We start from the raw sequence: 72,089 nt of genomic DNA on the forward strand, positions 1-72,089 counted from the left end.
CATCGAGTATTGTGAATTTAGCCAGGAATTGTGCTGTCTGCAAGGAGGTTAGTTAGGTAGAAGTTACTGTTAAAAAGGAAAAATCTTTCCTGATGGGGGAATTTTGTTAACATTGGAGATTAAGATAGGAAAAAACGGTATATTTTAAGTGTTCAGCCTTGTTTTAGCAAGAGTGGGTTTTGTCTATCCATCTGAGCCTTTGGTGTTCCTCAGTAAAATTGTCTCCATATAGATCCTATACATTTCCTAGTAAATCTATGTTTGTTATGCTAAAGCAACTGTGGTTATATTTGCATCGTGTTTCCTCATTTTCAGCTGCACACTGAAGAACCGGGAGGCTATGGAAGTCTTGGCGGTGGCCTTTTTTACCCTCCGCTGCACGTCGTTTGTTGTTTCCTCCATTACTAGCACATATTCTGTACTTACTGTCAAGTCGGCTGAGAATATCAGTTGTCCAGTTCAGTTCCCGGTTTGTCACATAGATTTGTTGCCTCATTGAGCTCTCGAGGTAATGATCATTGATCTTGGGTTGTTCCTAACTTTGCCTTTTCAGTCCAGAGTTAACACATAAAGGACTATGAATGGGATGTGTTGTCGGCCATCATTTCATGTGCTATTAACTTCTATAGTTCTGCATGGGCGATTTAATGGGAGACTAAAAAAGGGGTTGCTGCCCATTTAAAAAAATACATTGACCCTTCCTTGAAAGGATTTTTCTACAAACATGCAAAAATACCTTAAGATGGATCGGTTTCCCACCCCATCTTCAAGAAACAGTTATTTGGTCTAACTTTAGAGGAAAAAAAAAGAATTGCTAAAATAAAACTAGAAATGAAAACATAGGAATGAGGGTCTATAGAAGAACGCATGAGCAAGGATCTTGGTTTAATTACCAACCTCTCTCTCTCTCTCTCTCTCTCTCTCTCTCTCTCTCTCTCTCTCTCTCTCTCTCTCTCTCTCTCTCTGTCTCTCTCTCTCTCTCTCTCTCTCTCACACACACACACATACACATACAGAATTAAGGGTTTTGGATAACACTTCGGGTTATCATTAGGTATCAGTAATTAAGATTTGGAAATTAACTGAGTTATATAAGTTAGTAAAAGACATTAGAATCAAGATTAGGAAATATATCTCTTTATGCATGTGACTTCTATCCTAGGTATTACATTAGTTAGGATCCCCACAATTTTCTATGAAAACACGTAAAGTCACTGAAGGTTTCAGTGTGTTTCTAGCATCTAACAGGAACTTAATATTTGTTGGACAGAATACTGTATTATCTTTCATAAAGGAGCTCATATCTTGAACTGTGTTTAAGAAAATGAGGAGTACATTTAATGAGATGTTGTACACAGTGGTAGTACCCTGAGAAAAGTATTCATAACAGAATGAGGAGCTTAAAATGCTATATAAACACAATCTCCTAAAAAAGAAATAAATTACTGCTCACCAAAGAACTTACATAAGACCAAAAACATACTAAGAGTACTTTATTGTCATCATTATTAAATATATTGAATATGCATTTTACAGAGAATGTTCTGTGCTTCAGGTGAAATAGTGTGTTCATTATTACAACAAAAAAAGTGAAGGCCACATATTTAAACAAAGAATGCACTTCAAATACTGCTATATATACCACAGGTGTTCTATAAGCTTTCTGTTAAACAAAAGGGAGTAAATGTAATGAGTTTGATGAGTTTATATATCAGACATTCTTTAAAAACAGAAAAATATTAGCATCCTGGAATAATTTCCATTCCTGGTCCACTTTCTGCCCACTGGAAAAAATTACACTGCTTTTCTTTCTCCATAGGACATACGAAAAAATTCTTCCCATTATTAGGTCCAATCTTCAAGACGGTTTTCATGATGGAGCGCTTCCCATGTCTGCAGAATGGGAAGGACAGGTCTGCCCACTGAGGGAGGAAGAAGAGAGGTTATAAAGAATACAGCGCTGAGCAGAGGAGAGTTGCCTCAGTTGATACAATAGTCACTGCTGTGACTAGTAATTTGACACTGTGTGACAGATGGAAACTATTAGTTGCTAACACTTTAAAAAAGTAAAAAAGTATTTTATTTACATCTATTTACTGTTTGAATCACACAATAAATTAACTAAAGTCCAATCCACTTCATCTAAAGACATATAAAATTCTTCACCTCATCCAGAGTAACTGAAAACTATCAAATCTTGATATTAAGCTACCACCAGGGTCTCAGCTATCTGTCTGTTTTAATTAAAATATTACCAAATATTTGTTATAACTGTAATACTAAAGTCCATTAGTTTCCTAGGCAAAGGATGATCCCAGCAGATTCTTGCACAGACTAAATAAGGAGAGAGCTACTCTACTCTCAGTATTTGGTCTCATGAAAAGAATGAAGGAAACTGAGACACTATTAGCAATATAAAATTACTAAGACTATTTTTCTATTATATTTAAACTGGTTCTTAAGAAAACCTGTGAATCTAATATGCAATACGTCCATCAAGTGTAGGAACTCAAGTAGTCTAATTTCACCTGGGAATGTCCTTTAAAGGCTTAGACACTGGGCAGAGAAACATTTTCTTACTCAGGAAGACAAACCAGCAATTTTGGGGTTTGGCACCGAAACAGATCGATATTTCTCTTTTTCTATTAGATGCCATAAGAAGTGTAAGTGGGAGAAATGTGTGTCCTTAAACATTGGGATAACACTCAGCATGGTGAGAACGTTATACTCGAGGAAAGCAGACAGGTGGACTGACAGAAGGGACGTATGCTATGTCTCCTAGACCAGATAGACAGGATCACCCATGACGGGAATATCACAGGCTGTCTTTCCTATTTCTGACCCCACCAGGTTACACTCATAGTAAAATTCACTAAGGTTATTGTAAATCCAAGGCAGTTATCGGTCCATGTGCTGATTTTTCTCATGTACTCAATGCTTAATTCATGAAACTTATTGAACTCTTATTTAGTATTTCTTAGTTCTCAGTTCCTTTCTTTCCCTCTTCCTTCCCTTTCATCCTTTCCTTCCTTCCCTTTTATCCCTTCCTTCCTTCCTCCCTCCCTCCCTCCCTCCCTCCCTTCCTCCTACCCTCCCTTCCTTCCTTCCTTCCTTCCTTCCTTCCTTCCTTCCTTCCTTCCTTCCTTCCTTCCTTCCTTCTTTCCCTTCCTTTCTTCCCTTCCATCCTTTCCTTCCTTTGCTTCTTTCCTCCCATCCTTCCTTTACTACAGGGTCTTTCCATCCAGGCTGCTCTGGAATTCATTATATAAGTCTAGTCTCAACCTGAAGAACCCCTTGCTTCAACTTGCCCAGCACTTGGGATGCAGACATGAATCACTACATCAGGCCTCAATACTACTTATCTATCATTATGAACCAAGAGCAATATTGTTATACTTGTGATAACAAATATAAAGCTCTTTGCTGATCCAATAGCTATTCTATCATTAGTATTATTTGCTGCATCTCTTTACATGCCAAGTTATTTAACAGCCAGGCGTTATACCGAATACTAATATGGCCCTTTAAAATGGAAAGGTAAAGCCAGGTATGGTGGTGTGTAAGTGAAATCCCATAACTTTGGAGGATCCTGCTTCAAATAAACAAACAAACAAATCCGCAATCACTGAGTATGTCACATTACAATAAACAAAACTCATTTTGAACTACAGTAAACATGGGAAATTTTACACATACTTCAAAAAATCCGCACTGTGCTCCTCTGGGCAGAGAACAGGCATAAAACTGCCTCCCCTTGTTTTCTCCATCCTTCCTCACAACTCGGAGAACACAGCGGCGGCCGTGCGTCTTGCACAAGGGGCTGCCGGCACTTACGGAACAAGGACCGCGTGTTCTATTGGTTTGGAGTTCACTGTAATGACAGGCGACAAAATAATGGCGGCATAGCGGCACTAAGAAGGGTCACTCGTACCACTTTGCTCATTCGTTTAGTGTTACCCCTAAAGAAGGCAGTTTTAGGTTATTATATTCTTTTGGAGGGATGGTTATTTTTATTTATTCATTCGCCTTACAACATGATCACAACTCCCACTCCTCCCATCCCTCTTAGAGTTCCTCTCCCCATTCCCCACTCCATTCCTTCTCTGAGAAGGGGGAGGTCCCCCCTGGGTATCACCCCACTGTGGCACATTAAATCACTGCAGGGCTGGGCACATCACCTCCCACAGACAAGGGGACTCAGGTGGGGGAATGAGATCCACAGGCAGGCAACAGAGTCAGGGACAGGCCCCCATTCCAGTTGTTGCAAGACCTGCATGAAGACCAAGTTGCATATATGCTACCTATGTGCAGGGGGGACCTTGTGCTCTTAAGTTTTTGATTCCTCGGCTAATTTTAATTGATTCCTTAACTCACTATGTGTCTAAGTTTAACTGTCTGAATAAAAACAGTGTAGATTTGTAAGCAGTATATCCAGTTTCCTTACGTTCTCACTTAGGCTATTCAGCTCTCCCCTTACCATATTTTATAACATGTTCTCTTTTATTTCTCCTAAAATATTGTCACATCCTCCTGGACCCCATCTCACAAAGCAAACAGGGTCACAATCATCTCTACTTATTTTCTCGTCTGGAGGAACTCCCATCAGTGGGCTGAGGAGACCAACTAGTGCCTATCTACTCCCACTTTAAAACAATTGTCTATGTCTTTCTTTGGTCAACGTTACTATTTTATTCACAATAACACCCTAGTAAGAAAAAGGCTGCTGCACCGAAGAGAAGCCATGGACATTTCGTGAAGCTTAGCAGATGAGGTTCATCTCTGTACAATTAAAACCCAGAGAATATTTGAAGGGCATCCCTGCACACAGTGAACTGAGCCCAGGAGGGAATCTTGTCCTTCAGCTGGATATGTAGTTTTGTCTTTGGAAAACAATTAGGGAGTTTCATTATAGTTTTTAATTTTCTATACCTTGTATGCTTTATGTAATACATGTATACTGAACAACTGGTTCAGAATAAAAGGGTTCAATTCACAGCCATGAGAGAAGTGGATAGGAAGTTATCTCAGTTGTAGACATTGTACTTAGCATGTGCAAAGTGGGCTGGATCCCCAGCACCAAAACAAAATACTTGTAACAAGAAAACAAGTCCAGAACCTCTCCATAACGTCACTATTTTTAACTCTTTTAATAGTAAAAAAGTCTGATTTTCATGTTGGGGGAAATTTCTAAAAATAACAATTGTAATAATTTTCTTAAATACCTCAAAGTCAGAAACATTTTCTTTTCCTCCTGACTTCTGAGACTAAATTTTGCAACATTTGTTTCAATAATGATGCTTCAGGCAGTATATCTAATTGAAAAGTTCAAAGGATATGATCTTTCACTTCTGGTAAAACTGATTTATGCTTTATTAAACGTATGATCAAATACATTACTTTAAAAATAACTTTGCCATAGACCTTAAGCGCAGTTTGGGGATCTGGCATTTGTGACATAAGAGCGACTAGTAGCATTGCTATGGACAGGATTTTCATGAAATATTTCACCTGTGACTATTTTTGTTGTTTCTCTCTTCAGAATGGCTTGTAGGTGACATTAATATCTTAGAGTGATGGGTAACACCAAATCAGGAACCAGAAAGCTGGAAGGCAATGGCTGGGCATTTGTTTTCCATACCCTCTGTTAGCAATTCTTCTAGGCTCCACCCAACAGTTACCTAGCAACAGCCACCAGGTAAAAGACTGGCTTTCTATAAAAGAACTGTTTGGTCTTTCTGTCTCTCTCTCTCTCTCTGGCATCTGCCAATTGGCCCCTGGTTATCATGTGACAACTTGGTAATCCAGCTTGTGGCACGAATTGGGACATTGCAAGTGATAGAAAATAATAACCTTTATCTTCACCCATGGGTATCTTCTTTGTCAGTACCTCCACGCTCCCAGTACCTGGGATGCCTCCCGGACTAAAGGCTTCCAAATCCACACACTATCAACGATCAAATTTGGCCCCAGTACCAACTAGATAATAACTCTAAAAGGCTGCTTAAGGGCACTTTTGGTTCCACTATTTTAAGGAACTCTTGCCAGTGATCCAGAAAATGGAAGGTTTCCTATGCTCAGGCTTTTCCCTACCTTCGATCCAAACCTTTTCTTTATTCCTCCTGTTCTCCATCTCAGTTCCTATCCTTGGTCCAGCTAACATTCAGCCCCCCAACTACTGGTTCTCTGTCCAGACGCCTGTTGCTCCAAAGCCAGACTTTGTTTTGGACTTAGCTCACTCTGCCTAGTTTTAAACTTCTACTTCCTGAGAATTTTTTTTTTTTTTTAATCTGATTTCTTTCCATTCTGGTCCACACCAGCTCTAAGCCAGCTGTGTCGGGAAAAGAGATAGGCTGTTACTTGATCCCTGCCTGCACTTAGAACCAAGGCACCCCATGCACCAGTCCCAGATCTGCCAAAGCTGCTCAGACCTGCTCAGACCTGCACGGAGGCAGAAGCTGCCAGTGGTAGCAGGGAGAAATCTCATCACATGCACATTCCGACAAAATGTGTCTATTTGTCTCTTTGCTAACATGTAGCCACACTACTATAAATAAATGCTGTTCCATTCTGAGATATAATATATGGCTTTCCACCTTGGGGGAAAGAGAGGTGACACTATGGTTTCAGCGCCATCTTACTTAAGTGCAGTTACAGGACTGGCTATAGCTTCAGTGCCATCTTAGTTGAGGGCAGTCACCATCTTTGTAGTGGGAAGTCCCCACCCCACTTTACCACCATCTTGCTTGAGGACGACAACCTGACTTAAAAACAGGTCTCCAAAGACACTTTTCAATTAATATAAGGTTTTCCTATGGTTTCTATCCTGTCTCCATAAACAGTAATTTTAATATTAGTTTAAAGGTTTACAGCATTAAAAACTTAAAGATCACTGCCTTGATTTTGCTACTGTCATTAAGTTACAATATAACCTTTTGCTTACTATGTACAATCTAGAGCAAATAATTAAAAACAGACACAAATTATCTAACTCAGATATACTTAATAGATACTAGCTCTCAATCTTGTCAGAGAGCTGGTAAATATACTGTTAAATGTTTAAGCTTACTGTGACAGAGACTCCCGAATTCTAAGAGTAACCCCCAAGGTCTCCAAGAAGATATGGGTACAGTGACAAAGGACTCTTATCTGGATTGTGGTACTATAACCACCGAGAAAGATTGCTCTATTGCCTTGACCACTGCTATCACTCAGCCTAAACTGTGGACAAACAGAGGTCACTCAGAGAACTAATGTCTCATATTGCCTAAGACAAGCTGAGTCTTTTCTCCCATGTTCCTCCTTGACAGGGAAAAAAAAAAGCCTCTCATCTTCTGGGCCTCATCATCTTTTGGCCTCTGCCAAAGTTTAGATGAAGACCACAGGGACCTGAGAAAACTATTTAGACAGTAGACAGACTGAAGGCCTTTCTCATGCTAAATCTCTATGATTAACGATCATATTCCCAATGGCAAGATTTTGAGTTTCCTTTTTATTGTCTTTTAAATGTAAACTTAAAAACGTTTCTCATGATTAATGTTAAATTTAAACCCCATCTTACTCCTTCTGCTTCACAAAAGGTTTTTGTTTCCTTAAGCTCAAAGACTGTTCATGTTGTTAACAAATTTATCTCTTCTATAAACCTAACAGATACATATGTATATATGTGTATATGTATGTCTGTTAGGCGTTTACTTAAAACCTACATCCAGGACGCTCCAGAGAAGCAGCCTACAGATGTTGCAGTCTATTCTCACAGACACTTCTACTGGGCCTTCCTACCCATACTTGGTCTCATAGGCCCTGGGCAGTAAGGAGACAGACAACTCTCCTAGGAGTTGACCAACATCTCCATCCCCATTTTCTTAGGTTCCCTTAAGACAAAAACTATTGCCTCAAAGTCGGCAGGAAGTTAATAAAGATCACAACGACCCTACTCATGCCCCACCATCACCTCTTTCTAGTTTCTCAATTTTTAGTCAAACCAAAATGGAGGAATGTTAGCATTTCTTCTAGGCTCCTCCCAATAGTTACCTAGCAACAAAAGTCAGGTATGAGGCTGGCTGGCCATAAAAGGACTGTTTGGCCTCTCTTTCTCCCTCTTTCAGGTCTTTCTCTCTCTCTTTCTCTCTCTCTCCTTCTTTCTCTGTCCTCTCCTCCCTCCTCGTGTTCCTGGCCAGTCTCTTTCCTTCTTTCTCTCTCCTCTCTCTTTCTGTCCTTCTCTGTCCCCTTTCTTTCGCTGTCTCCACTCCTTCTCACCCCTCCTTCCATGCCTCAAATAAACTTTATCTGATACTAGACCCACTGTATGGTTAGTACCTCAGGGGTTGGAGGTGGGGGGAAATGCATCAGCTTGGGGCTGCAAAGGCATCCCTCCCCGCTGCATCATGCCACCACATTACAAAGCATATCATGAGAGGAGCACTAGCTACAACAGCCAAAACAGACGAACAACAAAACAACCACCAAAATAATTTTATATGATTTTTAAAGTGCTGCCTTTGGTAGAGTTTATTTCAACACTTCCTAATTTATTTGACTTAAATTTTAATCGGAAAACTCCAGAGACCTGAGGAGATATTTATGATTTTTACTATTGATGCTTTTCTGAGATACAAAGGTAGGAGACAGGAATCAAGAGGAGAGGCTCCAGTGCCTTGCTACTTCTTCATGCTTTCTTCCATTCTGTGTCTTCCCTGGCTTGAAGCTGAAGACAAAGCTGGTTGTACATTGTTCTATCCTCGTACCCAGAATGTATTCGGCTAACTAGAAACATTAGTATCACCCAGGGGCTCCTTCAGACACTGATCTACCCACCCCTTTGGAATCCTCATCTGCTTACTAACAAGATTCCCAGGTGACGCATCTACACATTAAGTTGTGAAGTGCTAAGTTAATGTGAGTTAGCCACTAGTGCCACCTGCGATCATATGGGCTCTAAATATGCATAAGCTTGCCTCAGTTTTATGGTAGAAAACATTATCTGGGTTAATTAAACGCTCTGCTTAATAGAGGATATCTTGGTTCCTCTTTGTTTCAATCATTACTTAAAAATGTACTAAAATGTAGCAGAGCACTTTCCTAGGTAAATTTAGCATAGAGAACAGTTGAACTTATTTTGGTGATTAGGTTCATCATTTGAATACTGATTTATAAATAGCATAGTAATATAGTAAACCAGGATTTGGCAAAACTGTTTCAGACAACACAATTTAAGTTGTGTGTCTCTGCGGCAACTACTCGATTCTGTTGTTTTTAATACAAAAATAACTAAACAAATGGGAATGAAACATTATACAACAGGTGCCAGGCTGGATCTGGCCTTGCTGGCTGTAGTTTGCTGGAGTAGACATCATTAGAATCAAGGACAATGCTTTGAGGCACAACAGGTTCTCAACAAATGATAAAAAGAACAAAATCGCTGTCTGGCAAGTGCAAAACACATGGGTTCTATTCTTAGTACCTTAAAAAGTAATAGGTTAACAATAAAGAAATCAGAAGTAGGTAAAAACTATCCTTTTGATGGAAAACTATATTATTCATAGTTAATTTATAAGTCATTGAGTTATAAATTAATTAATTTACAAGTTATTAATTGTGATTGAATGATATAGTAAAATAAAAATACTGCTTGGAAATAATTTTTGAATTAATCAGTCCAACTGGCTGTAGACCTGACAATCCAATATTATTCCAAAGTTTAAAGTAAACAAAAAATAAATAAGCGAAGCACTGAGAACTGTGGGCTTATATTTTTAAAACCTACTTTACTAAGTGTTCTTAAACACTCCAACCTCCCTTATAGCCCCAACTAAAGGCAGGGAGGACGATGGCTAATAGGACAAGGGGGACATGAACATGTTTATTAAAGTTCTTTGGGGTGATTCCAATCTTTGTTGTCAGCAGTCAGGTCCACTAGCAAAACACCAAATATGAATTAGCAGCAGTGACTGGATCCAGAAGAAACCTTAAGGCTTTCCAGATCAGCACCAGTCTGTTGAAGCAGAAGAAAGCAGCCAGGATACCACTAGAAGTTCTTTGGTGCAATTCTCTCTGAATTCATGACAATCAAAGACCAAAGAAAGCAAGGGGAACCATTGCAAGAATGGTTCCTCAATGACATCCTCAATGACAGACAGCATGAGCAAAGCCCAATGAAGACCAGCAAAGTAAACCAATGCCAGAGCATCATCCACTGTCTGCTGGGTTACACTTATACTCTTTCCAGACATCACGTGTTCTCTCAAGCAGCGGTTCCAGCAAAACAACCTATTCCCTTTCACCAGGCAGCTCCCAAAGAAACACCATGTGTTTATTCTCAGCAAAACATCCTCTCATAAGACAGTTTCCAGAAAAACATCACACAGCACAACTGCATCTCTAAGGAAACCAGAACTTTCCCCTTCAGAGAACTCCTAGCAGTGAAGCGGAACAAGTGTAAGGAAGGCATTACACACAGACCTTCCAAACAGCTGATGAGAGCTGACACAGGAAATGGGAAGGATTTTGAAGATGTCCTCTTACTCTTCCATGTGACCTTTTGTATGGTATTCCATCTTGAACACATGCTTTCTTTAAAAATGGACCACCATGGTTTTTTTTACTGTGTTTATAGTAATTGGATCAAAGATTTTAAACTGGTTTTAGAAGCTATTGTTAAATGCTTAAAAACTGGTTCAATTATCTAATTGATCATCTGGTAATTGGATAACATTCAAGTATATTTAGAGACCGATCCAAAAATAAGCCTTATCAGCACAGCATGCAACAGCATGACAAAAAGATCACTAATTAAGGGAACAAAAGTCAAATTAATTGTCCTATGGTTATTAAAGAAACTAAAGTGGCTATAAATTCTGAGTGGACCACCTGTTTTGTTTTGTGTTGAGCCTTTGCTAGGCATCTTGTCCATGAGATGAACACTCTAGTTGCCAGAGAAGAAGAAAAATGAAATAAATGACAGTAATTTGCAATTTACTCCTTGTAAAGTAGCTGGATGCAGAAGGGCTGCAGGGTGAATTCATTTCATCACTTGACATTTATTCTGCAAGTTGATGTTGATTGACTGTAGAGTTTCATCCTGGTGCTCTTCTATTCAACACACACACACACACACACACACACACACACACACACACAGAGTCTGTAGCATTTCTAAGCAGTGCTTCACACTGTGATTAATCCTGTGACTCTACTGCTAATGGCTTATGAAAAAAGTCATTTAAATTTAAGGCTACATTGATGTTTCTTTACATCTTAATCCATTAGTTAAATTGTCTGCTTTTTTTTTTTTTTTTTTTTTTGCTTGTTGTGTTTTTGTTTTGTTTAGCATGAAAGAAGTAACAACAGGCAGGGATATTTCATCTGGGTACAATAAATAGTGCAATATTTTAGAGCAATCACTGCCACGTCCTTTCTGTTATCCCACTGAAGAAACGAACTGATTAAACGTGCTTCTCCTTCTACAGGACAGCCTCCCAGTTTAGACTGCAGCTCTTCCTGATTTTCATCATGGGACATTAATTAGAGTGAAAAGATGAATTTATTATCTAGTCAATTAAAAGTTCAGAACCCCAAAGCTTAATTCAAATATATTACAAGCAGCAGTTCTATCAGCCATGTTAAATGATTATGAATAAAATACTTTGGAAAAAAATCAGCTAGGGGTCAATCATCAGGATTAATGTATGACAGAAGATTTGGAGGTAGGATAAGATGTTAGAGATAAAGGCATATACTAGGCAAAAACTGTCTGAGAAATGTCATGGAACAAGCTTTAAGGATTCCCAGAGTTTAGATGAGAAATTTACACCACGTGGTCCTTCATCACATGGTCCAGAAGAGGAATCTCTCCAGCAACAAAGCCCAGATAAGGAATGTTGATTAATCCAAATTCCCCTGATAATCATGAACTTCAGGTTCCATGGTAACTGTTTCCCATTGATAATAAAAGTCATTATTTGCTTTCTTTCCTCTTCATTTAACATGCTACAAAGGGTCAGTGAGATGGCTCAGCAGATGAACGTGCTTGCTGCCAAGTTTGATGGCAACAACAACAAAAACAACCACAACCCCCTCTTCCAACAATAACAAACCATCCCACATGGCCTAAAACACAGCTACTTTAATAGAAAAGCAACCAAGGGGCTTTTGTTTCTCTTTTTTAAAAGAGAAGGCACATCCTAAACTTTAATTGACATGGGTGCCCTCAGAACTTTGCTTTCTTAGAGGGAAATGCAGATGGCCTCAGCAGATAATGGTACCACCCACAAAGCTTTTTGAATTTTCTGTGGTGAAAAAGCAGCAGGTATACAGTAGAAGGAAGCCAGAGCTCAAATTCTGGCTTTGACTCAAGCATGCAGACTAAGAATTTCCCATAATGATTGACAAGCTAGAAATCCCAAGTAGGCACATTGTACACAGGAGAGAACTGGGACCCTACGGTAGCCTGTGTTGGTAGACTGATGGGTGAAGGAAACTCATCTTCAACCGAGGACAGGTTTATTGGAGTATGACTACTTTGAAAATCAAGGAATATCTGTATATAAGGTATCAACAGATAACTGGTGTGACTGTCTGTGTTTTAAGCAGTTTTTTTTAAATATATTTTCAGATTCCCAAATATGTCATGTCATATTGAACGGATGTTTACATTCAGGAAAAGAAGAAAGAAAAAACCTTGTTGGAGATGAAGAAAAATCTGTTCCATTTCTTTTCTGTTCTAACTTCAATTAACTAGAGAAAGAAAAGCCAGCAAATCGTTATAATAATTTTTCAGTGCTAATGTTACTAAAACCAATTTAACTTCCTTAGCAAATAGATCAATGTTCTGTTTGCATAGCGCCTAGTGAAATACAACTGCCTTACAGATCGTAAAAATACTAAATTGGATGGTAAGGATGAATGCCTTTAATACTCTGAGGCAGAGGCAGGTAGATCTCTGTGTGTTCAAGACCAGACTAGTTAAATGCGCAAGAGCCAGGGCAGCCAGGGCTATAGAGAGTAACCCTGTATCAAAAACCAAACAAAGAAAAACAAAACAAACAAACAAAAAACAATGCAAATACTGTAAAGACCAAAGTTATAAATATCTTACCTGTTAGAAAGTCCAGAGCTGTAACTTTTAAGTTCTGTTGCCGAAGAGTGAGCTGTTTTCAATTTTTTATGTGCTGAACTAAATAATTTAGTCTGGGCACAAACTGTAGGCGATATGTTTACCTTATTGGATAGTTGAGTTATATAGTTTATTCCTTCTTTGGAGGGGTGCTGTGGGTCACTAAAGCATACGTCTGTAGGAAGAAAAATTTGAGATTCCCCATCTATTGTCTGGTTTGGGCTTTTCTTTCTGGCCAAAGGACTGGATTTATTGCTTAAATCAGTCAAAACAAGGGTCGTATTTCCAAACACAGTTCTCCTGTTGATCTTTACTTCAGTATGTGTGTTCTCAAACTTATTAAAAGAGTACTTCACTAAGTTGTTAAAGGCAATGGAATTCTCTCCATTCTTAAGCACTGGATCTGAAAAAAAAAAAAAGAGAGAGATAAGTAATTTTACATATTCCTAAAAATATAGTATACTGACTATTTCAAATAAATTTGATTTAAAATTTTAGTTCATTACAGTAAGCCAATATGTACAAGCACAAGCACACTGTGAAGCTCACTGGGACACAGTGCAGTGAGGCGTTGTCAGCTTAGGAAATAAAACATCAACAACTTATAGGAACCGGAAGATAGTGTTAACAAAGATTTATGTTAACTTTGTTATGTTTACATATCTAAAGATTATTTATTAGGTGAAGCATTAAGGAGCGGTAATTAAAAATGATATCCCATAAAGCCTCAGCTAGAGACTAATGTGCAGACAGGAATATTTCTACAGGCAGGACCAAATGTAAAGTTTACTTAAGAATTTTAGACACTTGATTATGATGAGAATAAGGGTTTCCAAAAATATCCTAGAGTTTTGGAACCAGCATCCCAGTATGGTCTATATTACAGGTAGGGCATATGTCTTCATATTCATAAATAAAAACAATAGTTGTTGAGGCACATAAAGGCATTTCAGAATGCTGAAATAAATGTAGAGAGATGCAGAGAGCTAACACTGTTTTTCCAGCAGCTTCTCTCTTGGGTGATAACTGAAGGAGGTGCAGTCCCTCCTGCGACTTAGCAAAGCTGTTGGACGGGTGACGCCTGCCTCCGGGGCCCAGGGAACACAACACAATACAGGCGCTAACACAATGCAGAGGTCCTTAAGTCAAGAATGAACTTTCTCATCTCTAATTGGGGAAAGAAATCACACTCTGGGCACACAATGGGAGCCACATCAGTGAGATGGCTCTTAATCACAGGTTTCCTCTGAGGTTTTACATTCTCTGAACGTGTGAGATTGTGAGCTATAAAGAGTTATTTTGAAGGATTTCAATGAAATCAGTACAATTGTCTGGGTAAAGATTTTAATAACAAGGGGTAGGAAGGAGAAAGAAGAGAAAAAATTCAGCATTTTTCAATTCCACCTGCAAAGATATTCTTACAGAATTCCTCCCTTTCAATTTATAAAACACTTGGACTGAATAACAAACTGGAAAGTTGCTGAAATCTGCATAAAACAAAGCTTTATTGAATAATTCATTAGAAACAGTAGAGAACAGATGTGATCATCTCTGTTTGAGATACAAAGGCACATACTGTTTTAGGACAAGCATGTTTTCCCCTCCTTGTTCGTTCCTTCTTTCTTTCCTTCCTTCTTTCTTTCTTTCTTTCTTTCTTTCTTTCTTTCTTTCTTTCTTTCTTTCTTTCTCTTTCTTTCTTTCTTTCTTTCTTTCTTTCTTTCTCTTTGTTTTTTTTCTTTCTTTCTCTCTATTCTCTCTCTTTTATTTTTAATATTTTCAACAGACTATCAGTCTAGTTTACATGAAAATGCTGGCAATTACTCTAAACCACACAATGATAGCATTTTGGTTGGTTATGAAATATCAAGGTGGAGCAAAATATGTACCTGATTGTACAAAAAAAAATCCTCTTACAAATATTATGAACTCAAAATAAAATGTCACTCTTACCAACAGGCCTTACGGTCGAGCAAGCATCACAGGCCTTGGCTGATGGTCTGTTTGTGAGGGTACAGACCATGCAGGACCACTGCTCTTCAGATTTCCGAGCCACTGAGTCCCTAAAGCAATCCTCTCCCCTAGGAGTCCAGCTGATTTCAGTATTTCTTGTTGGCAGTTTGCTGTAAAATAATCTTCTAAATCAATCATTTATATTTTTAATATTCTATTCTTATAAGTTCTGGACATTTTAGGAACTATTCTAGAAAGGCTGATACCCCAATTTCACTTATTATGGGCTAAAAGTCATTATTCACACATATAATAACTATATCACACGTCCTACGGATTGCTGCCAAATTTAGAAAACAACCTTTTTACTGTGTTTTTTAAATAAAAGTACCGTGCTTAAACACACACACACACACACACACACACACACACACAATCTAGAGTATTAGCTATAACCATCAGGAAGTATTTTGTAAATATCTTAAATAGTATTTTCTAAAGCAAGGCTGAAATATTACTTATTCCATTAAATCAGAAAAAGAAAAGGATATACTTATAACAAAGCACTAAGACTAACATGAAGAAGACAGGACACCTTTGAAAGACAGAAACGAGAAGTCTATGGGGGGTTGGAAGGTGGAAAAAGAAGGGATTATGGGGTAATTATGTTATAATCGCAAAAAAAAAAAAAAAAAAAAACAATGGGGAAAAGGAGAAAATAAAATGAAAAAAGATTTACCTGACTTCATTTTCCCAGAAAAGAAAATTCTAGAAATTCTGGGTTTTTCAATTGTATTTGCTAAGCAAAATATTGGTGACTTATCCATAATGATGAAAAAAGATATCCATGTGTTCAGTTCTCACAAACTCTCTTTTTATCTACTAAGTCATCATTATTAGATATGCAGTTATTAGGATAAGGAAATGACACAACTAAACCTGATTTTTAGTGGTGAATGTAAATCATGATTCTCTACATGGAACCCACTGGCCATTGCTGATTGATGAGAAAATGTGTTTCTAAAACTAATACTTGAGTGTCTCAGGTCACATGCAGTTACTCAGTGCTATGGTGGTGCCACAGACTCCAAAGTGTTAACACAGAGAGAGCCCTCACAGAAAGCCTAAGCAGCTTCATTTTTTTTTTTTTTTCAGGGCAGAGGTTCTCTGACTCTCAAAGATAGCCTTGCCTTCCGTAAGACCTTGCTCCTTGTATGCAAACCCAGCAACCCTTTTATCCAGGTTTGTTTGGTAAAATAATGACTAGCACAAGAAAATCTGAAAATGAGATGCATCTCATTATGATTCTCTGATCTTTACCTTGACTTCTAACACAGTATCTCATATCTGTATGGAACTCTAAACCTAAAGAATGTGTTCACCTGACCTAACTCCTGGCCACACACAACTTGCTCTGGAAGGCAGTGGGCTGCATTTATTCAGCTGGACACAATTCAAGTGACCTTCAGATTCTCTGCGTGCATGGAAGCCTTTTTATTGTTATCTTCTACTCTCCTGAACATAAGAGGATGTGCATTATTTCATCTGCAGGCTTCTGGTTCTCTTTTGCTGTTGTTGTTCCATTTATTAATCACAGCAGTAATTTATTCTCCTCAGTTTCTGTGAGAATTCACATTTAGCATGCTGTAGGAGACTTAAGAATGGCCTCCCAATGACACCAGGTCATGATATGAGAGAACTGAAAGTGTTGCTTTAAAAAGTCTCTGTAGGTGAGATTGAGGGTATTGACCTGGAGAGAGCTGTCCTCATAAGGGGAAAAGAAGGCAGACTTGATACACACAGAAAAGGAGAAGGTGCTGTTAAAACAGGCAGAGACTGCAGTGACCTAACCGCATGTCAAAGCATGCTGGCAGCCACCAGAGGCTCAAGGAAGCAAGGGATGGATCATCCATCCCCTAGGTTCTTCAGAAGGAAGACAGACATGTCAGTACTTTGAGTTTGTTTGAAGATATTATTCAAACGTCCAGCATCCCCAACTTGAATACATATATTTCTTCTGCTTTATCCTAAAAGGGTGGTATAAGCCATATTGTCATAAAACCCATATGACAATGATCCAAACAAAATTCATGGTCCCCGAGTCTGTAACTCTGTCACTTGGTTTCAACAAAGGGTATCAGCATTTTCTCAGCTTACTAGGACCAAGCTCTAGACTTCTTTCTAACAGGTCCTGATAGCTCACAACCGGTCCATCAGCAAATCCTAAGCTCAACACTCTACAGCATTCCTGCTTCTGACCGTGAGGTGAAGAAAGTCGGATATAGAAGCAATCAAGGCAGCTGTCTGCTGGAGCCACAACAGCAGTGCTGGCTATCTGGGTTACATACACAGCTTCCAGTTCTTGAGGCTCTGGTTCCTATAGCTTTTTCTATTAAGTCTACAAACTACTTCAGTATTTATTTGAATATATGATCCCTTTAGCCTGTATGTCATAGATGGCAACTGAGATCAATGGCTCTTCCTCAAAAAAGCTTATTATATCAATACTGTTTTCTTTAAGACTCAGTACTTACTAAATGTTTCTTTAAGTCTTCCAAAGACCCTCAAGTCCAGCACTTCAGATATCCGTGCATGCGAAGACCATAGTAAGATCTGCCTTCTAAACAGCACTAAGTTCTCATTAGCTTGTAATCAATTACAGGCACTTTCTGGTCTATATGCTTTTAAAGCAGTCTCCAAATAAATTAGATGTTTTCTCCCTGTGATGAATCCCTACGTCATCCACACTAAGCTTAGAAAGATGATCTTGTCCTTCCTGGATAGCTCTGCTTCCATCTCGATAGCTCCCTCAGCATTTAGCACAGCCCTTTACAACACCTCCACCATCCTGCTTAACCATGTATGGACCTACTTCCCAGCCTGGCAGATAATAAGAAAGTAAGTCATACATCATAAAATTTATTTTTGAAAACCGTATAAGACTATAAAAGAGTCGGCTTCACCTAATACAGTAGTACTCTCATATGTAGTGTATGCTCACTATATATTAAGAGCCAACAATAAATTATAGAGGCACTTAAAATGAGACAGGATCACCAAATATTTAAAAATATTGGAAGGATTCATGACAGTTAAGAGAGTTGGGAGATTTTAGTGTGCAGAGAATCATTTAGGTCAATGTTTTGGGGATTCTGAGCCTTTTACGTGTTCTGTCTCACCCTTCCCCTCCCCTCTATTTTTCTCTCTCTCTCCTCACCCCCTACTTTCTCTCTTTGTCAGTTCTCTAGCACCTGGATACCTGGGGATTGACAATGGGACAGAAACCTTGCTAGGTGAGTGTACCACTACCAAGCTCTAACCCAACCCTTGAAATAACTGTAAATTAAAAACCAAAAAATTTAGCTAATATAAAAAGTGCTCAGATATTTAGCAGAAATAAAGAATATCTTTAGTCACAGAAATGTTTAAAATAGGGGAAGAAAGTAGTATTGGTTTTAAAACTTCAGAAATGATATCTGCATTTTTCTTGCAGTGTGTGAACGGTTCTCCAACTTCTTAAACTGAAAGCCAGCATAGAAAACAGGATTAGGGTGGGTCTGAGGAGAGGGATTACAAGCCCCATGACACTTCTAGAATATCAGGACTCACATGTAAATCTAAATCTCTTTCAGGAACCCTGCGAGTCTTTAAACCCTCATTTCTAAACCCTTTGAAATTGACAAATATTTTGTTTCTATGATTAAATATCATTTACTTGACTACTTGGAAGAAAATGGAAAACTTTAATCCCAAATGCTGCAAAAACAATATAAATTCAGGAAAGCACAGAACATTAATCATTTATCCAATAAGCAGATAGATGGAAGGTCTTCAATGTGCTGGATACTGTGTTAAGTGCATGGAGTCAAATCAATGGATGGCTGTAGTAAGAAAAGTAGTCTTGTTATGAAAAATAAAACCAGAAACCCATAGAAGAAAAGTAGTTAATTGTCTAAGATTTCCTACTATGTGATAATAAAACAGGCTTACAGAAGGGAGGTATAAAATAGTTTAGAGCTGGGAGCCAAGAGGAAGAGTTACACAGAAATGGAATACGGAGAGAAAAAGCAAGGGGAGGTGGACGCATTTATGAAAACGCAAGTCGTGCCTCTGTGTTCACCACAGATACCACGGCCTACCCTCCTCCTCTGGTCCTGCACAACTCAGCTGGGCCGACTTCCTTCCTCCTCCCAATCACACCGCTTTGTTTCCTCCTACTCAAAAGCAATAGGTCTCAGAAGCTCAGGTCTCTGCTCAGTGCTCCATCTATTCTCAGTGCACTGAGCATTTTAAGCTTCACCTAAAAGTAGCATGCTGGTTACTAACTCTCCGCCATTACCCACCTTGTCCAGTAGCTCCGGAGATGTCCTTCCTGAACAGTCAAAAGAGTTCCTCATTCTATCCCAACTCTCCCAAAGTCAGTATCTCTAATGTTTTGTTTTTGGCTTTTTGCAGCATCCTACAAATTAGATCTGTGACAATTCCTATTAACTTTTAAAACCAGCGATTCTGCTTCTAGTTCTAAGGCTTGACTCTGGATCTGACAACTATATTCATTCATTCATCTGCACTGGGTCTCACAGGTAATTTCAATTTCAGTATTCTGTTCAGTGTGCTCCCAGTGGCCTGGCAATCCTTCAGATACATGCTCTGGTTATTAGTTGCTAAGAGAGAGTCTCAATCAGACATCTTACCATATTTGAACATCTTGAGGGTTTTCCTTCTGACAGTGAGGACAGAAATATGTCATCCTGCTGTTCTCCCCTAAGCGACACACAGTAATTTTGCTGTGGCACTGATCACAGTTAGGACGCTTGTAAACCTTATAGTATTTAGAAATGGCAGATCCTGCTTTATGGCACTGAAGTAAATAAATAAATAAATAAATAAACAAATAAATAAAATAAATAATGATGTTATGCTCAAGACTGTTAGTACAGGAGACAAAGGCATATCAGGAAATCAAGTCATCCCTGAAAATATCAAAAATCTGTACATAGTTCCATATAATAATTCCATATAATGTAGTAAAAGGTATTGACAAAATGCAGTAACGTCTATCAAATAAGGCTTGTATGAAATAATAGAGCCATTATGTTTTAACTTATTAGTATTCTGAACTGTTCCCTGCTGTATCCTCTTATCTAAATGATATATAAAAGTTCTATATTTTAAAATGTCTTTTATGCTTTTAAGGCTTTCTTAATTAAACATAATTACATGGTTGCAAGAAAAGGGCTAGATTAGCTTCAAATCTGATTGCTTTTAGAACAAGGAAGCTGCTCACTCAGTTTCAACGGCCAAAAAACTTATTTTTAGGGGATAAAATTTAACGAGAGCATTTTCTTTGTTGGCCTGATAAAGGGCTTTTTTTCTTTTTCTTTTAACTCTAGAGATTTGCTAGAAAAGAAAATAAAAACTCAAATACATCCTAACAAAGAAATGTCCTATTTGGCATCAGCTTCATTTTAAAAGACACTTATTTTTCTGCTATAGTTTTGTTCTATACACACGTTTTAAAGCACCTACAAAGAGACTATTTTTGGTTTCCACCAGCAGTGTGGAAATTTAAAAGCTCAGAAATACGACTCTATATGGGCTGAAATTACACAAACAATATATATTAATGCAAGCAAGGTAGTGAAACACCCAATTTGATGTAGGCAGAATGCACTATTTTCTATAGTCATTTTTCTCTGGAACAAGAAATGGGCACAGGTCATTATAAAATGGCCATTATTACTGAAGACAGTTATATCTACTGTTAGAGGACCATTAAAACTTTAAGTCAATTAATGAAACCCATTTTAATACCTTCATTTCTGAGTATAGTAAAAATATACATTTTGAATATGAAAAACAGATTGTGGTGGGGAAACAGGGTTATCATCCATTGTTTATTTACCGAGGAGGTCTATAGGAGCATGATACTCTTTGCTAACTAATATGTAAATGAGAACTTACGTCATCCAAAGAGCAGCTCTTGTTGGACACATAGAAGCATAACTTCATATTACAGATTTTAAAAAAACCTAAATATTATGTAATGTAAATTGTCTAAAGTTCACATAACCGATGGCAAAACGTAAATGAATCTATTTATTTATCCTTAAGTATTAAGACTGTCTAAATGCTTTGCTTTATATGTACAAGTACAACAAGAATCAAAGCAAAATATCAAGATAGATATCTGTTGTTCCACTTGGTATAACTATAAGGCAGAGAATGAGGAAAACTGAGACTGACTTATGATCCCAAATTTTAAGACACTAATCTGCCACTCAGATGTCATTCTTGCTCCATGAATCTCTGTGCTCTGACCACTAGAGGGCGACACGCAGCTTCAGCACCCTGGTAAAGGCATTGTAAATATTTGCTCTTACCCTGTAGAAGAGAATGCTGAAATCCCGGGTCATCTTCACAAGGTGATGGGCCTGTTCGTCTGATAGTTGACACACCTAAGTGGAAGAACATAGTTTCATAATTTATTCATGACTATAACCTTGCATACTAGTTCTCTTAAAGAGAAAAACAGATTTAACATTCCTGTACATTCTTTTGCTTCACCACTCTCTGGCTCTGATGTTGGGGATCAAAACCAGGGCCTCCTACATGATAAGTAAGCCATTGCCCTCGGATGCCCTCGGATCAGTTCTAGAAAACATTCTCCAGAGAAGCCCAAGTGATTTTAAGAAGCTCATTTTTGTTAAGATCCTATTGCAGTATTGCTGCATTGGGCTAAGTTGTTCAAAGTGCTAAAAAGCAGAACCTATCCTAAAACTGTCATTAACTGGTTTCTTTTACAGTTTAACTACTAATGACTTGGATTTTATCAAAACCAACAAGAAACTATACGCAAAAGACAAAGAGGTATATGTGAACTTATATAAAAATAATTTACTTAATATATTCTATTTAGTAGAAATAGTTGGTATTGTTAGAATTGAGTTAGCAGTCATAGATGTAGATACGAGCCTTCAATGCAGACTTCCTCCCTAGAAACAAATGTACGAAAGCTGCCATTCTAGTCTCTCCTGGCTTAAGACCCTCCTCGGTCCATCACTATTTTCTAACATCCCTCTCTCTAATTGTCTCTTCTAAAAAAAATAAAAAAATTAAAAAAATTAAAAATAAATAAAAAAAAAAGAGCATGAGTCTCTCCAGTTGGAGAACTAAAAACAAAACCAAGTCCATCCCTAAGGTCCATATACCATTCTGGAAGTCTAACGGTTTTCCTCTTCATGCCAATCAATCTAAGCTAATTGAACAAGGACTGTGAGTTTTCTTTGGCTCTCTGCTCACTGACCCTTTCGTTCTTGCTGCCTGAATTCATCCTATCACTCACTGAAACTTCTTTTCCCCTATTGTTGACAGCGATGGGTGAGAATGCATGCAGGTGGTGTAGAGTGTACATTTAATATGCCACATAGAAAAAGCTAATGGCAAGCCTATTCTGTTCATTCCCACATTCCACAAAGACCTCTCTAACGCTAGACACTGCTCAGACATTAGGAAACATCACTGAAGAGAACACTTGCCTTCGCCACAGGTGGCACTGTAGCTGCAGAAGACACTTTTTTTTTAAACAGTAAGTGTAATGAGTAAAATATATTCGAACGTAAAACCAATGCAAGGTATGGGGAAAATAAAACCAAAGTAAACTAAGGACAATTGAGGGCAGAAAGTGGGACACTGCCATTCTAACAGGGAGTCCGAGACGGCCATTCTAAGGAGCTGGCACTTGATGCCAAGACTTGGAGATTCCTGGAGTGTGTCGAGCAGTGGTTCTCAACCTTCCCAATACTGTGACCCTTTAGTATGAGTCCTCATGTTCTGTTGACTCACCACCATCAATTGATTTTCATTTATAGTTCATAACTGTAATTTTGCTAGTTATGAATCATAATGAAAATATCTGTGTTTAACGATGGCCTTAGGTGGCCCTGTGAAATGGTCACTTGACCTGTAAAGGGTTTTCGAATCAGAGACTGATAACAACACCCATGGAGATTATGTCGCTCCAGCACAGTTTTCCGTTTCCCATTGGATCCCTATTGTCCTCAAAAACAAGTTAGAAACAAAGTTTAAGCTACTTATACCTTAACAGCCGGATGCAGACGACTGTCAAAGAGAGCTTCATTTTTGATGATGTTCCCTACGCCAGGCAGCACTCTCTGATCCAGTAACACATCACACAGCATCCGATCCCTCTGCCTTTTCACTTCATTTTCTGCTCTTGAGAAACTGAACTTGGTTGAGCACACATCCAACTCTTCCATCATTCTGACTCGCTGTTGGCTTTCCACTGAATTTCTGTAGAAGGAAGTATATCAACCATAAGTCTGCTTCATAATTTTGGAGCCATGAAATGGGCTTTGAACTAAATGCAAACACTTATCTATATTATAGAATATGAGCTATTTGGGCGAACAATGACAGTCCTAGTGACAGTGACATCTTATTGATTATACAGTTTTCATTAAACAACATGTGTGATATTGTAACCAAACTATGGATCCAGGTTCTACTGTTTAGCAGCTAAAGTACTTAGTGCCCTTATCAGAATCTTGCTCTACTAATCTTTATTCTCTTTGCTACAATTTTCACATCTGTTCTTCCGTCAACTAACCAAAACCAAAACCAACCAAACAAACAAAAAATTTCAATACCAGCTGAAGAACAAGACACAAAAAAACAAAACTGAAAAAAAAAAAACTCCGCTCCTTGTCCTAGTATCTCATTTTAATTTTTTTAATCAAGGAGTTAAAACTTGCTTTTTTTTTTTTTTTTTTTTTTTTTTTTTTTAAACTAACCTGAGTTCTACTGAAGAGTCGAAGAAACAGATCAAGTCATTGGTGAGCTGCACTTCAAAAGCCGGAGAAACTCCACCTCTATTTTTACACTCCCGGGGGTTAATCAAGATGGAGCCTTTCATCCCGAAATGAATCCTGAAACACAGCCAGCCCATTTTTGAGAAACAAAAGCATATCATGAAACCTCATTTTATTTGCCTTTAAAAATTGTAAACAAACCAATGTTACTCAGGATAGTTATTTTTAAAAAGGAAAAATGAAGGTAGCTAAAAGCACTTCCTATTGAAATTTTAAGTTCCCAACACTTAGCCCAAAAGAACATAGCTGTTTTTTCTGAAGTTGGATAAAATATCTTTCTTCACAGAACAGTTTAGCAACCTTCTATATATATTTATACAAAAGCATAAGCCTAAAAATTGGTTATGGTTTGTTTATAAATTCTACAAAGTCACTAACATTAAGATTCCTTATTTTAGCATAGTGAACTAGAAGATTTACCTATTGCAACCTAAGGTCTATAGGTTAATATATGCATTACTGGCCCACTGTTTGAGCTAAGCACTGAGACATTTCAACACACATACACACACACAAACACACACAAAAGCATATACATACATGCATACACACGCACACACGAACAGACACATGCATACACACATGCAGACATGCAGACATACACATACATGCATATAAGCACATGAATGCATACATACAGACACGGACACACATGCACACACACATACAGAGAGAGAGAGAGAGAGAGAGAGAGAGAGAGAGAGAGAGAGAAAGAGAGAGAGAGAGAGAGAGATTTGTGAGAAAGAGATAGAAAAAAGATGAATAAACAAAGCTTGTACAATTCTTTTCATTTTCAGTAACTTTTATACATATTGGGGAAGAAGGTATTTATAAATATTTACAGTTAACTGGAAAGCCACAATAGAGTGATGAAAAATTCATAACCTTTCAGATTTTGTAGAATTGATTAGCCTGTCCAGTTAAAAAGAAGTGATTTTGCAAGATGAAGATCAAAAATTATTCTCAAGATGAAATACTATGTTCTGCCTTTCAAATCTGTTTCCTCATGGCTTTGTTGAGTTAATAAATATGGTTCTTCTGGCAGCAAATGTTCCTGCTGTGTGCTCCTACTCGCACAGCACTGTGTCACACTGCTACACAAGGTTAACAAGTCTAACTTTTAAATGCGGGTTTTAAACTCTGTGAGCCCCACTATCAATCAGAAACGAATTTTACATGCCCTATAGTTCTTGACGGGAAAAATGTGTGCCTGTAAGTACTTCATAATTTAGCTTATGGAGGTTCAGCCCCAGTGAAAGGTGTACAACTGTCATGCCCAGAAGCCATCATATCGAAAATCTCTGCAGTTGCATGGCTCATAAAGTGGAATCTAAATCACTTTCTATAGTGAAACCATATCCACATCAAAAACCGCAAAGGTCACGACCCACGTAAAACACAGGAGTAGCCCCAATAAGAACTACAAATAAAGCAAGTGCACCTTTGTCTTGGAAATACGTTCAATTTAGGGGCAGCACGCATATAAAACAACTACTTACCTCGTATTGATTTGGATTTATAATATTAAATAGGTAATTGTGACTGAGCTCTAATTAACAAACAAAGGGATTGTTACTTACCTTTTAGAGTAAGAATATATTGGCATCTTGAAAGTCTTTGAGGCACAGCAGAGTCCAGGCCGTTCTGACCACTGACCCTGATGTTTTATGCTGTATGTATTATCTCGTGAGCCCATATTACCTCCGGGAAACAGATTTCAAGAGAAAGCCACCACAAAAGTTAATTAATCAATCAATCAATCAATCAATCAATCAATCACTTAGTGGATAAGGAGAAAAGAGCTAATTTTTAAAGGACAATTTTAAATACCAAGTGTGGAGTAGTGCAACGGTTTGTAATCCCTGCAGTCCTGAGAATGCGCTTCGGTCCGCATGGAGGAATCGGGTGTGAAAGGGGATGCTCAGGTCAAGAGACTGAAAAGTGCTGCCTTTACAATCACAGCAGCATCCTTTTGAAAGGTTATGTGCTTCGGAAGCCTCTCTAACACGAAGCAGAAGTATTGATGGGTGTGGCTGAAGGGGAGGGGGATCACGAGACCTCTGCCCAAGCAGTGCATTTAGCTCTGACTTGAGTGTAAAAGCCTAAAACAGGATAGGAAAGCCTCCTCTTGCCATTAGGTGCTGACTAAAGCACACCTGCTGTTGAGAGTCAGGGCAAACCAAAGTTATCAGCCCGGAGATGAACCAGGGAGGCAAGACTGGCACAGAATCCTGCAATGATTCAAAGAGAACCTGTTCCTTCAGGAAGAAGAGGGACATTCAGAACTCGAAAACATCTGTAGAAGCTATGGCAAGAATCTGATTCTGAAACACTGCAACCTTGTGGTCCACACAAAGACCTGTTCGGAAGAAATTAGGACCTTGTCTCCGTTGTTCTATCTGTAGTCGTGGGTAATAAGCAACATTAGTCTTTTTCGAGAGGAGGGAGCGTGAAGATTCCCTCTGTGATCCGGATTTGTGAAGTCGGTGGAAACCTGACAACGGAGCAGAAAAAGAAGAAACTACCTATCACCACCCATGCAGCAGTGGCAGTAAGAGAGAGTTCTCCTTTTTTAATGTTCCAAATGAATATTAATGTTTAAAATGTTTGCAGAATGGTAGACAAGTTTGCGAGACATTTTAAAACCCAGATTATAAAGCTAGAATAAAGAATGGTAGGGCCAGGTGTGGTAGCACATGCTTTTAATGCTAGTACTTTGGAGGCAGAGACAGAGAACTCTGTGAGTTCGATGCCAACCTGGTCTACCCAACGAATTCTAGACCAGCCAGGGCTAAGCTGTGAAACTGGTGGCAAGAAAACAAAACAAAACAAAACACAAAAATCAGCAACAGTTAAACCAAAGAATAAACAACTCACCTACTTTCAAAACAACAGGAAGAAGGGTGCACAAAAGTCACCCCACAGACAGGCGCGCACAGCCAGGAAGCAAGTCTTACAGATACAGAAGGAAGCTCAGTGAAGTTTGCAAGCCCACCGCTGCCGCCTCCCTGAACCTCAGCACTGCTGCCAGAGGGGGCACTGTGATGCCATGAGGAAACAGACCATCCCTGGAAGTGACCTGAGTCTGAATGTTCCCTGATCCTGCTGCCATGTGCGGATGTGCTGAAATGCACGAAATAAGCCAATCGCTCTGTGCACTGCAGGATGTAGTAATGTTATATTTAGTTATAGAGTTGAACCCCAAACCCTGGGACTTTTGATTCCCCCTAAATTCATGTAAAATAAACCAGTCCAGGAGGTGTAATTAAAGCACAGTGAGTAGGGGGATGGAGGTAGGAAGGTCAGACATTCAAGGCCATAAAGCAAGCTTGAAGCCAGCCTGTGACTTTGATACCCTGTCTCAAAGAACCAACAAACCACCCATAGATACACTGTTAATTAAATGTCCATTTTTATGTATTTATAAATGATCCAGAATATAACTTAGATTTGAAAAAAGGTAAAACTATCTGTGTCAGCTTGGGATGTAAAAGTCGGCCTGCTTGCTTATGATGTGAGACGTCCCTAGTCCAACTCTACTGTAGAGGTCTCCTCTGAGATTGAAATATTGCATCCTGCAGGGAAGCTCCTGAAGGTAAACAACTCAAAATATGTTCATGAAGTCCTGGAAACTGACCAGATTCACTAGGCTCCTCTCTGCCAGGGTAAACAATAAAAGCTGAGAGTTTCTCTTAGAGAGACAAAGCCAGGTTGCAAAGAAGGCTCAGACCAGAGCAACTGCCTGGAAGAAGCAGAAACCAATAGAGCTGCCTGGAAGAGGTTTAGACCAACTGAGGTACTTGGAAAGGACACTCTCCAATCCGCTCAGCTGTCTGCAGGCTGTGCAGTATGCTCCAGGTTCCCAGCTTCTGTGAGTTGTCATTCCTGCTGGGGTGGACTTGGGTGATACAGCTGTCTTTGAGTCAGTTCTGTTCCTGTAAGCAAACCTCACCATATTCCATGAATAACCCCAATACAACCCAATGCAATTGTTCACCAAGTTGGACTTTGGTGGGATCCATACTTAGCTCTCCTGAACTCCCTGTGGTGAATAGACATGTGTGTTATGTCTCCCCAGGAAAGTTTAGTCACACCATAGCCTCAGCATCACGTATACACACAAATATAAAGGTAGAGTGTTGTCCAGGAAGATACACAGCCAAGCAGAACTTGGCTTCGTGAGAAGTGGAACATCTGTCCGGAAGGGGTCCTTTTACCTTATGAACATCCTAATTCTTTGATGTGTCCAGGACATTTGCAATTTTATGTCATTTAAATAACACAGAATTGTGAGCAAAAATCCTGAGTCCCTAGCTGGCCTCTCATTCAGCTCTACCAGAAAAACTTCCCTTTAGTCCTTAATGTCCCCTACATTGGAAATAAGAGTTGCTGTATTTCTTCTTTAGAGGCTCTCAGGGCCTCCCTGAAACTACAGCATTACACAGGGTTGCAACTTGCTTGTGGGACAGACTCCCCCCTTCCTTGCTCTGCAGCCTCGAACAAGTAGCTCAGCCTCTCTGAATCCACATCAGTAAAACTAGACAATGCTGTGTTTCCCAGTCCAAGAGGTGTACCTCAAACTGAGGGACCAGATGACAACTAAAACATCTAGTTTGGATGAAGACTGGCTCAACACACAAGAGAACGTGAAAAAGAAGGCAGTGAGGCTTGCCCCTGACACACCCAGGTTATTGGAAGACAAGAAGGCCTTCATGGATGTCTAGAACTTTTTGAAGACCAAAAAGGCCCCATGTACACCTGGGGACAAGCCATGGTTACCTCCAGCCCTCTCATAGATCTCGCAATAATACATTGATCACTTTTTAGCATCCACCTCTGACACCTGCCTGAAAGTCTCAGCTTCCTTGGTTTTGGGGAGGTTCTTGTTATGGTGCCAGCACAATACCAACTTGCAATAAGCTTCAATAATTTCCTGGGAAGTGTTTGACTGTATAGATACCAATTGGTAGTAGTTGGCCACCGTGCTGGAGGGTATTGGGTAGACTGAGTTGCAGCCGCCACACAGTGGGCCTGCAGTAACACACCCCACCCTGAAGGATAGGAGAATTGTCTACAGGAACTTAACAGCCACATTTAATACCTTCAATCATTAACTATGGCCCCTCATGGCTGCCCAGGCTGGGCTGGGCTGCTCTTATCTGTTCACTTGGATTCAGGGGTTCCTCTTCATTTACCACCATTGGCCCATGGTCTGGGCTGTCTGTCCCCTTCTTCCATACCTCTCCTGGATACTTTCCAAAAAGCATTTTTTTTGTTCATTTTGTTTTGTTTTGTTTTTTCCTTTTTTCTTTGTTTTTGTTTTGTTCCTGTAATCTTGTGACCATTTACTCTTTTTGTTGTTTACAAATCAAACGTGAAAGACTGACATCGACCTCAGAGTCATACATAGATCTCTTTTTAGTGCACGACAGGGGCTTGTAGACCTCAGAGAGCAGCTGGAATTTTCCAGTGTCCTCTCCGCTTGGCAGGTTCTTGTTGGGGTGGGAGTGCAAAGCCAGCCTGTGATACACTTCATTAATTTCTTTGAAGGAAGCATTTGATCTCACAATGGTAATACTTGGCCATCGTGGCATAGAAGACCCATGGATTGAGGCAGCAATCTGGAGCTTGGTGTTACTGAGCCTGGCAGACTCCGGGTCTTCAGGGACAGAGCCCACACTGACATCACAAAGGACTCTTTCATAGATAATGCCTATTTCACAGCCTGCAGCAACTGCTCAGCCCAGGGTAGGACCCCAATACTGACAGGAGGTAGGGAGAGGGTGAGCAGCATTTTCCCCCAGGGTCCCCTAGGGACTCCAAGTGTGAGCTGGGAATGGAAGGACAGATGTTCTGGGTCAGCAGCTGGCAGGGGCTCTCACTCTCCCCACACCAAGCAGACCCACCTCAGCCATTCTTGATCTACCAATAATTGAGCTACCTACTCTCTTTTTAGCAATGGCCTCAGTTTCCCCAGCTTTTTTTGCACAATATGAGAAGGAGCATGTGGGACAACACAGTGGGAGGCTGCAGACATCTTACTGACTGCTAAGGACCATCCCACTGCATCTCAAGGCAGCCTTTAGTCCAGTAGGAAAAGGACGGAGAAGGGAGGTGCTTGCTCAGCCATAAGCACCAGAAGGGGGCGGTTCCTTGATGGATGGCCTCTCAGAGGGCCCTGTACCTGCCTAATGCTATCCTTACAGCAGATCTTTAAGGACCTGGAGTTCTGAAGTCACTAAAACAAGGAAAAGCAACAACAGCCACCAAACTCAACAAACAACTACTAATAGATTTACTTAGTCTCACACTCTATGGACTCAACAGAAAAGCTGTTACTATGGTTTAAGTCTTTATGTAAGGCTATTCCAGAAATGATATATAAGATTACACAAATAAGAAAATATCAACCAAAACAGGCGATGGAAAATTAATTTTAATTAAAATATGATACTTAAAATGCTAACCATAGTAATTTCACATTATATAATCACTCATTGATAGTAATGATTGATATATTAAGAGACCTGGTGCTGAGACTCATAAACAGGTGAAAAACTTTTTTAACAGATTTAACGTAAAAATATGACAGATAAGTTCTTCAAGGAACAGATTAACAAACGCACTGGTAAATGAACTTAAACATAGGATGACAGAAATAAAGCGAGAGGTATTGATTTAGACATGTTTTAAGGGAAAAAATCTATTTGCTGTTGTTTACACACTTACTGTTCTTTCTTCCTGGAGAGTCAAATATTACTGGCTATTTATTCCGTATGCGAGACAGACAGACTTCTCTCTCCACTGCGCTTCTGCTGGGTTGGATTCTCATTCTTTATTTGCTTCCTTCATTGTCCTCTTCATTCTCAATACACACTTTTGGGGAGTTTAGAATTCTCAGTTGAGAGGTTTATTGTTCTGGCAATTTGGAGGCTTCCCTGCTGACTTCTGTCTTGCAGAGTTTCTGATGAAAAGCCCAACGCACTTTTCAACTTTGTTTCTACACATGTCTCTTTCAATCTAGTTGTTGCCAGAATTTGTCTTTATCTGTGCTTCTTAGTACAATGACTAGGTATGTGTGAGGGATATTTGTTTTTATTTGAGGTTCTTTGAACTTCTACCATATCAGGTTTGCTAAGGAAAATTCTCAGCCATTTAATTCTATAAAAGTGTCTGTTTTTTCTTTGGGTTAGAGGTACAAGTATTTGCTTTAGACCATCTGACTTATCTCAAAATCTTCATTCAATCTGTATAACTCTTCTCTGACGTTGCCAATTTTTGTGTTGTTGTGATTAGAAACCCTGACAAAACAATCTAAGAAAGAAGGGTTTGTCTTGAATCAAACTTCAATGGAGTATACATATATATCCCTATTATGGCAATACACACACACACACACATGTGTGTGTGTGTATATATATATGTATATATATGCACATATTCATCTCTATTAGGGTAGCATATTTCCTTTTCAAGACAGTAAATATCCCTACCATGTCATTATATATTCATAAGTATATACCTTTATAGAGGATATAGATATAGATATAGGGATATATATATATGTATGTATATATATACATATATATATACATACATATATATATATATATCCCTATAGAGGCAGTTGGGGCTTGAAAAGTCCATCTATATTGCCTCTGCTATAAGGAAGAAGAAAGCCATTTGTATTCTGTTCAACCACATTCCCCGTTTTATTCAGGCAAGTATACAAGTTGCTCTTCTTTGGGCTAAGTTTTCATACTTCAATTAACTTCATCAAGAAAATCCTTTATAGGCACACCTAGAGGCTAATCTAATCTAGATAACTTCCTCAGGTATGCCCACAGGCTGATCTTCTAGGTGATTCCAGATCCTGTAAGTTGATAGTCTATATTAATCATCCTATTGATTGTTACATTTTTTTTTTTTTTTTTTGTAATCTGTATTGCCTTGTCTTTGCTTCCAAGGCCTCCAAACACAATGAGCAAGTTAATAGTGTATCGATACAAATCTACATAAAGGTCAGGACAGAAAAGTTAACAATTCACTGGTAGACAGTATTATCTTAATACCAGAATTAAACAGAAGTATATATGAATATAAAAACTTTAGGGTAACATCTCTCATGAAAACAAATACAGAAAGGATAAACTATCACAATGAAGTAGAGGGTTTGATACGATTATGATAAGAATCAGTCAGTATAATTCACCATGTATGTGAAGTGCGAAAAGAAAGAGCATCAGCCCGAAGTGTGCCCTAAAACACTCTTTTCTAGTCCCACCTCAAGGGGGCAATGAAAGAGCTGAACACACAGATAAGGCTCTCTGGAGGGCCACAGACAAGACAAGGCAAAGTAGTACCATCTAGAGCAAACTCTGTTACCTAGAACAGACCTGTTTCTGAATTTCTACTGAGTCAGCTACTCTTTGGAATGCTGGGTATACAATGGCAAAGCAAGGTGAGCTCAAGTCCCTCTTCTCCTGGCATTAACTGAGGAAAGTAAGGGAGCATCACGGAAAGAGCAAGTACTTTTTTTTGGTCCAGCCAACAGCTATCGGACTATATGATAGCACTGCAGGGGGGATGCTGAACAGAGTACTAGGGATTGTAAGGAAACCCCACGAGGGACAAAAGTGCTGTAGAGCAGCCATGTCCAACTCTTGACCTGTTAGCTTCCTTGACAGTAGCTTTCAATAAACTTTTTTTTTTTTTTTTTTTTTTTTAGCTCCCAAGCCACCCTCCTTTGTTTGATCCTGTCTGCCAGCAACCTATCCCCGCTGCACTAGTGCGGCTATGTGTTGATGTTTTATCCCATACAAACAAGAAAGGTAGTTCTTGATGCAGAAAAAAAAAATAATAAAGGAAACAGCAAAGAGAGTAAGGGCATCTTATCTCACAGTCTACTCAATATCACAGTTAGATTCCTCGGTAGTGCGCTCGAGAAAAAGAAAATATATTTTGGGGAAGGAAGAACTGAAAATGCCGAGGTTCACAGATGCTCTAACTGTTTACATAGACTGCTTATCTCAAAACAAAACACTCAATAAATACCAAAATATGCAAATAGGAAAACTAGAATAATTGAGGTCAGTAAACTTGCAGGGCCAAGGCACAGTCAAACATTTTAATAGAGATGAATTGAAAATTCAAATTTTAAAAACAATCCTTTATAATAGTACAACTGTCCCACCAACTGTTCTGGACAACCTTCACTGTCAACCTGACACAGCCTAGACTCATCTATGAGGAAGAGCCCAGGTGAGGATTGGCTGGGTTAGGTTGGTTTGTGAGCATGTCTCTGGGGCGTTGTCTTGATGATAGCCCTCCTAGGCTATATACGAAAGCTGGCTAAGTATGAGCCTGTGAGCAGTGTTTGTTCGTGGTTTTTGTTTCAGTTCTGATAGAATTGATGCGCAACTTCCCTCAATAATAAACCATGTCCTGGAAATGTAAACTAAAACAAATCTTTTCTTACCTAAGGTGCTTTGGTCAGAGTGTTTGTTAGAGCAACAGATTTCAACTAAAGCCTCAACTTACCTCGAAATATACAATATGACTGAAGCTTGAAACTAAGAATACAGATAAAAGAAATTTTAACAAATGGTCTGTGTTAATAGGGCAGGGAACAACACTGTTAACCTAACAGCGAGCACCTAATGACACACAGATTCAGCACTAAGCTCTATCAAGTATCCTCAAGTATCCTCAATCAGAATTTTGTAGCAGTCAAAAAGCTGAGCCTAGGATTTGGAAAACCATAAGAAATAAAACGGCAAAAATAATCTTCAAACTTCCTAAAACACACATATACAAGCTTCCTAAAATATACATATATAAATTTAATACAGAGCTACCATATTATGGAGGTGGCCATACCCAAACTATACATCATAGGCTACCAAATAACCTCCTCAGTACCAGGAACAGACTACATCTTTTGAGTCATTGGGAAGATCCCTCCCCGCAGACGTCACCGGCTATCACCAAAGTTGACAGTAAGACCCTGTTATTCTATCACATACTTATGGCACAGAATATGAAATCCAGTTGGTACTCAACTGGAAGCTTCATCCGTACTGGCTAGAGTTCATAGTTCTGGAAGCTGCTATGCACATGACTGGAGGAAAAAGGTTACTATGAATCTCAGCCAGCTATGACCCCTGTGATCTGCAAGGCTGATCAGCCTATAAGATATGCCTACTGGAGCACGAGTGGCAGGAATGTTATGGGAGCAACCGAACACCTTTTTTTTTTCTTCTATTTAAGACCTATTCTATGAGACAGAACCCATCCCTGACATTGCTAATGAAGCCAAAAACCTGTGACTAAATAGGTAATGGGCCCTAGAGGAAACCTACTACTATTTTGTTCAATGAACATAGCAACAAAATGCCTCAAGATGACATGCTGCTGTACCTATAAATGAATGTGTCACTCAACCCTAATCAGAGGTCCCTTCTTGTAGATGGTAACTAACATAGAGACCCACAACGAAACACAAACAGAGAGTAAGAGACGTTAAAGTGCCCACCCTGTAAGGGATGTCTTCATCACATCCTTCACCTCAAGGCCCAGGGGTCTATGTGGAGTGGAGGACAGAAAAACTGTAAGAATCAGAGGTGGTAGATGACATCAAGGATGCAGTATGTTTCACATACTACAGGACAGATGCACATATGAATTTATAGAGACTGTGATAGGATGCAGAGGAGAAAGTCCTACCCTTAGCAAGAAGCTGTTCACAGTTGATGGCTTCTGGGGAAGATCTTCAATGAGGTATGACTGAACATATCAACCAGATTTCAGGGTAGGCCCCATGCTTAGGAGTAGTTGGGTAATACAGATTGAACTCCATTTTTGGTTTGTTTGTTTGTTTGCTTGCTTGTTTAAGAGAAAAAACATAAAATTTGCTAGGTAGAGAGTGTGGGAGGGTCTAGAGTCAGTTGGAGGAAGGGAAGGAATGATATTGTAAGAAATTCTCAAAGAATAAATAAAATAGATAAAATGAATATAGCAGGGTAAATTTTCTACCATGTTTGACTTTAGTTTAAAACTACTTTAAAATACTGTATTATTGATGAAAATGATCCATTAAAGAATATGGCGAGCTCAGAAATACAAATATGAGGCCAACTTTTCTCAATAATGTTGCAAAGAACTGTACTAAAGAAAAGGTAACCACCATAACAGGTGTCAGGACAATTGGAATATAAACAGGGAGGAAATAACATACAATCAAAAAGCACTAAAACTCTTGTCTTGCACTCTACTCAGACTTAACTCAGAGTGGATCAGTATCCTAAACATACTAAGATAGTAAGTGCACACAACTAAAATGTGATAAGTGACTTTGAGGTAGGGAACGTTTTAAAATTTTTATAAAACTTTGATCCAAAGAAGAAAAAAAAAACTTAGAAGTCATTAATACTAAAAATAGTTGATCTTCAAAAGACAGAATTAAACAAAATGAAGAGACAAGACACAGAATAGGTTAGAAGTGTACTTTTTAAATTTAAAGTCATATTTTAATATGGGATTTGGCTGAGTATGTATTACTAAATTCAGAGTCCAACAGCTGTCTACCAGTGACCTTGAATTGTTACACAGAAGAGGCATTAGGGCTGCAGAAAATTCAAAGTAAGCAAGCCGGTGAATTTTTTTTTTCCCTACCCATATATTGAGATAGGTACTCTCTAGGGATGCCACTAGTTCACGTAGCTTGAAGATGTGATTGCCCTTGTTTAGAACGTCATGGAACACTTACTGACAGCCCTTCACTGAGAAACGACTCCCTCCTTATCAGCGTGGTGGGGGAACATTTGATAAACCTCCCTCTCATCCTACAAAAATAAATCTACACTGAACACCAAGAATCAATAACGTATCAATGTTGTCAACTATCATCCATGGATTCCACTGTGTATGAGTCTCTCCAGTGCTAAGAGTCTTCAACCACATCAATCTACCGAGGTAATAATGTACCCGGCAATACATCATTACTGCATGAACCAGCAGACATATGCTGATGTTATCAATTCTAGACTAAGGAAACACATAAAGTGACAATGTGGCCCAAGGACAGAAGCTGCTGACAAGTAAAAGAGCACCTCAAAGGAGAAGTAATTACAGAAACTTGAAGTACTCCAAATATACAGGTGATGAGATGCAATAAATAACAGCCAGCGAGCCATGTCTCCTCTGTGAGTGTTTCTCACCTTCCCTTGGTTAGAAGTGCAGGGTCCAGAAACAGCTCTTTCCTTTTCAGGTGATAACTGGTCAATATCATAAAGAATCACCAAACAAGATTCCAGGAAGCAAGCTCCTATTCACTGTTTGCAAAATCTGATGCAAACTCTAAAACCACACAGTGATTTGACAGACATAGAAAAGCACAGACCTATTCCATTTACCTGAAAAAGTTAAAAAAGTAGTCATATATGTCTAATGTTATCAAGGCAACAAAGACCATATAAATATAAACATAAATATAAATATATATTATGTATGTATATATATAAAACATATAGTATATATACACAAACACACATACAAATACACACACACAAATACACACACAGATGCACAGAGAGAGAGAGAGAGAGAGAGAGAGAGAGAGAGCGAGCACTTGTCCACTTGTCCTATATTATCTACATATTCCCATAAAAACCCTGAGACAATGGATGACTTAGTGTGTCTGTTGGAAGTTTGTGAATTCTTCAAGTTCCCAAATTCCATGCAGAGCTTCAGACAAAGAAGACAGAAAAATACAAAAATCTAGTGATGCACCAAAATCAAACTCGAGTCTGTCACAAATGCAAAATAACCTATGTTACTGAAAGTAATTAACATTTGTTGAAAATCAAAACAGAGACATGGCTCTGGTGGACTAGAGAAGCCCTGATGGCCTACTGATAGTGGTTTTTAAGAGAAATAACTGGACAGGCTTACAAGTAATGAGTACACAATGCATTCTTCTGGTGCTCATTTCTTTCCGTTGTAGATTCCCAGTCTTTCATCTTGGAGAACCCTTAAATTTGGAACACTTTCTAGATGATTAGATGTGAAACCTGGGAAACTGCTAGCAAAGCCTTCCACTCACCTTAACACATGGTGCAGCATGGTGCATTGCACAGGTTTATCTTACCGTAAAGCTCTGGGGCCAAAGTACATAAACAGCTCCTTCCCTAAGGTTTCCACACCACTGTAAACATATCCATTAAACAGTCTCAAGAATTTCCAGCCAGAATCCTTAGCATTCATTGGAGCAGCCTAGTGGAAAATAGATACATATTTAACACACACATGCAAACTCTAAACACAATTTCAATGAAATTCTTAAATCCGGTTCTATTACTCCGTGACCAGGTTCATTCCTAAAAGAAAAATGACCTCTAACAAGTCAAATAATGCACTCATCTATTTACATATATTTTGTCCAACTGCTATGCAGTCACTGGAAAGAATAGCCACTTTTTAATTGAAAAATAAAAGTCACTATAAATAATTGAGATGACCTTTTCCAAGGCTATATTATGCATGTGTACATGCATGAAATTATAGGAAAGTCATAAGAATTTTTGTAAAACTAACAGCCAGACTATAAATCCTTCTACTTCTGAAACTATATAAAATTAAGTTTATGTTCATAACAGTCTTATTTATAATAGCCAGAAGCTCAAAAAACACAGATGTCCTTCAACAGAGGAATGGATACAAAAAAATGTGGTACATTTACACAATGGATTACTACTACCCAGCTATAAAAAACAATGACTTTATGAAATTCTTATGCAAATGGATGGAACTAGAAAATATCATCCTGAGCAAGGTAACCCAATCACAAAAGAACACACAGAGTATGCACTCACTAATAAGTGGATATTAACCCAACAGCTCAGAATACCCCAGATACAATTCACAGACTACATGAAACTCAAGAAGAAGGGAGACTAAAGTATGGATGCTTCTGGTCTTTCTTAGAAGGGGGAACAAAATACTCATGGGAGCAAATATGGAGACAAAGTGTAGAGCAAGAGACTGAAAGAAAGGCCATCCAGAGACTGCCCCACCTGGGGATCCATCCCATATACAGTCACCAAACTGAAACACTATTGTGGATGCCAAGAAGTGCTTGCCTGATATAGCTGTTTCCTGAGAGGCTCTGCCAGAACCTGACAAATTCAAAGGTGGATACTTGCACCCAACCACTAGACTGAGCACCAGGTCCTCAATGGAGGAGTAGAGAAAGGAGGTGAATGTGTTTTCAACCCATATGAAGAACAACAATATCAACCAACCAGACCACCACCTGCCAGAGGTCCCATGAAGTAAACCACCAACTATAGATGGACCCATGGCTCCAACCGCATATGTAGCAGAAGAGGGCCTTGTCAGACATCAATGGAAGGAGATGTTCTGCTCTGCTCTTGACAGATTTTTTCTTGCTATTCTAAAAAAACTCTCTGGTCGAGACAACTAGCTTTCTGCTCAAGATAGCTGTCACTGGTTGAGACAGCTCTCTCTGTTAGTAAAAATTCTAAAAGCTCTCTGCATAGCTCATGGGTTTTCTGACCAAAGTCAGAAAAGCTGCTATTAAAAAACATGTTGGGTTTTCTGACCAAGTCAGAAATCATTTTAGAATGATTCTAAAAGTAACTCTTGGGTTTTCTGATAGAACTCAGAACGCCAGAAAAATTCTTAAAAAGCTATATTCGTTCTGGAGAGGTGCTAGAAAACATCAAAGACCTGTTTCAGCTCTCTAAGTAATTCTTGGGATTTCTGACCTCAGAAATCCTGTTAGAAAAAAAAAATTCTTGAACTGTGTTCGATCTCCAGAGATCTCCAGACATCTCAGCTCCTGCTAGGGAAATATTCTAAAAAAGAATTGCTATCCTTTTCTGCTAGGTCATTTCATGCAGACCAAAAGTCCAGTTTTTTATTTACATATCAATTCAGTTATCCATTTTGGGTTCCTTTTTGATTATCCTATGAATCAACATCCTGTGACCTCAGCCCCTTGATTCTTAGGAAACAGCAGCACATTTTGTTTGTAAACATTGCAAAAAGAATTTGGAGATCTGCCAGCCTCTGTTAAGCACAGACAATAAGCTAGCTGGGTGGGACCCCACCCTGGAATTACCATTTCAACCATGTCTGGACCTAAATTTGCTCTATCCCAGGCTGATCTGGAACTCAGGAATTTGCCTGCATCTATATCTGCCTGTCTTTGTGTCTTTCTGACATGCTGGCTCATAATGTGGCTGCCTCTGTTCTTTTAGGTCTGTGAATCTCTTTATAACAATTCACATTGCATCCTTATATTTTTGTATAATTGAGAAATTACATATGTTTGAACTCATGTTTTTGGAGTTCTTTCCCACAGCCTTAAGGGCTATACTGAAGTTCCCAGTGTTTACCATTTTGCTGAGATATAGATACATCCAAGACTCCTAGGCAGAGCTATCTCTATTTTTATGGAGTCATTACATTAACAGGGAGGACACTCCTCAGAGGAAAATGAAATATATACATTATTGTACAAACAAGCCTTACATCCATAGCAGCCATTGATACTTATGGAGGCCTATGCCCTGCTGCCCCTGTCCCAGGGACAGGAGCCATGTCATTCCACCCCACTAAGGCCATGCCAGACTCTACACAGAAATGAACTCAAGGACTTATGAATGATTGGTTATCAAGTACTAGCAAGGTAGACTAGAGTACTCAGTGAAGGGAAAATATTCATTTACATCAGCTTTGTTTTTATAAATGACTATGTAGCTGTCCTAAATTGATAAACAAGAAGAGTCTTGCTTTTCTGTCCTGGAGTCTTTAATACACTTCAAGCCAAGTATAGACTACAGTAGCAGATTTCAAGGTAGGTTCCTATAGCAAGCAACTGGTATGTACAAAGTTTTTTAAGCTATCCAGGACACTTTTAAGGTGAAGAAATAAAGAGCAGACATAGATCTATTATAAGTAACATTTATATAAGTATAGACTAGGCCATATTTTCAGGATCGCAGATTAAAAGTCTTACTTTCATTTTACTTATAAATTAATGGCTCAAAACTTTGTTTTACCACCATTCCAATGTCAACTACCCCTTATCCAGTTCTATAAATTCTTTATTACATTTCTTTTTTAATTCTTTATCTGGTTTTAAGTATACATACCCTCTGAAATATTCTATTAGAGCTTCCAGCAATGTCAGTGGTGAATCATACCCCATTTAATACACACACACATACATACACACACATACACACACACACACACACACACACACACACACAAATGCACACATACACCCACACTCAGGTCTGGCAGGTTCCCCCAGTACTTGATTTAAAGAAAAATAGATACTTGTGCTTTGAGCTCATCTGGCCCAATGTTTTCACAATTTAAATATAAAATTTACCATCTACCCAAAATCTGACCAATTACAAATACCTTTAGAAGCTAACCCCATTGCTGCTTTTCACCTTCGGGTCCAACACCACATTACCTGACTTCCCTTCCCTACAGGGGAACTCACAAAATTGGATGCTTCCCATTCCCCATCTACTCTCTGCCTAGACTTTTTCCCTTCTTTGCTTCACACAGTTCTGACTTCATCAAGGTTTATAATGGCTCCTGGCAAAGGCTCAGATGCTGTCACAATACCAAATAAAATAGTCAATGAGTCCTAATTGTCTTATGTGAAGTCTTCTCAAATTGCTAAATTAACAGCTTTGACAAGAATTTACATCATTTACATAAAAACTGTAGAAGCCAACAGCTATGACAGTTCATGGTATTCTCTTTGCTCTGTCTACAACTGACATCCTCTGACAACCAAAGTGGTACATGACATCTAGAAAGACAACTCTTTATACTAAAAATGGCCAATTCATGGCTGTTTAATTGCATTAGTTCATTTCAGAAAAGCTTCTTGACTTCCTTGTATATTTCAGGCTGTGTTCTAGAAGCTGGGCATATAACTGTTAAGTAAAACAAATTTGATTTCTCCATACTGTAGAGTTATACTCCAGTGGAGGAAAAGACAGGAAAGAGAGTGGAGGATCAAGGATGGGGGCAGGGGTGCAGTAGATTGCCTTTTTAAAGGGAGATACCATAATCTTCCTGGGGAATTGGCATTTGATGAAGTTTTAAATGAGGTAAGAGAATGATCCATGTCTTTGGAAAATGCAGTAACAACGCAATGCCTTCTTGTGTCACAAGCCATGGTGGCCACTGCAGAGAGGACCAGTAGGATGAGATAAGTGAGATTTGACATATAAAAGGAATCAGGCTGTGAGGCCAGAGGACCAATTTAAGGAGTGGTGTTTTCTCCGTAATAGAGGAGAACAAAAATATGACCTACATCAGTAGTTTAAATGCACTCAGTGGCTGCGAGATAGAATTTTGGCTGAAGGGGTTCAAGGTAAAAGCCTGAATATGACTTATGAGACAACTGCAAAAACCCAGCTAAGAAACATAAGATGTAGCAGTACTGAAAATGGACAAATTTTTAAACATGTTTTGAAAGTATTTGCAGACAAATTGAAGGAGAAACAGGAGAGTCAGAGATCCAAGATGATGAGTTTGGGGCTTTGATAATAAGAAAGAAAAGTTACAGAGAGACCCAAAGGGAGCAGAGAGGAAGGGAAAAAAGCAGGTTTGGTTTTAAGGCATGTTAACGTTAAGGTATCTCTTAAGAAAACATCAAGAAAATAAATATGGGATTCTGGGGTTTGGGAGATAACTGAGCTTGGAGATACAAATTTTGTTTAGTGTTCTGCAGAGAAACTGTCTAAAACAGTGACATTAGATGAGATAGAAGGGACTGTGTACAGACAAACAGCACAGACACAGCAAAGGTCTAGGGTCCACCAGAGTTAAGCTCTTGGGAGGAGGCAGAACTGGCTAAGAAGGCCATGATGTCAGGAAAAGAGTACAGGGACACAACAAAGGAGCAAGTGGGCAGCTAGCAAGGCAAGAGCAAAACCCAGGAAGTGAGACATCCCAGGAGCACCTCAAAAATGCATTTCAAGGAAGAGGACTCAAAGGCTGCTGACAATGGAGTAAGACAGAGTCTGAGCCTCGAGCCTGGCCTCGGCCACACAGGAGTAATCCACAGCAAGAGTTTCAGGCATGGAATAATGGCAACGACCTGATTGGAAGTAGGAGGACTGAGGGATCTTAGAGAGCAGGGCTGACTGCAGAAGGCGGAGCAAATTCACAAAGCACATAAAATACAGACATGGAGAACAGGAGAGGAAATGGAGATGGGCAACTTTGTGCTTGTTTTGAGATGACTCATGTCTGTCTATGGCTGGCAAAGATTAGGTAATGGAAAGCGACCACAGAGCAGCTATGACACTATTTAAAAAAAAAAAAACAAGGCAAGCAGGAAGGTTCAAGGTCAGACACAGTTTAACATCAGGATGGAGGGCAAAGGATACAGGTATAAATAGGAGTCGTTGTCATTATGAAGTCATGCATTGCTATGTATCTACTGATTGATTACGTTCTCTGAGTAAACAAGGAAATAAGATCATCCACTAAGGGAAATGCAGGGGCCCAGGGATGTGATCCTCAGAACTTTCCTGCAGTATGTGACAGTGTTACTCCAACTCATTGTTCTCAGGTTGAAGCCCATGTCCTCATACAAATGGTATGACCTGATCCATCTAGCATCTGAAATCTGCTAAAAGACATTTATAAAAGGAGATGGCATTGAAATCTCACTGGACAGCACACTGGACAGGCACTCCTCCTTATCCCAACTAAATCTCATTAGTTAATAGTCTTAATATCACTGAAAGAAAGTGCTCTGATAAGTGACTTATCTAGTTAAATCTTGTGCTCACCCACATCTAACTCTCCCGATTTTTTTTTTTAATCATGTAGATTCTGAAAACCTGGCTGGTCTCGGGCAGATGTTTTACAGCTTATAAGAACAACTGTCCCACCATCAGAACACTTTAATTCAGCAGTAACATGCAGCTGTTCACTGTTTTAATTGAAGAACCAAAATATTTATAAGTAAAATCTATATCTATTTTTAGTATCTTTTCATTCTAACCCACCATATGATGTATATTTCAAGAGGAACCTATAGAAAATAAATGGGCAAATATGAGTTTTAATGGAAGTCTGAACATTTTGCCCCAATATTAAAATACCCAAGGCTCCAATAATACCTGTTAGGGACAGATCCAATTGTCTTCATACAGATGATTTTTCTCAGATAACTTCTAACCATGTGCTAGGTGACTATATAGAATGTACAAGGTGGACGATATGGCTCCATGCATACTCTATAAAGAGTACCTAGAACACCACACACACACACACACACACACACACACACACACACACACACAGTGTAATAACCACTTAAGACAGTAAAGGTAGTCCTAGAGCACCAATCAGTATATCTACTTTTAACTATCAGAAACTGTCGAAAGATCTGAACATGGAAATTTTGTCCATTTAGTATTATAAAGCCTTGGCGGATTGTCCTTCAAACCTTTATGAACACTGGACTACATACTTATTAACGACTCGGACCATATGCCCTTGCAAATCAATTTTGTTGTGCCTAGGAGGAAGAATCCAAAAATATAAAGGCCAATATGCTTAAAATGCATGAGACCATTATATATCTTCACACAGCTGTCAGTGAGAAGTGAAATATGTTGTTGTGGCTGAGAGAGTCTCAGAAAGCCTCAAACAAAATCCTTAAAGGTATAATACAAGTCTCGCTTGCTCTACTGGTACTTTATCCGATTCTCCATAGCCCAAAACAATATACATTATGACATCAAGGAAAAATTGAAAACAGTTATGAAATTAAAGGTTCTACCAGGTTAAAAAAATGTTTCCAGCCCAATGGACATCAAAAGCATAATGTAGGTGGGAAGCAGAAGGGCAGGCCAAGAAATGAACAGAGATGGGGAAATATTTATTTATGAAAAAGCAATGACCTGAAACTATCAAATGACTTCAGCACAGCAGAAAGTCACCCAGCCATTGATGCTGTGACCTGAGCTTGAATATGTTTTAAAGAATTGGCTTGGTTTTTTTTTTTTTTTTTAACCTGATGAGGTATTTGGGGATTAAAGTGAAATGTTGCCATAGTTCCTTCTTTATATACATATACAGTTCTGTAAACCGCTCTTCCATGTGTATGTCTGTGTGTATGATAGATAGATAGATAGACAGACAGACAGACAGACAGACAGACAGACAGAGTCTGTAAAGCTTTCTGGTTCTCACATTTCCCTATTTGCCTACCTGGGGATCTGAATAATCTTGAGGCTTTCTGCTGGCCACACTTAACAGAGGTTTTCTTAGCCACTGTCATGTTCTTCTTATACTGAATTATTATGTATCTGTGATTTTATTTCTCCCTTATCTATATAAGTTCCCTGGGGACAGTGAGTTTGTTTAGCTAATATCCCCACGGGCTTTCCACAATGTTTGGAGATATTTGAAACATTCGAGGAATTAAATAGGCCCTTTGTCCCTTCCCTCCCTAAAACTAGGACTGGATTGAAAATATAGGACTTCTGTCTTCACTACCATGCCCTTTTTGCAATTACTATAGCCAAAACTTCTTGCAGAGAGAGAGAGAGAGAGAGAGAGAGAGAGAGAGAGAGAGAGAGAAAGAGAAATCTTTTATTTTCTAATTATGTGCAGTAGAAAACACAACTCTTATTATTATCAAACGGGAGAAGTTAACATCTATGCCCACTCCCTCACGTTTCCCGTAAAGAAGAGAATTTTATACCCCATGGGCCCTTTTTTTCCAATCAGAATGGCACATGTTTAGCAACCAATCCCAAAGAACTCCATCCCACTTTGCCTTTACCTTCTGACAGGTCCACTTAGCATTCAAACCATGGCTTTCAAAAAGACTCAGGTATTCCATTTTTTGAAGGAAGATTATATGTAAAGATCATTTTTTAAATTTGGGTTATCTGTTATGTAGGTGCTTTGCCCAAGACAACTGATTCCCATGACACCGTTGTTTTTCCAATAATCAACTATACATAACAGTCAGGACAGAATACAACGTCACTTATGCCTGAGTATGTATCACAGGCAGTTTCCCTGCTTCTTCAGCTCCATCTCACTTTATGAGCTTCTGGGTACAGGCTGGGCAAGGCTTTTGCAATAAACCTAAGACATTTACAAGATATTCACTTGTCCTGCTGTGGAATCTAAGGTTATCACCTCTTTCTATAAGCTTCTACTGCCCAGACAAATTCAAAAATTAATTTCCAGCAGGCTATTATCTTTGCTGTAACTATACGCAATTGCCCAATACGCACTTGACTTTCCCGTGTTGACCCTTATAATCCTGTTACTGTGTTATTTGAACATTTGAACCTTTTCTTTCTTTGTCTGAAATAGAGATGAAAATCTCCGTTGCCACAATTTTAAGTATGATTGAGTAGGGTTCACCTTCCTAGTTTCAAGTGGCTTAATAATATGAAATCTTCAAAACAACATATATTTTCAGAGACAGCACATGATTTATTGCACTGATTACCATTTATCTTGCCTATCCATGGGTGAACTGGGAAGATGAACTTTTCAGAGCAGAATAAGACTTTTTTCCTAGACAAATGTTTTGACTCTCATTTAGTTGGCTATTGTTGCCACAGAGAACGTCCTATTCACTTTCACAGTCTCAGTAATATATGTTTTTAAATTATAGGTCACTTGTCTATCAATCTAAATGCTCCAAACCCCTAATTTCAAAAATGGTTCCTAGGATCCAAAATAACGTCTTTAGGACCATGCATGAAAATGTGTTCTATACCCTTGAGGACTTTTGTGGAGTCTAAATACTCTGTGCCTTACCTGATGATATAAAGCATCATACACTCCTCATAAAAGAGGGTGTTCTAACATACTCTAACAAAACTGGGTCTCCTGAGAAAGCTGTGCTCCAGGAAAAAGAGGGGCAATCACAAGAATGCTTATTTTGCTAACTACTAAGATAGGAGTTTTCGGGTCCTCTAACTTTCGTTCCTTGATCAAATAAAGTAAGATGTGAGTATAAGCATCTCCGAATGAGGATGTAGCAAAAGTAAAGATGACCAGATGTTCTTTACAGCATCTGGAACAGTGCTGGATCAAAGCTACAACAGCCACAGACACTGATGGCCCTCATCTGAAGAAAAAATAGAACTACTCCGTTACCCTTCATTTCCTGAGTCCAGTGGATGCTAGTAATGCCCTTGTATCTCCAGGAAAGTCATAACCAGTATCCGCTTAAAAGGCAAGAAGTAGATGATGCACGCTCTATAAAACATATAGGAAACCCATCTGGATATTTAATTAGCTCATTCTCTCAAATAAAAAGCAAGAAAGACATCTATGTCATTTTTTTTCCTAATTTGAACACGGGGAAACTTTTACTGTGAGTCATCTGTACTTTGACATATTGGATGTCTCCAAATGACACATACAACTAAAGGTTCACATAGTCATAAAAAGGGACTTAAAAAATACTTAACCATTTTACATTATTCAAAGTTTGCCTTTCTCTACCCATTCAACTTATATTTAAATGCCTAGTTTGTTCCTGATGCTCTAAGGAACATAGAGAGGATCATACAGATCATTAAATGTAGGTAACATATTACACACATGGATGAAATCTTATGGGATTATCAGAATGATCAGTGCATGTTTCAAATTGATAAATGCTTAAAAATACTGTTTCATTTTTTGTGAGGGGAGATTAAAAACACGTGCAGATGACACACTGATTTCACTAAAATATCATAACCACCCAACAATTACAATTGGTAGATCGACTCTTCGAAGTTCATTAGCCAGGCAGGCTCATCTGCATTCTATCATAGGGTTCGACAAGCTCTAGCCAAGTTTGATGCAATGTGCTTACACAGTTGCTTGATTTTAAGCTGACAAGACAGTGGGCCACAACTTGGAGAAGTAATACGGTGTGCGGATGACTGGCAGATGCCAAGTTCTTCTACAGAGAGCATTCTCCCAAATAAGGACCAGTTGTCACAGAAGGGCGGGAATTAGTAGGTTTTCTATGGACTCTTAACTAGAACAAAGAGAAACGCTATATGATAAACAGACTAAGTAGTTCACTCTGGCAGTAGCTCCCGAGGTAAGATATTTTATGTTGGTTTTTGGAATAATGATTATGTGAAGTTTGAATCTTTTATTTTAAGTGGCCACTTAATATTTCTTTAGCTCTCCTTTGTTATTTTTCATATTTATTATACTGTAAAGAATACAGTATGCAATTATTTTTAAATGCTGCTTTGAGAAAACTAATCATTTCAAGCCAGTAGTAGAAACATTAAATAGCTTTAGCGCTTTGGCAAATATGCCTAAGAAACCAGGGTTCATCTGTTACAATAATGATCTTGCCAGAAGTTTGTGACAATGGTCCATATTTTAATGAAATTTAATATGGAGCCAACATCGCTCTCAAATGCAAAAGATTGTTGATATTTACAAAGGTTATTATTATGTTTTTTAGTTCAAATTCTCAGAAAATGAAGCCACAGCGGAGTATTTAGAAGTCTACTGAAAGCCACACTATTAATTCCATATTGATTTTCAATCCAGTGTCAATAGAAGCACATCCTTCCTTCTAATCACACAGCTCTATCCCAATAATTAGTTCCTCTTTCTATTAAGGCATTATCCATAATAGCTTTAAATGCAGGGCTATTTATTTGTGGAATATAGCTTTAGTGCGTATAGTGTTGCCAAGTGAATCTAATCATTGCTCAACCATTAATAAAGCACTCATATTAGGCTATCCAGATGCACTCTTTGGTGCCATCTGAACACAGAAATGAAGAGAATTATCAGAGCAGATAATTGACTGAGGTGAACAAAATTTCAATGGTGGAGGACACCGCCAAAACCCAAGGTCATACTTCTTCGATTAATAAGAATCGCTATCACGTATAGGGCCTTATAGCATACACTGCAGTACCACTGTATTACTGCATCTTTTATTACTGAGAGTAGCTATAAGATACATAAAAGTCTGAAGGGAGATCACACCTTGGCCCAACACCTTACTACATGTGACAGTGCTCGATTGATTCAAACTCACCTTGAGCCCTGGCTCCTTTTCTGGTGGCATTAAGTTTATCTTTATTGTAGAGTTATACTTTCTCATGACTAACTGTACCTCATGTTTTGTCACAGGTAATTAAAATAAACTTAAAATGAATGATTAATACTATTTTCTCTAAATTCCAATGAGGTGACTATTTAAGATTTCTTGCAACAGGAATCTTATTTTTTATCAAGAGTAACTTTTCCTGGATAAGTTTTTAGAGATAAAACAGGTTTTACTTTTACCAGTAACTAGCAAAGAGTTTATCACGCAACAGTATTGTCAGATGACATGAATCACAGTATCATTGAGGATGGTCATATCTTAGGCATTGCTCAGCGCAACAGCACTGTTTATTTTTAAAACAGTGGCTGGCTTGCTTCACTTAACTTCTACCACCAGCAGCTGAGCCAAAGCTCCTCACCTGGGTCACTGCAATGCCTACTTGAGATTTCTTCCCTTGTTTTCTTCTTTGATATACTGGGTTCTATCCAAACTGTAAATAAATCTTACTACAATCCAAGGTTTCTCATGATGCCCAAGATAAAGCCCCAAATGTGACCCATTTGTGATGGCTCAGCTGGCAAAGGCACCTGCCACTAAGGCTGGAGATTTTGAGTTTGGTTTGGTCCCTAGAACCCACACAAGGTGGAATAACTTACCTTGCAAGTTGTCCTGACTTCCACATGTGTTGTGACACATTCAAAATCACATTCAGCCACACAAGCAGTACACACAAAAATAACATCCAACTCCAAAAACCAAAGTCCCAATTGTGATATATGGAGTTCTTTATAATCTACCTATCAGCTTTAATATCAGACCACCTCCGTAGCTCATTCTTTTACTAACATACTGGGTTTCTTTCAGGCCCTTGAACACCATTCTTCTGCATATACGCGCCACTTTCATCTCAGGAACTCTAAATTCCCTATGCCCCCTTTACATATCAGCTCCATTATCTCCATAGGGAGACTTCCCTAGTCTCTCTGTATGTCCTAAGAGAGAACCACATACCTCCTCTGTGAACCCTTTATTGAATGGCTGGGCATAACTGCTACAATATAAAGAGAGTATTCAAAATTTTGCTGAATGAGTGATCTTCGTCAAAACTAATACTTCAGAGAGACCATTAACATAGATCTCTATAATATTCTGATATAATTTCGAGAAACATGATACTTTAAAAAAAATACATATCATGTCAAAATAAATAGAAGCGTAACTGTTAGAAGATCCAAAACCTTTGTTTTTCTTTTCCTCCCTCAGCTTGAAAATGCATCTTCCTTGTTTCTTTCAAGTTGGGAGCATATTCTAATTTCATAGCACGCAACTTCCTTCCTAGACCAAAGGCTATGAGGAAGTTTTGCAGGAGAAATTGAAGAACAGCACAAGATTGCATGTATCCATGAAATACAATTAACCACACATCTAAAGGGCTTTAAAAGCCTGGTAGTTTAATCAGAATATTTTTAGTATAGTTCTAAGTTCTTACCAAATGAGTATCCAGCCATCAGCAATGCATGCCCGAGTGGCAAGCTGTGCTACAATTTGCTTTAAAAAGAAATAAATTCACTTAAGGAAACCAGAACTAGCTTTTACTGCCCCTTCATTAGATGGCAATATTCAGCTGAGTGAGATTTTAGTGCTAAATTTTCCATGTCCAACATTAGAATTATATATTACAAATCAACTGCAGAGTTCTGGGCAAGCAAAAGGCTAGAATTCTATGTTAGAAGTTCAGACTTACAACGTGAAAAGAAAAACATACCAGACCTTCCAATCTGATGATATTGTCAGTGATGTAGACAGTAAACATCAGAAAGCATCTTTTGCTAACTGCCTGCGAACAAGGTTGAAAAAAAAAAAAAAAAAAAAAACCTTCCATGGATCTAGCACTGGCATTGTTAGCCAACTTCTGGCTAGGACTCACTTCTTAGGTAAGGTAAACACAGGTTCTTAGGTAAGGTCGGGAAACACAGGTTATAGGCCAGGGGGACCAGAATAGATGGGGGAATCCCAGAACCTGGTTGGTGTTTTTACTCATCTTCCTGCTGCAGGTGCCATGCAGGGCACAGGACTGACTTACCGGGATAGCGACCCCAGCCGGGGAGGCTGTGGGGGATGGGGCACTGCAGAGCTGTTCCCCGCACGGCAGGCTCTGCAGAGCTGTTCCCCGCACGGCAGTCACCGCCTGTCCCGGTAACACTCGTGCTCGAATCTTCTCTCCATTCAGCCTACACCCTGGACCTTCCACCATCTCTGTAGCCCTCCCGGAACCCCTGTTAGTCGCAAGGCCAGGCTGGAAAACAACCAGGCAACTTCAGTTTCCTGCTGACACAGACTGGGCGGCAAGGAAGTTCGAATCTCCCGCGCTCCCCGCCCCGCCTAAGCCCCGCCCAGCCTAGGTCTCGCCCACCATCAAACCCCGCCCACCTGCGTCCAGGCCCCGCCCAGGTGGTGCGGACTCTGTACCACCGGAGCCCAGCCGCCCAAAGCACCCAGGAGCCAGTGCACAGTGAGAAAGAAGTCCACGAACCAGGCTCAGTGTTAAGAACTCAAGGAATTGGGAGTTGAAGACTAGCAACTACGTTCGAGCTTCTCAGCCCATACTTTTTGAGCTGAAATAAATCCCATTTAAGCAACGTCAAGTTTGTGGTGTCTTAAAAGCTGTACTGAAGTGAAAGTGGAAAAATAATTGTGAAGATTTGTCTAGAGGTTTTCTAGTTGGGGGTGGGGGATGAATGGTTACAGTTGTCTACATCACACTCGGGACTGTCTGACTCTATATTCTGTTAACTCACATTCACTTCTGATCTCTGTCCTTTGAAGGAGGAAAGTCTGAAATAGCCCTTTCCCTTTCACCTTTGTATTGTTTATTGCTATCTAACGAATGACATCATTTGTTATTTAAAAGTTTCTGTGAGTCAGAAGTTGGCAAAGTCTAGCTGAGTGATTCTGGCTCCACGGTTCTCTAAAGGTTACAGGGTAGGTTTGTTGTACCTAAAGGCTCCATTTCTAAGAGGGTTCATTTAAACGGGCTGGTAGCAGGAGGCCTTAAAGTTCTTGCCATAGACCTGCTTAGCTGTTCTCATGATGTGGTTGGTGGCTGATCTAAGAAAGGAAGAACAAAGCAACAATGAAACTTATTACCCGAGCACTGTTCTCACCTGTGAGTTACGGTCCCTTTGTGGGTCAAACTGTGTTTTCACAGGGGTCACCTAAGACCATTGGAAAACACAGATATTTACATTACAATTTATAACAGTAGCAAAATTACAGTTATGAAGTAGCAATGAAAACAAGTTTATGATTGGGGGAGTCACCACAAAATAAGGAACAGTATTAAAGGGTTGCAGCATTAGGAAGGTTCAGAGGCACCAATTACCTACTAGTGTCCTGGTCCATTTTGTGCTGCCTTAACAAAATACCTGACTGTGAGTTATAAGGAATGGAAACCAACATCTCATAATTCAAGAGGCTGAGAACTTGAAGATCACAGTGGCCATCAGTTGGCTCTCTAGTGAAATCTGGTTTTGTTTTCAAGCTGGTGTCTTGAGCATCATAAGGAAGAGGATGCTGTGTCCTGTGTCCTAGCACATTCTCTCTATTAACACCCAGAATAAGGACACCTAACCCCATGCTTGTAGAATCACTTTGTAAAGGTCACATTGGGAGGTAAGTTTCACCAAGAATTTGAGAGGAAGGACAAATGTCAATATGATACTAGTCTGTTACATTCACTAACTTCTCATCGCCGTGAGAAAATACACTTAGATGCACTTTTTGTGCCCTATAATCTAGACTGTGCCAGCAAACTCTGAAAGTCCTTGCCCCTGTAATTTCTCTTCCATATTGTGTTAAAAGAATAATCTTCCCCGTTATTTCCTCTTCTCCACAACTTATTCACTGATAACTTTACTCATGTCATTAATGTTCTCTAAAACTCAATCTCTTTAACTGTACAGTGAACAATGCTATTTTGTTGTTGTTGTTTGGAAGGTGGCTTGAATTTTCTAAAAACTCAGCTGAAGGGCAGCTCTATTCCATAACTCAAGATTGTTGAGGTCTATCTTAGTGAGGGCTTCTTTTACTGTGAAGAGACACCATGACCATGGCAATGATTATGAAGGAAAGTATTTAATTTGGCTGACTTATATTTTGGAGGTTTTGTACATTGTCATGGCAAGAAGCATGGCAGAGTACCTGCAGACATGATGTTGGAGAAGTAACTTCAGAGTTCTATTCCACATCTGACTCCTCAGGCAGCAGGAAGAGAGAGTGACACTGGGCTTGGCTTGAGCATCTAAAACCTCAAAGCCCACCCCCACTGACACACTTTCTCCAGTAAGGCCACATCTACTTCATCAAGGCCATAATGTGACTTTATCCAGGACTATGGGGGCATTTTCATTCAAACCATCACAAGATCCAAGCCATTTTAACTGTTGCGAGTAGATTTTTCAAATGAATTACTGTTCACACAGATGCTCTGACTCCCTTGGGACCACTGTTTATTTTTACAAACTAGTTATTGGGTGCCGGTGGCTTGAATAGGTATGGCTCCTATAGACTCATGTGTTTGAATGCTTGGTCCATAGGGACTGGAATTATTAGGGGATGTGGCCTTGTTAGAGGAAGTGTGTCACTGTGGAGTATGGGCTGTGAGGTCTCAAATGCTCAACCTATGCCCAGTGTGAAACACATCCAATCTCCTACTGGCTTCCTTCAGATTGAGATGTAGAACTCTCATCTCCTCCAGCACCATGTCTGCCGACACACTGCCATGCTTCCCACCATGGTGATAATGGACTATACCTCTGAAACTGTAAGCCTGCTCCAATGAAATGTTTTCCTTTATAAGAGTTGCCTCGGTCATGGTGTCTCTTCACAGCAGTAAAACCCTAAGTAGGACATTGGATCAACATGCCTCAGAGAGGAAAGGCACCTGCCACCAAGCCTAATGACCTGAGTTCAATGCCTCGAACCCACAAAGTGGAAGGGAAGAATCAACTTCTATAAGGTCTCCTCAAACCTGTACATGTGACTATGACACAGTGGCATGAACACAAACACACATAAGTATATTTAAAAGTTATTATAATCCTAATGATTATCATCAAGCCTGATATCTTTATTAAATTTTTCTTTGTACCTTTGTGTATGCGTCAAATATGTAATCTCATCTTTTGTGTTATAATATAGAAGGAAGCCCTGATTAGATGTAGTCATCTGATCTACACCCCCAGAACTATCAGCTAAGTTAAAGATTCTTTATAAATAGCTAGTCCTACATATTTTATATTTTGCCCACAAAAATGTGTGAAGATGCTTTGCTGTAAATATTGCTTATTATTCCTAATTTGGATAAATCTCTGTAAATTCCAGAAATTTAGTTCTACTTTCTTTTCCCAGAATAGACTTTGTACTTTCTGTGTCTTTTTTTTTTTTAGTAATTCCAAAGTTTTATCTACATATGTCTATCTGTCTGTTTATCTGTCTGTCTATCATCTATCTATCTATCTATCTATCTATCTATCTACCTACCTACCTACCTACCTACCTACCTACCTACCTATATCTATCTAGTCAGAGGAATAGAACCAATAGTGTAACTATATCAAAAGGGAATTGAGTAAATTGGTTTACACAATTCAGAGTAAGTAGTCCAACAATGGCTGTCTTCATACTGGAGAGACCAAGAACCCTTTCGCTTTGCAGACCATATGAGGCCAGATATTTCAGCAGTCCTGATCTGATACTGAAAATTTAGAGGAATTCCAGAGAGTCACTGGTTTTGAGTTTGTATTGAAAACCCAAAGAAGCTGGGTTCTGATATCAACAGAGATGATATCACTGCAGCAGCAGCAGCAGTGGCCATGACAGCACCAGAGTAGATGAACTGGCCCACAAGACGTAAAAGTAAGCTGTAAACAAGCAAAAGCTAGTCTCTTGGACTTTCCTGTATCTGGGCCACTGGAAGGTGTTGTGTACATTTATGGTCAATCTTCCCATTTCATAAAACCTAATCAAAAGAAAAAAATCACTCACAGGTATTTCAAGAGGCTTATCTCATGAGTCATTCTAGAGCTTGTCAAGTTGATAATTAATATTAACCATTTATTTTTCTGAAATGCAGTTTTACTATGTAGCTCAGGTTGGCCCCAATCTGCTAATGATCTTTCCTTAAGGCCTTCTAAGTGTTACAGTCATGCACCATAAATGCCTGAAAATATTCTAATGCTTTTCCATTGTACTTTCTAAAAACCTTCCTTTCCATTTTAGTTCAGTGAAACCCCATTGAATTTTAAAAAATAGTTAAATGATCTACTCTTGAAATCTTTCCAGATACAGTTGAAATGAGTCTCTTGTGTTATGTAATTGCTCCTTCAAAGAATTCACCAAAACGTCTTTATATTTATTTGTATATACAGAGGGCTTTCACAAGAATAGATTCTCATTCCTTGATGACAAGTGAATATCATGCTCATACATTTGTTTGTCGTAGCCCTAGGGTGCTCTTTGGCACAAAATGGACATTCAAGAAATATGAAATTTAAAAACATTTGGATTTATTTCCCTAAATACTTTTTATGTTAGCTATGTATGTTTTTATGTATTTAATATTATTTATTTGAAGTAAAATTTAATGTTTTAGAAGCTATTTCTGAAATAAATATTATTGAAATTAGATGATGTATAAAATTATTCTTAAAATAGTTATTATGGCAGCAAACTAGTTATGTAAGCTTATTCCAACTTTAAAATAATCTTGTAGCATAGTCAGAATAGATACCATTACTATTTTACATATAAGGAAATTGATTATGATGATTAATTTTGATTGTTCACTTCATTGGGTTAAGAATTACCTAGAAGATTAGGAACATTCATGTCTAAATGTGTCTGAAGGGTATTTCCAGATCATGGGACACTGATATAATCAATAGCTTAATTCATTAACAGATTCAAAATATAATAGACTATCAGGAAGTAATGGAGCTATATAAAGTAGGGTCTGATTAGAGGGTAGTAGAGTGTAGGGCACAGAGTTTGTCTTCTAAGCTATATCTTGCCCTGCTCTGCCCCTGGCTCCATAGTGCTTCTGGTGACATCATCTAAAATGCCTCTTCTACACACTATTGCCGTCATGCTGTTCTGCTCAAGCACAAGGTCAAGCAACCACGGATTTGAACACTTTAAAGTAAAGAGAATGGGAGGCTTGAGAAATGGTTCAGTGTTTAACAGCAATTATTGCTCTTGCAGAAGATCCACGTTCAATTCCCAACACCCACATGGAAGCTCACAATCCATAACCCTAATTCCAGATATGACCCTCCTTTCTGACCTCCTTGGGTAGCAGGAAGTTAAATCTTGCACATGCATACATGCAGGCAAAACACTCGTACACATAGAATAAAAGAAACAAGCCTGTTTAATAACTACCCTCAGTTCACCCCAAATAAAGTGTATGTACACAAGCCTACCCTGAATAAAGCTATGCACGCAAGCTGAGGTTATGTAGGAGTGCTGTTTCATTGAAGACAGTTGGAGAAGGCCTTCTTCCAGACTCTGCTTCACCCTTCCAGCCTGGTGTGCAATAATGTTTAGACACCCTGAAAGGGAAGAAGTGGAGACTGTGGACCCACAGCTAGACCTCAGAACACATACCAAATTCCTCATGGTGTTTCTTCACAGCAATAGAAAAGTCACTAAGACAGAATTCTTTAGGTTGCCCTTAACTTCCATGAGAGGCTGATTAAAGATTTTCTTCTTTTCCAACAAACAATTTGAGTTGTTGATTAAAAACATTTGTGGGTGAACCAGTGTGACATAATTGATATTGCTGAAACTATCTGGTTGACTACAGCTTGCCTGATCAATCCCAAGTCTCTATGTAACCTTGAATAAGTTATGTGGCCTCTTTGTCTTTCATTCCCTTCACTTGTAAATGACTTTAACAGGTTTGACTGTAGAGGATTACAGGAATGTTGAATAGAAAGTGTGTGTAAAACTATTGCCTGGCAATAGGATCAATAAAGATATTGATAATGTTAAGAGATATGTATTAAGGTCTTTATTAGGAGAAAATGAAGAAGTTTTTGTATTATAAACTCTTCAAACCACTGTGAATTCAGCATCACAAAGGAAACTCGCATCTGTCACTTGGAACTATTCTTAAGAAAGAATAAGAACATCCATGTTCACACTGTAGGTTCAGCTCATTTCATAGCCAAACATTGTTCTGGATTTAGGTTTCATAAATTTAGTAAGTCAGTGTTTCAGATTAAGAAAGTACTGAGAATTCACTCACGAGTTAAGGACTACGGTACCTGCTCAAAAGCTTCATTGATTGTCTCTTACCCCGAGAAAATGAATATCACTTTTTCATCCTAATTTCTCTATGATAAACTTTCTAGTAATCTTTCTAATGTTAGCCATCTTTTCCCTGCTTGACATTATTGCATTAATCACCGGCTCAAATACAGCACATCGTTTCCCACTTTAGTCTTGTTATGAATTCTCTTAGTTGACCTTTCTGCTAGCCTGGGGCTCCCACTTCTTAAGGCCACTCAGTTCCCAGATCTTTTTGATTATTTTCCTTTAATGAATGCTCCTCAATCCATATCTTTTTTTTTTTTTTTTTTTTTTTTTTTTTTTTTGTATATAGAGTGACATGAGACCTCTTCTTTCTTTCTTTGCATTTTTAAAATGTCATTATCTCTGACCACAATATAATGATTTTACATGCAGGGGTTCAACTTTGAAATTGTGTACCTTGGAGTATAGTTTCATACCTCACAGAGAACACATTCGTTTGCCTGTTTTTTTGTTTGTTTTTGTTGTTGTCGCTGCTGTTGTTCTTTGTTTTTTCAATTTGTTGTTGTTTGGTCGTTTGGTTGTTGTTGTTTGACACAAGGTGTTACTATGTAATCCAGAAGGCTTCAAACTTATTATTAAAACATGCATTTTTTAAAAAAATGTTTTATGGGTGTGAGGGAGTAAAAAGATACACTCCAAGTATATATATGGACCTTGAAAAGTGGGAAAGACTTTTCAAAATAAATGAAACTGGGAATGGCTCATTTATTTGGAGAGGCACAACAGGAGTCACAGGTACTTGTTGGACAGGTTCTTGGGTAGGGTTAAGGGGAGAGAAAGCTGGACTTACAGATCTGTCAGGGACTACTTGGTCTTCTTCCACAGTAGAGGGTGTCTGAGATTTGACCTCCTAGACATGGTTAGAGAAGGGGAAGCACTTTGGGTAAAGGGAGTCTTTCATTTCACACAGAGCTCAGAGGAGCCTTTTGGTCATGGTAGACTGTGACTTGAATTAGCAAGGTTTCTCCTCAGAGTAAGGCTCTTTTAAAAGAAAGCATCTAATTGCTAGCTTTCTTACAGTTTCATAGGGTAAGTCAGTAACCATCATGTCAAAGAGCATGGGAACAAACAGTCAGGCATGGCAGTGAATAGCATACATCTTATCTGGAGACAGAGAGAATGGACCTGGGCCAGGTATGAGCTTTTGAAACCTGAAAGCCCACACACACCCAGTGACAGATCTCCTCTAACTAGACCACACCTCCTAACCTTTCCCAAAACAGTTCCACCAACTGGGGACCAAGGATTTAAGCATAGGAGACTATGGGGGGGCATTCTCATCCAAACCATCACACATTTCATGTATGTTTTGACATATTTCAGATTATGAAACTTCTCAAGGTCTTTGAGGAACCTTCTAGCCAGTGACTATAGTACAGCATGCAGAAATGTCTTTTACAAAAGTTATGTGAATCTATTTACAAGTACATAACATCCATAGTTTTCTCAAAGCCCTCTTAGTTTGATGTCTAAATCAAAAACATTGTCATCAGTGAGCATTATATGCAGGGATTTTCAGTAGTATTTACTGGAAAGGCTCCAATTTCTCAATATTAAGAGAAACTTTTAACATTAGATTAACAGGAAACCGGAAAAATGAATAGTAACAACAACAACAAAACCACCAAGAATCCAAAAACATTTAGACAGTTTCCATGTTTGACACAGTTCTGTGAAAAAACACATGAGTTGATTTTGTTATCTGAAAGATACCAGAGGTGCTTAGATGGTAGTTGTCAATTTTCAAAGTCAACATCAGAATTGCTAATTCAGCTTTGTGGCCCCAGTACATAAAACTCCTTTGTCATATCTAGTTTTTCCATAAAATCATGACGCCAGTGTTAGTGGTACTTTCAGTCTAGCTGGGGTTGCCAAAATCTTCCAAAAAGGATTGTTTTCTTCAAGTTCAAACACTTTTAATAAAAGTAGCTTTTCTCTAGAAGTGATAACTTTGTTGTCATCATCTCTTTATCAAGAGGGATAGAATTTGCTCTGAGTTGTAAGGACAGGGCTTTGACTTGTAATTGAGAAATAATATTTCTTGTCAAAAACCACTGAGACTTTAGGATGGGTTGTTAATGTAGCATAACAATCATATCTTCCTAGATATGATCAACATACCCCTACATTTATACTTTTTATCTATGATCACACACACACACACACACACACACACACACACACACAGAGAGAGAGAGAGAGAGAGAGAGAGAGAGAGAGAGAGAGAGATAGCATGAAAAATAAAAAGCATATATGATATATTGAGTTGATTTCTTTTGTTTCATTAGGTTTATCTGCTCCTGTCACAGTTACACACTACACATAGATAGAAAAATTATAGAAAACAGTATCATAGATAAACAACATACATGTGTGTTATATTCAGGTGCTTTCTTTTGTTTCATCAGGTTTATCTGCCCCTACCCAGTTTTATAATACTTATTTATTCATTTAGTTCATTTCATCTGGGGTGCAGGTAGGAAGTCTGGTTATCTTAAGCAAGCTGTCTTAAGCTTGTGGGTACAAGTGATGCTGTGAGCTCAGCCTCCTGAGTAATTGGGACTACAGGCATGCTCTATCATTCTACTATATCCAGCTTAATCTATAATTTTTTTTGTCTTACTGAAGCCTTAGAGTATGTCTTGATATCTTTTAAAGTGAGTTTCTACTTTTAGTCTTTCTTCTTGAAACTGCTTAGCTTTTCATGACTATTTAAACTTTCAAGTTATATTTAGAACCACTTCAAGCTCCAACTGAATTCTGATGAGACTTTAATTATAAATACATTAAATTTATAGATAAATTTGGAAAAAATTAATAGCTTTTCCACATTAATGTGTCTCCTTTTATTAAGTTTCATTTGATTAACTTCAAAAATTTATGTTTCTCTGTGAATACAGTGTGCTTTTTTTACTGGCTTAGTTCGTTCTTATTCTGTGGTTTAGGGTGACATTTTGAGTAGCGTGTTATTTTCTATTAGAATTTTAGCAGGTTTTTAACTACAGCAGCCACTGAACTGCATGGTGAAATGTGTACACATCATTAAGGAAGATAAGAAAATATTAGCACTTTCATTTATTTTTAAAATGCATTTATTTTGAATTTATGTGTATGGGTGTTTTACTTGCATGTATGTCTGGGTACCACATGTGTGCAGTACCCACAGAGGCCTGAAGAGGGACCTGGATTCTCTTGAACTGGAGTTACAGGTAGTTGTGAGTACTATGGGAGGTATAGTGTGTAGTTTTGTCTCCACTGCTTTGTGTTCCCGATCACACCTGCCCAGGAGCTATCTCGGATGTGTGAATAGAAAACACACACAAACATGCCAATTCCTTGGCTGACTCAGTGACTGGGCACCCCTAAGTCTTCCCCTACTACCCCAGGACAAGTTGAAGAAAGACCACTTACTCTGAAACTCACATGGCTGGTTGGCTTTAGCTCATCCAATACTGCATCCTCTCTTCTCTCCCTGCATCCAACCCTTGCAACTCTCAGTGTCCCATCTAATTCTCAGCCATTGGCTCTTGGCATCTTTATTGATAGATCAAAATCCAATGGGGGGGGGGATAGGATCTTCAACATCAGTAAACACAGATTGCTGATAAAAGCATCAGAACCACCCTCTACAGGCTGTGGGAATTGAACCCCAGTCCTCTTAACAACCAACTTTCCCTTCTCTGTAGGAATACTTATTATTTTATTTTTTACAAGAATCTCCACCAGAAAGAGAAGGGCTAGAGCTACACAACTCATTAAGGTCATATACTCTAATGGCTTAAGAACTCCCATTTGGCCCTATTTCCTTAAGTTCTAAACTTCCAATTGTATCAAGTTTAGGGTTAAGCCTTTAATATACCATTTGGTGGAGGCATATTAGTTCAAACTAGTATAGTAGAGTTAATAATTATAAATGAATGTACAGTGATTGTATAAATATATGTTGAATGTAACTTGTATTTATATAGATAGTAAGTGGTACTATCAGAACTTTAGCTAAGGCATTCTTGCTCTTAGTCTCTATATTGTGAGGTATACAAAGTATATAGTTGTAGTTTATAAATAAGTAAATACAGAATTTATTACAGTTCTATGTTATGAATTGGCATTTCACGTGTGTGTGTGTTTTATTTGTCAACTTTTAGAGAAACTATTATTATTATTATTATTATTATTATTATTATTATTATTATTATTTTGCTTGGTTTTTCGAGACAGGGTTTCTCTGTATAGCCTTGGCTGTCCTGGAACTCACTCAGTAGACCAGGCTGGCCTCGAACTCAGAAATACGCCTGCCTCTGCCTCCCAAGAGAAACTATTATTTTAAGACAAGTGTTGTAAAAATGTCTATTCTCCTCCAATAACCATGATTTCACTAGCACTAAGTAGTTAGCTATATTTCCAATACCATGCACGGTATCCCGCTTGTTGAGTAGGCCTTAAGTCCAACTAGAGGCTGTGAATTACTGCCAAAGTATGTGTGTTACTCCTACAGCTGTAAGGTTATCTATTGTGCCATGCTGGTCATTGATGGGTTTCATAGGTGTCACAGCTGGGTAGAACTGTTGGTGGCTTAACCTCTTTATAAGTTTACATGGTATCTTCTGGTACCATGATGTTTTTAAACTTTATTTTATGTCTCGTGGTTTCATTTACCCTGCTTTTGTGATACACTGATATGGTTATTCTCTTGGTTATTTTTTGAAGATCATTTTATTATCTAGGAATGACAATACTTTTAACTTTTCCTTTCCAGTTATTGTCATTGTTAATTATTTTTTCTCATATTTTATTGGCTACTACTTTCAGCACTGTATTGAACAGCAGTATTGGTAAAAAAAAAAAAAAAAAAAAGTATCTTCATTTTGTTGAGTTTGAATTTTTTCAATAGAAAAAAATCTCGGTAATTCCTAAAGAAAATATTTTCTGTCTTATAATGAAAATAAAGTATGATTTCTCATCTTTTAAAAACTGTGATTTCCTGAGTGATTTGTTATTCATAGTGAGCTCTTTCCACACATGCCTGAGTATATATTAACTAGATGGCTTAGAATAGGGAGTCTTTAGATAGATTCTTATAAGAGCTGGCCAATAGCAAGAGCAAATAACTAGAAAACAGGGGCATTTAACTCTATTCGTGAACATTAGGGGAACAGAAATAAATGAGACGGAAGATTGGGCTTAGTAAAATCTTTGAGCAGATGTCTGGTGGCTGGGGCATCTTGGTTGATGCTAAAAAAGGCATCTCTCTTGGACCGTGCCCTAACTCACCTCATCAACTGTTCCTAACTTGTCTCTTTTGTAATAAACCAAAATGTATGAAGAGACTGTCTTGCTGAGTTCTGTGAGCCTTCCTAGCTGATATCAAACATCGGGTCACGGAAGTTCCTCATTAGAGCTGTCAGAATTAGAGATAGTCAGGGACTTGCCGGATCAGTCTGGATGGCAGTCTTTTAGAATGAAGCCTCTAAGCTGTGTTGACCGCACTAACTTGTGGTTATGGTAAGAACTGAACTGAATTTTTGAACATCCAGTTGGTGTCCAGAGTCTTACACAATAGTTAAGAGGGGAAAAAAAACCCAAACAAACAAGCAAACAAGCAAACAAACAACATCAACAAAACCAAATGTCCTGTGTCACATGGTGACAGAAACAAATCATAAGACAACGATATCTCATTTGCTTCCATATTTCCTCACATTTCTTCTGCTTTGTCATTGAGTAGAATCTTCTATCAAAAGCGTTTAGTTTTATATCTATTGAAGTTATTTTTTTCTTCAGTTAATTCTTATGAATTACACTGATTCTGCTCTGGTCAGTCAAACATTTTTTGGATAATTTTTTCATATTCGCATTTTATTAGTCTTAATGTATTAAGATTTATTTGGTTAATAATTTCTTTAGTATTTCCCCATCTGTATTAAAAAACAGCCTAAAATAATGTTTTCTTTCTTTCTTTCTTTCTTTCTTTCTTTCTTTCTTTCTTTCTTTCTTTCTTTTCTTTCTTTTTTAATAGTGTTCTTATCCAAATTTAATAGCAAGGTTTTAGGCTTATAAAATGACTGGTGACATCTTGTAGTCTTCTTTCTTTCTTTTCATCCTCCCTCCCTTTCTTTCTTTTTTCCTTCTTTCTCCCCTACATTTCTCCATCTCTCCCTCTTTCTTCATGCTTTCTTCCTTCCTTTTTCCTTTCTACTTCCTCCCTTCCTTCTTCCTTTTTATTTTTTCTTGCTTCCTTCCTTTATCCCTCCCTCCTTCCTTCCTTTCTCTTTCCCTCCTTCCTTATTCCCTCTCTCCCTTTTCCCCTTCCCTCTATTCTTTTCTCTCTCCCTCACTTTCTTCTCCTTTTCTTCCTTTCCCTCCTTCTTTCTCCTTTTCCTCCTTTTCTTCACTTTTTCTTCCTTTCTTATTTATCCTTCCTTATTTTCTTTCTTCCTTTTTTTTTCTTCCTTTCTTTGTGTTTTGAAGAGCTTCTACAAGGTTAAAATTTTATACTTCTTAAAGTTTCACTTGTCAGTCTTTCATGGATTCTATTCCAGCTCAGGGTTAGGTATTAAATTAGTAAAAGTCATTTTCAAGAGAAAGCTGACTTCATCATTTAAAGATTCTATACAATTCATTGTAAGATAAATGAGTTTTAAAGTTTCACCAACAGAACTTAAAAATCCATAGTACTTGGCAAATTTGGAAAGGGTTGGGATCACTGGTGCTTTACTGCAAATGCCTCCTTTGCAGTTCTCATAACTCTTGCCAAGCATTTTCCAAATCATTTTTTCCTTCCACAATCCTACCAGATTTCTAATCCAAGCAATTAGAACAGCTATGTCACTTTAAGCTACATTGGATGGAGCTGAGAGTTGTAAGACAAAAAGGGTCAAGTCTCAGAAGGCAGGAATCATTATAGAAATTAGATTTCTGATGGGGACTGCATTTGTTCCAGTCAGAAGATACATGAGTAATTGCTCTTTGAAACCAGGATCCCATGGGAGATGAAGGAACAACTCTTATCTGCCCTGATTAAGTTAGACCTTGAAGGAGAGAGGCAAATGAGGGGCTCCTGTATGAGTAAAAGCTGAAGGACTAGGGTCTGAATAGCTTTGCTCCAGTATTTCAGGCAGAAATGTATTTAAGTCACTTAAACCAAGGTCCAGAGTATATGAGGTTTGAGATTTCTTTTTTTCAGATAGACCCATTGCCATTTTGAAGGCTTGTGTTGTCCAGTAATGAATAGCTTGAAAACTAGGAAGATCGAAGCAAACTTTGTGCCTGTTTTTAGAGGCAAGGGGTCATCTGGAGACATGGAAACAAAGGTAGAGTAGGAGATGATGCCTCACAGAAACTAAAGTTAAGCTGAAGTCCTGGATGGTATAAAAGGAGAGAGAGAGAGAGAGAGAGAGAGAGAGAGAGAGAGAGAGAGAGAGAGAGAGAGCGAGAGAGCGAGAGAGCGAGAGAGAGAGAGAGAGAGAGAGAGAGAGAGAGAACACAAGTTTAAGAAAGAATGGATCTGGAGTTTTAAAAACAGAAGGGCTGAGCTGTGTCATTATGCCACATTATCCAGTCTGTGGACGTTTCAAGCTCAGCTTGATCATATTGATGCGTGATTTGGAGCAAGATAACAATGAAATTGATAGCTGTGAAATGACAGCAACAGATGGCTTCTGCTAGCATGAAGCACTCAAAGAGGCACAAAGTTTAAGCAGAAATGCTCCATCCTGAGCTTGGCAGACCATATAGAAGCAGCTTATAACATTAAAGAAAGGTCATGTTCAAATGTAGTAAGCTTGTTTAATAGTTGAACATTTGGTAGTTTTCTCAACCACATGAATCAACCTGGGAGACAACTTGTCAGCTATGCATATCGCCTTCTCTACTTATATAGGGGAAGCCATAGAAATCTTCAGATGCAATTTTGTCCACTCTATTGTTTATAACGTTTTAAAGCAAATACAATTTTTATAACGTAGTAAAAATGTCCTGATAATATTACTAGAACAGAGCAGTCAGTTTCAGCACCCAAATAAAAGATCACTTACTGCTCATATACCAGACCTACAATTTTAATCAACTGCCAAAGTCAACAGAACAAGTCAGTCACATGTGATTTGTAGATATCTTGACATCTATGATGAAGGAAGAAGAATACATTGAAATGTTTCATCTTACGTAGGCTGGGCTGAGTTGAAAGGCTCTTGCCAACATCCTGTACAAGGGTTCCATGCCATTTCTGATCAAATCATTATTGGCTTAGACACTAATCGAATGGCTGACCAACCAATAGGCTGTATTTTCCATTATTAACATCTTGGGTTTGAAAGGTTTATCAAGATCAATCCCCTCCATTTAAAAATTCCAGACATTTTCCTTACTTATTTAATACTAACAGCTGCTAATTTTTGTGTGTGTGTTCCAGTGATTTCATTAGAAACTAATATGTGTATGTGTGTGTGCACATTTGTGTATTTACATATGCCCTAAATTGTGCAGGGGTGTGTATGTAAATATGCACGTAACTTAAGCTCCTTTTGGATCAAGCACACATTCTAATTTAGGATATTCAAGCTAAGAAATACTGCATCTACCTCATGTGCTTTCAACTAGTTCACCCAGAGCCCTGGTCTAGAATGCTGAGTTGATTTGCAGTCTACCTTAGATGGGAAAGTTTTCCTTAGTAGGCATTTATCTGACAGCTTGATTATAAATAGATGATTAATGTCTCAGCAGATGCATGTTAGATTTTGCTTCTGAGTGTGTCCTGATGTGAAAAGGATTAGCTCTGTATGAAGGGGATTCAAGACTACCTCTGAGAAAAGGGTTAAGTATAGTACCAACTCTGAAAAGGCCAAGCAGTTACAGAAACACATTTGGAAGGATTCCAGATACAAAAATAATTTTGTACAAATTTCACCTTAGAAATGCCTTTCAAATTCTGTAGGAAGTTGAATTGTTTTACAGAAGGGCAGTCAACAATCTTTCTCAATATAGGCCAGTCTTAATGTTTCATTTTAGAAAAAACATAGTGATATTTCAAAGAGAGACACAGAGAGAGAAACACCACTTGGAAGGATTTCTGATTACCAAGATGACGCATAATGGAGAAAAGTTCACACTGAGTTCTCAGCATGATTACACAGAAACTTTGAAAGTTTGTTCTTTATGGAAACTATTGTAGAGTAGAAAATGGGCAAGCATAGCTGTCGGGTAGAAGTGTGGATCTGGCTTCTAAGAAACTCAGGAATTTCCCTGGACTTTCTCTTTTGGTATCAGTTAGGGTTATGTTCACTTGAATGTATTAGAAACACAAAAGTGGCAGCTTTTTCTTATATGTTAACATAGGGCATGAATAGGCAAGAGTATTATAGTGGTTTTCTCTTGTCACATCATGGGCTAAAGTTGCTTTCTGCATTCTCTCTTTCATCCTCATGATTCCCGCAGAGTTGTGACATAGTTACTCTTCTCCACCAGTCTCTCTTCTCAGTTCTAAGAAATGGCAGGTGCCTGAATCAGTACTGCAGATCTATAGAGGAATCCCCAGCAGGGATCAGCTAATCTCTCTGACCAAAACAAGGCTTATAGGGTACCTTTGCTTTAAGAAAGCCTGAGGTGTGGATATTCATTTTCAGTTGCTATGCTACTACAGATAAATGGGAGCTCCTTAAATGAAGAAAACAAGAGAGTAGACATCGGGGGAGACAGCTAAATATCCTTCAAAAGTTTTCAGTGTCCATTCTGAATTTCTGGCATCTTCCTGTGACATTCGAATGTTAGTCATCTAGTAAGTCACACATTCATATCCAAATTTTACTTGAGTACAGACAGACTGAAAAGTAGCCTTAATGCACAAAATTGAAGTTCTCAGGGAATAATAACATCCTAAGAGACTGTGCTGAATAGTTCTTTCCTTCAAAGTCCCCAGAAACAACAACAAAAGCCCAATTGCTCACACATACAGAAAGGCTAAGCGGCTCATGCTATATTAGTAATGCTGGGTAAGGAATCAAGACCAAATCCTATGGTAGTCTTCCTATGGCTTTGAGAGTAGAAGCGTAAATTATAGAATGTACTGGTCCTGAAAATATCAAAAGCAGAACTAGTAGAAACAATGGAAAAGAAGCAGATAAATGCAATGGTGATTTAAACCTCTTTCATCAAGTGCGTGTGGCACAGTCTCCAAGATTAATCATCTGTCGTAAAATGTTCAATAAATTTACTTTGTTTTTTATTGTAAATTGCTAACTGGTAGCAACAGAAATAAATTAGAAATCAATAACATCTAGGAATGCCTAAACATTAGAAAATTAAAGAATTCCCATCTAAATATCTAGAGGGTCACTGGGAAAACAAACATAATACCAAATGAAGACAATATGATAAAGATTTTAATGAAATTATATTTCATAAAAATCTATGCTAAGTCAAGACAAGTTGAATACATAAGGTGGGGTTTAAGTTAATTCAGATAAAGATTCTAGACTCTGAACAGTATGGCCTGCTAGCGAGCTTGGGGCTCAGTATCCCACCATAAGGATGATCTGAGTCTCACTCTGGTAGGGCATAAAGCAAATAAGTACTCCTCTAGTTCTCTCGGGTAGGTCTAAGCAGAATTTTATTTATTTATTTTTCTTTAGAAGATGAGACAACCACTTGAGAGGCTGAGACCAGGTAAGATCTCCATGGGTATGAGGCAAGCCTGGGCTGCATAGTCGGTTTCAGGCTCGCTTGGGGCTATGAAAGGAGACATTGGTCTCGACCAAAATAAATGAACAAACAAACAAAGAAACATACGTTTTCAAGGCTATCTGTATGGTTGTACAGCAGTAGGAAGATTTTGGACTGAAGGTTTAATAATTAAAGATGTATTTTTGGAGTCCTCAGACTTCTCACTATCTGTTTCTTCCTGGACAATCTCCTTCTCCTTGAATTGTGACAAAGATAAAAAAAAAAAAAAAAAAAAAAAAAAAAAAAACCTACTAAAATGTGCCTGTCTGTTGTCTGTCCAGTCTCAGGTTTTCAGGTCTCTTGGTTTTGTCAATTGAAACATCATACTAATAGCATTTCCTGTAGGTATACTGAATCATATTCATCTCCCAGTCATGGAGTGCCTTAAACAAAAATAGCGATTAGGTTTTGTTTTCTTTTGTTTTGTTTTTTTCCCCATGGATATCATTGATATGTTTTGTAATGCCGAGGAATGATGCGGAGGGAGAGGCTGTCTTAGCAGATCTATGCTGAAACACCTTCCCTCCTGGCAACGTACCAGCCTTAGGAAAGGATCTGGTATAAAATGAAGTTTATTTCGGACATGAGAACAGGGGTGTAGGAAAAGAAGGGGACAGAAAGAGAGAAAAAAGAAAGAAGGGAAGAGACCTGGAGACAGAGAGGTGAGAGAGAGGGAAGGGGAGAGAGGAGGTGGAGAGGGAGAGGGAGCGCAAACAGTCCTTTTATAGCAAGCCAGGCTAATACCTGGATGTTGGGCGTGTCCTAGAAGAAATGCTAACAAGCATGTGTAGAGAGAGTCAGGAGGCAGTCCAAGACAGGAAGTCACGGAAAACTTCTGTGCCCCTTCCCTACCTTCGTACCATGTGGCCCTTGCTTTTTGTTAGTTTGAATATCTCCTCCTACAAATTCACATGCAGAAACTCAGTTGCCAGTGCATCATGATCCATGTGTTGTTTTTAACAGATTAAAAACCATTGCAAGTGATTGTATTCTGGCTGGGACTATTATTTCTATCGATAATATCAAGGCTCCAGAGAGCGTGCTTCCTCTTCTGTGAGGGGACCACACAGAAGTTTTCACTTATGAAAAACCAAGTCTTACCAAATATAATGTCTGATTGATCCTGAACATTGGACTGCTCAGCCTTTAGATCCTTTTGCAATGGATTCCTCTTACCCAGAAGGTATTTGTTACCGCAGCCCCAAGAGTTGAAGATGATGCCCATGTTTACAGGATGAATGCGTCCTATCTCGGTATTGTTGGCTTACAGGTGATTCCACGAGGCTCCTCCCAGGGACCTCTCAATGGTTTACATCTTATCTGTAACTATTACCTGCCACCACCACCAGGTGTAGTCAGCATATAAAAGGACGGCTGGCCGCCCCAGTTCTCTCTGTGTGTTCTCACGTGTTCCCAGCAGCCTCTCTCTCTTCTTCTGCCTTTCTGTTCTTCTCTGTGCCCCATCCTCTTCTCTGCCCTCATTTCCCTGCTCCCATCTCTCTGCCTGTCTACATGTTCATTCGTTTGCCTCTACCCCTTCTCCAGGTTCTCACTCCCTCCTCTCTCCCCAAATAAAGCACATTTATACCAGGTTTGTTGCATGGTGTGATTTCTCAGGGAGGGACACCTTGGCATGGGCCTACCAGGTATCTCCTCAAGGCACTATATTTCATAACATTGGTGCTGAGACCTGGTAGGCTGTCCTGGAGCTTGCTTGTGCTTCTCTTGGCCTAAGCTACACATTGAGACCCTATATATGTTTCATAACAGGTAGTCCATTTCCATACTGAACAGGAAGAAAAAGAGAAAATGAGTCTTTTTTATCTTTTCCTGGAAGGGAGACTGGTCCCTGGCATGTCTGGTTAAATGGTAGTGGCTGGATTGAGTGGTTTAGCATCTCTTAGTGGTAAAGGAATTGGAGAGGCTAGGCTGATTCCATGACAAACTTTGAATTGGCAGTTAAGGAGACTAGACCTTAAAACTGAGCATGTCTAAGCAAAGCCAGGCAAGTAAATTAGAAACCCCAGGCTCCAGCCTTCACATCCAGGTAATAAAATGTTCCAGACACCTGGCCTGAAACAAGGACAATGGGTCAGCAGCAATTTCCAGACTTCCTCAGCTACTTCCCCAGTAACAGTTCCCAGACCTCCCCAGCAAGTTTCCAGTCCCCACATCCCAGTAATAGAATGTCCAGAGAGATGAACCCAACAGATTCACACAGAGGTTACCTAACCCAGAATTCCCTAATGTGCTTTAAATCAGGCCTGCGAGCTCACTTGGGTGTCTATCTTGGAAATGGGGAGACCTCAGCATGCTAGACTTTTGCAGAGTAAAACATTCTTTACATTGACATACTACTTGAGTTCAGGGTATCATTCTTCAGTGAATCATGGACCCTTATAGAAGGAGGTAAATATATTTATGCATTAGGCTAGGAACATGGATACTCACCCCCAATCAAATAGAAACTCATTTAGTGATAAGTGGTTTCCGCTATAGGCTTACTGTGGGGGCAAAAAGGAAAGAAAAAAAGAAAATACAGAGAAATATCTTTCGGTTCTTTTCATTTCATTCATGTATGTATCCTGTCTTCTCCTTTCTTCTGGTCCATATTTGAAAACAGATTTTTTTTTCCTGGCTTTATCTTAAATAGCCAGCACAACTTCTTCCAAGCTATCTGATAAGAACAACCTGCAGAAAACACTGTCGCTTTGGAGAATTTAGTCTTCCTAAAATAGAGCTTTTAAGAAAAAAATGTAAATAAGGTTTTAGGGCAGCGTTGAAAATGGCTTCATGACAAACTGTCAGAATTTTATTTGTGTCATAAAACAGGCTGTTTCCTGTCTTCTCAAAGCCCTGCTCTCTTTAAATCACTGCCCTGTAACCCCTTGTGGGAGACCGTCCTCAGCTAGTGTCAGGGAGGCAAGATCCTCCTCTTCCCAAGGGTATGGCTTTTCCTTAATGGCACTAGACACTGATTGCAGGGCCTGGTCCTGTTCATCATTGTCATAATCACCGTGGATTATATTTTTGTGTGCCCACAGGGGGCACAGCACTGTATTCTGCATAATGTTTACTGTCCTATTTCTGCTTCCCAATCATTAGATGTTTTGTTCCCACTGTGCTTATCTCTGATTGCAAGCAACACTGTCCGCTGCTGTCAGCCAACTCGAGTTAAAACATTTCATACTGTGGACATTCCCTGAAGGAATCTGATGCTTCCCCTTTTAACTTGAGTTTTTTTTTCATCATTAATACATTTACCTAACTCTTACTAAGTACTATTTTTTTTCCTGTTGTGTAGTTCAGTGATGACATGGCTGAAGTAAAAGTTTGCCAGAACCTTCAGGATGTGGAAGAAAAAGCAAGCACCAATGATTGATTATCTCTTCTGAGAATACTCATAAATATTTTCTATCTAACCTTTTGGTTATCCCTCTGAAGGAATAATTAGTACTTACACATCTTGTAGACAAATCTGTGAATCAGCAGATGAAAACAGGAGAGGAGCAAAGGAGGGGGAGGTAGAGGGGAGAGAGAGAGAGAGAGAGAGAGAGAGAGAGAGAGAGAGAGAGAGAGAGAGAGAGATACTACACAAGTAGTAAAATTTAAAACTGCACAAGAAATCTGGGTTCCAATTTAATTATCACTCAAATACTGTATATTCTTCTTCACAAATGTTAATTTCATGATGAAATCACAAACTTAACTCATAACTCAGTTAAACATGAAGGATTCTAAAAGGATTCACATCGTCTATAGACAATGGCTATTGTTCAAGAAAAGTAGATGCTGTCTTAGGTTAATTATGATACTTAGAAAAATCAGAATCTTGTGTGCTTCAAAGTATATTACATGCAATGTTCTTTTGATGTAGCAAAAGGATAATCATATTATCAATGAAATTACAATTACAGTGAAAGTAAAATCATATTATCTTCATGTTCAATATGGTGAAATGTCTACATCTTCGTTTGGCTTACTTATATTAAAAGTGAATCCTCCATCAGAATGGTAGTTTTGCAAATAGCTTCTTCTTGATCATACACTTGTTTCAGTGGTACATGGCTGTATTTGACACATGCTTTCTTTGTCTTGCTCAAGTGCTTTCATGATTTTGTACTAATGCACGCCAGCTCACTCTTTGCCTGCATTGTGTCTAAGTACTTATAGCTGCTCATTTCTTTCCTGCATATGCTTTGGAGTCTAGCGTTTCTGTCACATGCTTCTTAGAGCTTGCTGCTTCTGCTTCTGTTCCTGCTCACTTAAATGACAATGCACCCAAAACACTGTAATTGTTATTGAGTATGTGTAGTTTCTATTTCATAGGTGCTGTAATTTTTGTTATTCGTTATAATTCCATCTCTAATGATTTTAAAACGTATTATAACCTTAAACAGGAATCAGGATATCTTTTCTGTTTGTTGTCTTTCTTCACAGAATTTAATGTGAAGGACCTGGGTGCTTTTCCCTCTGACTGTTCTCAGGAACGATAAGTATTTATGCTAAAAACTAAAGCTTAAATCTGCTTCATTAGTCTAGGCTGTTTCTTCTCGCACATTCTCTAACCTTTAACCTACATTTCCCACCTGATGCCCTAAGGTACACTCTGTGTTTATAGATATTCATGGCTTTATTCATTAGCTATATACTTTCTTGACACCTAGATTTTGACTTTTGCAAGAACGAGCATTTGTTTTTAGCACATGTACTTTTCTATGATTTTATAGTTAGTTGGAAAAATACCAACTGCATAGCATAATCTCACAGAGGCTGAAACAAAACATAAAAAGCTTATCTAAAAGTACTTTTTAAATAAATGGATCAGTAAAGAAAAATGGGCTATCTTTGAAATAGAAAACCGTGTGTAAAATAGGAACATTTATTTGTATTGTGTGTAAGGAAGTAAATGGTATGTGTG

General features: G+C 38.7%; 1 protein-coding gene across 2 annotated transcripts; it reads right to left on the reverse strand.

Moving 5' to 3' along the window:
- Nucleotides 1–1,496: 1,496 nt before the first annotated feature.
- On the reverse strand, nucleotides 1,497–50,429 carry Neil3 (nei like DNA glycosylase 3). Of its 2 annotated transcripts, XM_034520699.2 has the most exons (10): nucleotides 50,160–50,429; nucleotides 37,100–37,224; nucleotides 23,875–24,009; nucleotides 23,161–23,374; nucleotides 21,445–21,519; nucleotides 19,756–19,922; nucleotides 15,062–15,231; nucleotides 13,094–13,514; nucleotides 3,697–3,871; nucleotides 1,497–1,922 (listed from the first exon to the last, which is right to left on the reverse strand). In XM_034520699.2, exons 1-10 carry the CDS (start codon nucleotides 50,328–50,330, stop codon nucleotides 1,740–1,742), a joined length of 1,836 nt encoding a protein of 611 aa, XP_034376590.1. In that variant the 5' UTR covers nucleotides 50,331–50,429; the 3' UTR covers nucleotides 1,497–1,739. The 2 variants fall into 2 exon arrangements, with proteins under 2 accessions (XP_034376590.1, XP_076770265.1); XM_076914150.1 differs by lacking the exons at nucleotides 37,100–37,224; nucleotides 50,160–50,429 and adding an exon at nucleotides 25,533–30,199.
- Nucleotides 50,430–72,089: the final 21,660 nt, after the last annotated feature.

The sequence above is a fragment of the Arvicanthis niloticus genome, chromosome 16, assembly GCF_011762505.2.
Source record: "Arvicanthis niloticus isolate mArvNil1 chromosome 16, mArvNil1.pat.X, whole genome shotgun sequence".
In the NCBI taxonomy this organism is placed as follows: domain Eukaryota; kingdom Metazoa; phylum Chordata; class Mammalia; order Rodentia; family Muridae; genus Arvicanthis; species Arvicanthis niloticus.

Excerpts from the sequence above, each read along its gene's own strand:
- Neil3 (XM_034520699.2), bottom strand. The coding sequence starts at position 50,330 with ATGGTGGAAGGTCCAGGGTGTAGGCTGAATGGAGAGAAGATTCGAGCA. Across the intron at positions 19,923-21,444 it reads TCAGCATTCTCTTCTACAGG|TGCCATAAAGCAGGATCTGC; the intron begins GTAAGAGCAAAT and ends TATTTACTTCAG. Across the intron at positions 13,515-15,061 it reads CTCGACCGTAAGGCCTGTTG|ATCCAGTGCTTAAGAATGGA; the intron begins GTAAGAGTGACA and ends TTTTTTTTTCAG.